Source organism: Grampus griseus (genome assembly GCF_964374135.1).
Source record: "Grampus griseus genome assembly, chromosome: 2".
Classification (NCBI taxonomy): Eukaryota; Metazoa; Chordata; class Mammalia; order Artiodactyla; family Delphinidae; genus Grampus; species Grampus griseus.
This window is the reverse complement of record NC_139018.1, coordinates 115,905,915-115,977,201: the sequence shown is the minus strand read 5'-3', so window position 1 is coordinate 115,977,201 and position 71,287 is coordinate 115,905,915. Positions and strand designations below refer to the sequence as shown.

Genomic DNA, 71,287 nt, shown 5'->3' with positions numbered 1-71,287 from the left:
CGAGGCGGGTAACCTCAGGCCCGTGCTGTCCACACCCAGGCACTGTGCCTGATCATATCTGACTCCCTGCCAGGAACGCTCAAGCTCACACACCTGCCTGCGGCTCTCAGTTCCCTGTTCAGGCTGCTCCCTCCCTGATCCCTGCAGAGGGTGGAAGCTTCCCCCTGTGGACATCAATCCGAGCTGCAGCACCAGCAGGGCGCCCTTCCCTTCCCACCGCTGCTGCTGCCATCTTAGAAGCACCGCAGACACCAGCTCACCTGCCCTTCACTCTACCTGACCCAGCCTCCACCTCCAAGAAGGTAAGACAGGGCAGGGGTCACTACAAGGCACAGCCTGTGGAGGAATTGTGGAAAGAGGCCTGGGGGCCCTGATTTTTGTGTGGTTTCCTTGTGGCCAGTGGTAGGACTTTTCCAGGAGATCTTAGTAGGGATGGAGAATTTTCCCTGAGCCAAGTAGTAGACTGTGAGAGGCTTCCCAGAGGAGGTAGTGATGGTTACGTCCACTTTGGAGAGGTGGGGAAGGAAAAGAGTTCACTGGTGACCCCGGAGTGCAGGGAGAGGGGCAGAACCCTGGCACCATCTCTCCCCTTTGCCCCCAAGACTGACCACTCCCTGGGAGGAGAGTGTTGAGGGGGTGGCACATTTACCCCAGGGACCCAGGGTAAGTGTGGAGAGTTAAATCCATAAAACCAACAAGAGAGGGTGAGTCCCAGGAGTGATGAGCCCAGTGTTGGGGTGAGGATGGCTGGGGGCAGCCTGTGCCCCCAAGGGGGTGGGCAGGAAGTCCCTGGCAGAGGAGCCAGGAGCATGAGGCAAGAGACCAGCCTGACAAGGCCCAGGGCACTCAGCCTACCACTGCTTTCATGGGCGGGGCACACTGCAGTGTCCCTGGTGCCTGAGAATGGAGTGCCACTCTCTCAGGATGGATTTCACTCCAGGCCTGATGAAGGTAAGAGGAGAGGCCATTCAGGGTGGGCCCCAGACATGGAGTCCAGTCTTGCCCACTCAGCATGTGGGTCTCCCACAGGGTCCTGCATTTCTCAAAGGAAGGTCGAATCCATGCCCTTCCCACTGGCTTCCTCATAGAAAGGTTCTTTGTGCTCAGGCCAGAGACTGGGAGCTTGTCCAGGAGCTGCAGGTGGTCCTCCTGCCCTGGGGAGGGGGGCGTTCTGAGAACTTCTCTAGCCCAGTGACATCCCTCTCAGGCCACGCTGACCCTACTCACCCTCCAGTTCCCTGGGTGTTTCTCTTTGTTGCATCCAGAGGTTGCAAATTGGTGGCCTGCACACTTGTTTGCTTCCTACACATAGTTTTGTTTCAAAGAGGAGGTTACATAAAAACAGATTTCAGGTTTCTTGGGAAAAGAATCCCCTCAATTTTGTTCTAAAAAAACTGTCTTAAAAAAAAAACTAGTAGGGAATTCCCTGTTGGTCCACTGGTTAGGACTCCACGCTTCCACCTGGGGCTCAGGTGCTACACTCGGTCAGGGAACTAAGGTCCCACAAGCCGCACAGCGTGGCCAAAAGAAAAAAAAAGAAAAGAAAAGAAAAAAAAAATCAGTAGATCTGACAATGCTGGGCTGGTATTCCACACGGAAACAGTCAGCAGTGGCCCTCATGCATCTACAGTGCCTCCTGCAGGCAGGCTGATTCCTCAGCCTGCCCCCAATTCATCTTTCTCTGAGCCATTGCCTTCCTTCTGCCCCTGCATGTCTTAAACATACACCTTCCTTCCACCCTCATTACTAAACTGAGGTTGATTTTCCCCACACAGCTTCTCCTCCGGCGGATCACAAGCCCCTTGAGGGCAGGAACAATCGCTGTGCTTCCAGGAGCTGGCACAGGGTTGGCACATAGTAGGTTCTCAGTGAATGTACGTTGAATGAACATGCCTCTCACTCAGGCCCTCAATAGCCCTCCTTTGCCCTCAGGACTTAAACCCCTCTCCAGATCCACAGTGGGGGCCATGAGTCCCAAAGTCTTCCCAGAAGGAGGGGATGTCATTCTGGGTCTTGGGGGAGCGAAGGGGCAAGAAGGGCACTTTGCCTGACCCTGCTCCTCCTTAAGGCGCTGACCTCTTCTGGAAGTGCGGAAGCATCCACTCAGTTTTGTTTTGCTTTGTTTTTTTAATCTAGAGGCATCATTGCAAGACCGAGGGATGAACTCATACTTTTTAATAAAGGAATCTTCAAATAGCCCTTGTAGCTATTCCATCAATCCACTGGAGCACCAGCCACCGAGACGACTCATTCACTAGGTAATTGCCATCGTTCAAGTGTTGGATGGGACACTGTGAGATGTCACTTCAGTGAATTTTTGCTTAATCAAGTGCCTTTTCCCCATAAGGCTTGTACATTCTGAAAGCCCAGAGGATATCAGTGAGGGATGGACTTGGCTAGCCCTGCTTACCAGGTCTCCTTATCCCTCTCCTAAGTAAAACCCCGCTGGGATGTGACTGTGGGAGGGCCTGGGGTCAGATCTCTCTCCTGGAGGCCCAGCAGAGCACACGTAGCTCCAGGTTTTCATTACGTGCTCCCCCACCTCCATCTGGTTGCTAGGAGGCTCCAGGTTTGTAATGAGAGCCCCCTTCATTATGGAAAAGGGAGCTCAATGTCCTAGGACACCTTCCTCTCCTCCCCCACCCCTACTCCACCTGGTCCTCCTTGATTCACAGGTGCAAGGCAAGCACTGTCCAGTTATCCTTCACGAGGAAGCTGACGCTTCTCTACTTTTTTAAGATGTGAGCTCTGGGCTGCAGACAAAGCGATAGAGAATGCCTGCGTTGAGTGAATCACTCTTTCACCTGATTGCCCCTGTGATCAGTGGCATTCCTGGGATGGTTGGGTGAGAGAAAGGCTCAGGTGCTGGACAGGCTGAGTCTACATTAAGAATTAGGGCTCAGGGAGAGGCCAAGGATAGGATCAGTCAGGGCAAGGGAGGGGCTCCGTGTGTGAGCAGGGTCAGAGCTCAGTCTGCTCTCCCTGACTCAGCTCCCTGATCTCTAGTGTAAACCGTACTTCACATACAAAATGCGAAACAACTTGTCACTCTCCTGCCTCAAAACCTCCTATGAAAGAAAGAAAAGAGAAAAAAATGTCAGTGGTTCCTCGTGGCCTTTAGGATCACAAAGCAGGACATTTAAGGGACTTCCCTGGTGGTTCAGTGGTTAAGACTCCGTGCTTCCACTGCAGGGGGCACTGGTTCGATCCCTGGTTAGGGAACTAAGATCCCACATGCCACATGGCCAGATGACAACAAGAACAAACAAACAAATAAACAAAGCAGGACATTTAAGACCCTCCTAGCTTGGTGTCTGCTGGTCCCTACCCTCCTTGCCACTCCCATCCACATACCTTTCGTTCAAGGCAGATGAGCTGCTGGAAGTCCCTGATGTGCCTGCTTCCCTCTTTTCTCTGTGTTCTCAAGGCCATTTGCCTTCGTGGGACTGACCCTGCTTCCCCCTCTGTAGGGCCTAGAAGCTCCAGCTGTAGAACTGAACAAAGTTGGGTTTGATCCCTGCTTTATCACCTGCTGGCTGTGGGACTTGGGGCAAATAGCTTAGCCTCATTCAAGCACAGAGGCAGCCGCGCATGAGCCAGGGTGAGGCTTTCAAGGTGTGTCCCCAGACAGGTTTTAACACACATGACTCATTTTAATCATTCGTTATTCCCCTGTTGTGTTTATGTCTGATTAACACTTGGCATCCCAGTCCTACCCCTTCCTAGTGGCCTTGCTAGACTGCTGTGACTGGAGAGGTAGAAAGGACACTTCCCAGGCCCTCTTACAGCTGAAGCTGTGTGTGAATGCTGCATTCCAGAAGTTAGAGGCACTTTGACAAGACTGGGATGGCAGATCTGGAGGCTATCTATGGCTGCTTTGGGCTGTTTGAGGCCAGCAAGCCTGGGTGTGGAAAGGCAGCAGCAGTTCAGGGTTGAGTCTTCCGACTCATGGGTGTGAGGAGGCAATAGCACGATCCCTGCTCCCTGGCCCGGCTACGGCAGCAAGGTCCCGAACCCAGTACTTCCAGTGATTCCTCCCCTACATCCCATATTCTTTTTGCTGCCATAACCAGGTGCCACGAACTTAGAGGCTTAAAACAACACAAATCTGTTCTCTTAAAGCTGGAGGTCAGAAGTCCAAAATCAATCTCACTGGACTAAAATCAAGGTCGGCAGGCCTGGGTCCCACCTGGAGGCTCTAGAGGAGAATCCATTTCCTTACCTTTTCCAGTTTCTAGAGGATGCTTGCATTCCTTGCGTCAGGGCCCCTTCCTCCATTTTCAAGTCAGCTCTTGCTTCTGTCATCCAATTTCTTTCTTTTTCTTTCTTTGTTTTCTGGCTCTGCCCTCCCGCCTCCCTCTTATGTAACCTCCCTCGTGGGTTATATGGGGCCCACCTGGATAATCCAGGATAATCTCCCCATCTCGAGATTCCTTTTTTTTTTAAAGTGAAGTATAGCTGGGAACTCCCTGGCGGTCCAGTGGTTAGGACTCCGAGCTTCCACTGCAGGGGGCAAGAGTTTGATCCCTGGTCAGGGAACTAAGATCCCACAAGCCGCGTGGCAAGGCCAAAAATAAATACATAAGAGAAGTATAGTTAATTTATAATATTGTGTTAGTTTCAGGTGTATGGCAAAGTGATTCAGGTGTGTTTTTTTTCAGATTGTATTCCATTACAGGTTATTACAAGATGTTCAATATAATTCCCTGTGCTATACAGTAAATCTTGTTGCTTATCTATTTCATGTATAGTTGTTTGCATCTGTTAATCCCATCCTCCTAATTTGTCCCTCCCTCCCTCCCTCTCCCCTTTGGTAGCCGTAAGTTTGTTTTCTATGTCTGTGAGTCTGTTTCTGTTTTGTATATAGGTTCATTTGTATTACTGATATTTTTAGATTCCACATATAAGTGATATCATATAGTATTTGTCTTTCTCTGACTTACTTCACTAAGTATAATATTCTCTAGGTCTATCCATGTTACTGCAAATGGCAATATTTCATTCTTTTTATGGTTGAGTAATACTCCACTATATACATACACGTGTGTGTGTGTGTATATATATATATATATATATATATATATATATATATATATATATATATATATACACACACACCACAACTTCTTAAGCCAGTTGTCTGTTGATGGGCACTTGGGTTGTTTCCATGTCTTGGCTATTGTAAATAGTGCTGCTATGAACATTGGGGTGCATGTATCTTTTCAAATTAGAGTTTTTGTTTTTTCCAGATGTATAGCCAGGAGTAGGATTGCTGGATCATATGTTAGCTCTATTTTTAGTTTTTTAAGAAAACTCCATACTGTTTTCCATAGTGGCTGTACCAATTTGCATTCCCACCAAGAGTTTACGAGGGTTCCCTTTTCTCCACATCCTTGCCGACATTTGTTATTTGCAGATTTTTTGATGAGAGTCATTCTGACAGGTGTGAGGTGATATCTCCTTGTGGTTTTGATTTGCATTTCTCTAAAAATTAGCGATGTTGAACATCTTTTCAAGCACCTCTTGGCCATCTATATGTCTTCATTGGAAAAATGTCTATTTGTCTTCTGTCCATTTTTTGATTGGGTTGTTTGTTTTTTCAATATTAAGTTGCATGTGCTGTTTGTATATTTTGGATATTAACCCTGTATCAGTCACATTATTTGCAGATATTTTCTCCCATTCCATAGGTTGTTTTTCCACTTTGTTGATGGTTTCCTTTGCTGTGCAAAAGCCTTTAAGTTTTGTTAGGCCCTGTTGGTTTATCTTTGATTTTATCTCTTTTGCCTTGGGAGACTGGCCTAAGAAAATATTGCTACCATTTATGTCAGAGAATGTTTGGCCTATATTCTCTTCTAGGAGTTTTAAGGTGTCATGTCTTATATTTAGGTCTTTAGACCATTTTGAGTTTATTTTGGTATACAGTGTGAGGGAGTGTTCTAATTTCATTGATTAACGTGAGGCTGTCTGGCTTTCCCAACACCACTTGTTGAAGAGACTGTCTTTTCTCCATTGTATATTCTTGCCTTGTTTGCCATAGGTTATTGACCATAGATAGGTGCATGTGTTTATTTCTGGGCTCTCTATTCTGTTCCACTGAGCTATATGTTTTTGTGCCAGTACCATGCTGTTTTGATTACTATTGCTTTGTAGCATAGTCTGAAGCAGTGCCTTCAGCTTTGTTCTTTTCCTTCAGGATTACTTTGGCAATTCTGGGCCTTTTGTGGTTTCATATAAATTTTAGGATTATTTGTTCTACTTCTGTGAAAAATGTCATGGGTATTTTGATAGGGCTTGCATTAAATTTGTAGATGGCTTTGGGTAGTATGGCCATTTTAATATTAAATCTTCCAACCCAAGAGCAAATGGATATCTTTCCATTTCTTTGAGTCATCTTCAATTTCCTTTATCAATGTTTTATAGTTTTCAGCATATAGGTCTTTCACCTCCTTGGTTAAGTTTATTCCTAGGTTTATTCCTAGGTATTTTTTTAATGCAATTTTAAATGAGATTGTTTCCTTACTTTTCTTTCTGATATTTCATTATTAGTGTAAAGAAATGCAAAAGATTTCTGTATATTAATCTTACATCCTGCTACCTTGCTGAATTCATTGATTAGTTCTAATAGTTTTCGTGTGGAAACTGTTCTCTATATAGAGTATTATATCATCTGCAAATAGTGACAGTTTTACTTCTTCCCTTCTGATCTAGATACCTTTTATTTCTTTATCCTGTCTGATTGCTCTGGCTAGGACTTCCAATACTATGTTGAATAGAAGTGGTGAGAGTGGGCATCCTTGTCTTGTTCCTGAATTTAGTAGGAAGGCTTTCAGCTTTTCACTGTTGAGTATTATGTTGGTTGTGGGTTTGTTGTAAATGGTTTTTATTATGTTGAGATATGATCCTTCTATACCCACTTTGGTGAGATCAAGATTCTTAACTTACATCTGCAAAGTCTCCTTTACCATTGTAAGATAATATTCACAGGTTCCAGAAATTAGGATGGGGATATTGGGGGGGTGCATTATTCAGCCTACCACAATGCCTTTCTAAAGTGGCCAAGGTAGCAGCCTCCTAGCTGGTCAGTTCTGTAGTATTCTGGGAGTCATTCCTGGAGACCCAGCCTCAAGCCTGCTCCTTCAGCCCTTCCAATGATTTTGTAAACACCCAGGACGCTGAGTTCAACCTCTTTCTGCTTAAAATACAGTAGCTTCTGTTTCCTACACCCAACCAAGACTAAAATACCAATTATCCTTCAAGTCTCAGTTCAAATGTCACCATCTCTGGTAAGCCTCCCCCAATTCCTCCAAGGTTCCTTCTTCCTACTCTGGACCCCACAGGTCCTCCTAGATCAAACCTCCCTAGTGGATCATGGCCTCTCTATCCAGCTACAGCACGGGATCAAACATAAAGGAAGGCTTCATAGAGAAGTGAACCAGAGGCCATCAGCTGAGAACAACTTCCTAAGCATTAAGCCTTGGATGTGGACTGAGGCAGGCATGGCCTGGGAAGGACTGGGATCAGCCAGGGTGGAGCCAGGCTACCTGGGAATCTAGCAACACAAGGAGGGAAGCCTGGGATAGGAACGCCACCTCAACCTTGCAAAACTCCCGGGGCTCAGAGGAAAAACAAAAGGAATCTTCAGATACAGAAGCAAGCCAGCAGCTGGACACACATGAAACAGTACATTTTTCAGCTCCAGGGCTGCTGTCCAGTCTGGGGCTTCATGGCCCTGAATTCAGAAATGCAGAAACAATGGCACGTGACAGAAGGGACAGGCCCTGATCCACAGGCGAATGCGGAGGGTCAAATCTAGAAAACAACCAATAAGCAGAAGCTGAATCTCCCTTGACAAGGCAGAAAAGGAAACAGGCCAAATGATGTCCTCAGTCTATGGCAGGCCCTTACCCCGACCTCACCTGGCACAGGGCAAGCAGTCTGGCCCCAGAACCCAGAAGGGCATGCCCATGCCTGGGTGTAAATGGAGCAAGCAAACTGTTCCTTAAAAGTGTCAGATGCGTGCAACGCATCAAAGAAGACTCTGCATGCCACCTTAGATGACGTGAACATGAAGATGGGACGATAGAGAAAGAGAGCCCTGCAGAAGACCACCTCCACTGGCAGGCAAGAACTAAAGAGTCCAAACTAGAAAATGCAGAGGTTCTGTCCTGCCTGTGGCTGTTGTGTGCTGCGACATCAGGCAGACCCCATGCCCTCCCTGGGCCTCAATCTCTTCCATCTGTACAGTGGGAAGGGTAGACTCCATGCCGAAGCGTTTAGGGAAATAAGGAAAACAAGAGAGCGCTGTGCAAAGTAGGGGGTTAGGAAGGGCAGAGGAGTGGGAGATGCAGATCCTGCACCGTGGCAGGAAAGAGGCTCTGCCTGAGGAGGGAGGTCTGGGAGGCCTGGGGTGTCACTAATGAGGTCCCAGCAGACAGGGCTGGGCATGAGTGAGCTTAAGGAACCAGCCTTCCTCCATTCTGACACTAGGCACACTTCAAATTAATAATTAAAATGCTTCCTGTCAGATTCCAGCCTGACACATAATTAGAGCAGCTCCAGGCTTTAGGCTATGGTGATGAAAACAGTTCTTGTTAGAAAGAGGCTTTTCTGGGGTTGAGCTGGGTGAGGATAGAACCCTCCTCCCCAGATTTTGCCATCACGGCCTCCCTCCATCTGCATTCCAGATAGATATAGACAGGGGTTTTCCTTCCAGCCTGGGGAGGGGTGGAGGTGTGAGAAGGGGCATCCATTTCCCCATCTGCCTGCACCAGAGGGGGTTGGACAAGGTGCATCTAGCTGACATGAGAGGACAGCGCAGGGGTCTGTGCAAGGAGGGCAGGTGGGGACTCCTTGGACTTTCAAAGGCCAGACAGAAGAATCTGGGGCCAGCTGCAAATCCCGAATGCCACCCCAACCTGTGTATACAAGGTATTGCTATCATATCCTGTCTTCCCAGGACTGCTGAGGAGTAGCTGAGCTCAGCCACCAACTCTTCAGTGGGCAAAGCAGCCCAGGCCCCTCCCTACCAACCCATGGCATCCATCACTTCCTTCTAGAGCAGAGCCCTTCCTATCAACAAAGTGGGGCATGGACACAGGAGTCCTAGCTCCCAGCCCCTGGGCTTCTCATCTCCCCAGGAGCAAAGCTTGGAGGGGCTGTCCATGGTTCCAGAGACACTTCCAGTTTTCAGGCTCTTCCCCTATCGGGAGTTGTCCCAGAGCCTCATCCAGTCGACTCCTTCCTCCAGAGTCCAGCCCCTGAGCCCTATCAAACCATTCTACCTCCTCATCTGCCACCGGGCCTGGCCCCCCAAGAGAGCGGAGGGACCACCACCGCTTAGCTCATTCAGGGAGAGCCGTGAGTGCCAACCCTGGGGCTTCACCCTGAGGGGTCTGCCTTTAGGAGCTTAGCAATCAGCGCTCATGCCAAAGCTACCTGTTAGAAGAAGAACATCATTTTAGAGTAATGTTGTGTTGCTTCACTGACGTTGCCTTCATAAATATTTTAAATGTGTTTATTAGGAAAACCACAAGATCAGAGAAGAGGCTGCTGAGGCTGGGAGGAGAGATGGCTTGTGAGGTCTCAGCCGCCACTGCCACCACCACCAATGAAACATCTACTCCCTCAGAGGGGCTGGCCCTGTGGTGCCTGCAAAGAGGAGAAGCCCACATTGTTGGGCTGCCCTCCCCGCCTTGTGAAGGTGGGTGCTCTGATGCCATGTTCCTGTCCTCAGATTGAACCCCAGAAGGTAATATCACAGAGTCCTATGGACCCAGCGCTGAGCTGGGGCAAGAGCCCTCCTCTGAATGCTGCTCTGAGTTGCTGGGCAACTGCTCCCCTTCTCTGACTCAGTGGTACAGGGGAAAGAGGTGGGAGGTCCCTTCCTGGGCAGGCTGAGGTACCCAGGTACCCTTCACTCTCCTCCCCCCGACTCCTGCATCTACTCCCTTCTCCCCATGCACATACCCATCCAGAGCCACATCAGACCAGGAGCAACAGAGCCAGAGCAGGTGCACAGAGCCAGACAACCATCCCCAGGAGCCCCTCAGCCCAGGCATCTCAGTCTAGCCTCGTCCCACTCCAGTGGGCAGGGAGGACCCAGCTCAGGGACCTGGGCAAGGGGTAAGCATGGTGTCTCCTGCCCCATGATCCCTCTGTGGGGGTGGGGCAGGGATGGAGGTGCCGTGGCTGCCTCTGACACAGCTCCTCTCCTTGGGTAAGAGCCTCTTTCTCTTCCGCAAGCCAAAGCCAACAAGCCAATTAAACCCTGAGAAAGCAGAATTGATCTGCAGGCCAAGGGATTACATTGATCTGCAGTGCTGGTACCCAGGGGGCCACGGCTGCCTCCCCCTCGAGCCTGGAGCTCCTTCTACTGTCATCTTCAGCTGAGCAATGAGCAATCCTCCCCATGCGCATCTCTGTCCTCCCGCACCCCTCCACCCCCGCCACACCCTGTCTGACTGCCTATCCCCTCTCTGTTGGTCTGGGCTGAGCCTGAGGCCATCTGTTCAGACCTATTCATTCACATCACAGAAGTGCAGGTGAGGTGACAGCCATGAAGCCTCTGTCCTTTGGGCGATCTCTCTTCATCTCAGTCAACCAGGGTAGGGGGCTACTGCTCTTGACCTCAGTTTGCAGTTGTGACCTGCAAGGACACAGAGTACCCAGCACCCCAAGGGTTAACCGGTACCGTTCCCCACACAGACCGTGGGAGTGGGTGAACATGAAGCTTAGGGAAGCTTCTCTGGTAAATAAAAAAAGAGAATGACTCGCAATTACCATATCAATTGTTTCTGGGTAAATAGGTGCTGTCTAAGAGATTTTTTAAATAGATTATTCCTTTAAATAGGTTAAGCACCCGTTGGCAACCTCATTTACATTATTCATTTGCTGGGAAATCCTTTTTTCGGGGATGGTGCAGAAATAAACTTCAGCCTCAGTCTGAATTCCATTCAGAGACTGGATTAATGTGGTTTGGGTACTTCCCTGCCAGCAATGTACCAGAGGACAGGGGCTGCTCTGTGCTCTGGGCTGGGTGAGGGAAATCCAGAACTGCTCTAGGGAGGATATGAACTCCCAGAGAGCAGTGAAGGAGCCAGTGCTTTATTATGGCTGTGAAACACCGAGATGCAGTCAGGGATCCAGGGGGATACACAGGAGGGAGTACATAGGATTTCCATAGGCAGAGAAGAGAGAGGGCAGACCCAGTGGAGGAAGAGCTTGAGCAAAGGCTTTTATAAACAGGACTGAATATGATGCATACAACTTCTTCCGCTTCGTCAATCACCTCTGTCCCCTTCTCCCTCATCACCCGTCCTCCAGACAGAGCACAATGGGCTCCTCTCCCAGTATTGCCAAGCCCACTCCACAAATGCCCCAGATCTGGAGTCCCTGGCCGCCAGCACATTGTCTTGTAGGGCTGACCCAGATCGTTCCAGCTGCAGTGGACGGGCAGACGCTCAGAAGGGCAGCCTGGATGGAGATACCAAGGAAATCAGCACCCTGGCCGTGACTCCCCGGTCACCAAAGCCCTCAGCGTGGTCACCCAAGGAGGCTGAGCTGGCTCTGCAACCTGGCCAGCTTCAGGTTCTCAGAATGTTTGCTGAAGCTGTCACCAGTGAGCACGTGGACTTCAAAGTAATTATGAAAGCTATAGGAACAAGAAGTAATGCGTTCATTCATTAGCAACAAATTACACTGAATTATCTTAGCAAATAAGGCAAAATGTCAGCTCAGTGGCTGGCAGAGACACATGGTGGTCCTTACTCCCAGCGCCCTGAGAATGGGGTCACATTCTGCAGGAACTGCTTAGGAGAGGATATTGAAACACAAGAGGCAGGAAGGGAATGGGGTAGGGTGCAGACTAGGACCCTGGGAGTCTGACAGTCTGTGAATCACGCGACTAGACAGGTAGACTCCAGATAGGTAAGTTTTAAGACTGAGGAAGGACTAGAGGCCAGAGACCTTGCAGGAGGGTAGTGGAAGGCAGTGGAGGAGGAAAGATGCTATACTCTTGTCACTCTGGATAGAGCAGGTCTGCAGAACCATGGAGGCCACAGAATATCCTGGGGCAGAAGCAAGTTTGAGGCAGGGAGGAAAGAAAACAGGAAGAGCGTGAAGGGCGCTTCCTTGAGCCTGGCACACGCGCACAGACTGCTGGGCTGCAGCGAGCAGGACAGATGGTCCTTCCCTTCGTGGTGCTGGAGGGAGGGAGGGAGCCAGAACCTGCCATGTGACTGTGCACATCTGGAGGCCTGGGGGGCGACAAGGGAGGGAGAAGGGGAGGCAGTGGGAGGAAGAGGAGGGAGCCTCCTGTCCTCAGGTGAAGGGGGCTGAGTCATCATCCCTGACACCCCATCTTTTCTCACTTCCCTGGAGCCTGGGTGCCTGGTCTGACCAAGGGTAGGAACTCAGGGTTCCTGCTCTCCTCTGGGCCCCACAACACAGGGAATAGGGCCCCTCTCTTCTCCACACTAAACAAGATCGCTTCCTTTAACCTTTCTTGCACCTGTATTGTCTGTGATTCCTTTAGTGAGAAAACAAATACCCTTGGGTCTGATTCAGTCATCACTGAGAACAGCTGGCTTGTCTCATGTGCCTGGTCTCCAAAGCCTCGGCTCAGGGCTGTCTCTCTGAATCCTATTTCTCATTAACTTGTAAGCTAGGCCGGAGCCCCTGGGGTACGCACATCAACTATTTAGCAATGATCTCAAACAGCTGCATCAGAACTTCTAGGGGTGGGGCCCAGGCACTACTCTTAATAAAACTTTCTTAGGTGATTCTCGGGTGCAGCCAGGGTTGAGAATCATTGGACAAATGTGATCTGGAGCTGTATCGCTAGGAGCTCAAGGATCAAGGAGGTGAGAGGCTGATCTACTGTAAGCTGAAACATTTTGATCCATGGCAGGGCCTCCATCTGAAAGGGACAACAATGAAACATGTCCAGAGGAGGGCACTAGGGGTGAAGAAATCATATGAGCTGAGGGAAGTGGAGGGGAGGGGGTTCTTTTGCTTCTCAGGTGCTGGGGACAGGCTGGGGACAAAGGTCGCAGATCCTCTGTCTCTGAGGGCTGGGATGTGCATGCCCCATGAGACCCAGTGCTTCCTGTGCTCTAATGAGCACCACCTCATTAGTGGTGAAATAGTGTCACCATAATTACCTGGAGCTGGTGGAGCCAAATGGCCAGGTCATGAACACCCTCAGACACAAGTGCAGGGAATTTAACTTGCCCTGAGGCACCTGCATCTAGTGAGATGCTGATGAACGTGGCCCCATTCCTGTGGTCAGGTGTGGTGGGTACAGGATGCAGGGCTCAGCCCAAGGCCCAGCGCACACTCAGACGGCTGCTCCCACCCCACCCAGCAAGAGGCAGACGCACTCACCTCCAAGGCTGGGGTCCCAGAACCACGAAGACCGCTAGCTCCTGGGGAACTGAGGCGGGGCCACCACAAGGTAGGTGATGAAGGGGAAGGTGGTGCAGGGCGGGTGGGGGAGAAAGAGAGGCCCACAGGCCCTGTCTGCTGCTGAGTCGGGCTCCGTGGCCGAGTCCCTGAGAGCCTGGCTGGGGCGGCAGTTCCCAGCACCATTTTTGCCCTGTCTAGAATCCATTTTGCTAGTGGCCCTAAGTGTTCTTCATTTACAAGTTCTTGCTGCCACAGGGACTGGCTACAAAGGCAACCCAGGGGCTTCCCTGGTGGCACAGTGGTTGAGAGTCCGCCTGCCAATGCAGGGGACACGGGTTCGTGCCCCGGTCCGGGAAGATCCCACATGCCGCGGAGCGGTTGGGCCCGTGAGCCATGGCCGCTGAGCCTGCGCGTCCGGAGCCTGTGCTCCGCCACGGGAGAGGCCACAGCAGTGTGAGGCCCGCGTACCGCAAAAAAAAAAAAAAGGGAAGAAAGAGAACTGACTTGAGAAAATGGTAAAGAAAACAGAAAAAAAGTTGCAGAACTGTATGTACGATTTCATTTTTAAAAATGTGTACGCCTGGAGAAAAGTCTGGACGGCTCTCGAACCCTTAGCAGTGCTTCCCTCTGAGTGGGGGGACTGGAGGTAAACACAACCACTCTATACATTTCTGTATTGTTTGCGTTTGTGGTGTTTGAAGCTTCTGCCCCCCACGCTCTCTACGTTCCGGCTGCTCACTTCACGGCAGCTCCGCTCCTGCCCCTCTGTGAGTGCCCTGCACTTGGAGGCCTGGGTTTTGGACTCCTCGGAGCAAACTTTGGCTTCATGTCTCAGTTTAAGACTTGGGCTTTGCATCAAGATCTTTGGCCATTGCCCAGCTCAGAATCTGCCAGGGTCTCTGCTCATTGGCCCACAGGTACCAGCAGCATCCCACTTGGCAACCACCTCCCGGGATGAGCAAGGTCAGGTGCCTGTCCCTGAACAGGCCTCATGGAAGGTGCCGTCCCTGCCTGTGAGTGGAAGCAGAGTGCTCTGAAGAGGAAGCAGGCAGGTAGAGAAAGGTAGGGCACCCCCCCCACACACACCCAGTCCCCTCCTCCTGAGTAGTCAGGGCCACTAATTGGTCTTCACAGCCTTGGTTACATATGGTCCTGGAGGTGAATTCTGGTCACACCTCAAGCCAGGAAAATGAACCCTTGCTCTGTCCCCTCTTTAATATGGATGTGACACCTGCAGGCTACAGCTTGTCACACTGTGAGAATTATTTCTCCATTAAAACGCAGGAGTTGGAGTTTTGCCCAGGAAGGCAGCTAAAAGTACTGCTCTCTGGGGCACCAGTCACCAGGGGACTTAGTGGCCACCTTCCTCACTCTCCAGCCCCCAGGGAAGTCCCACACCTGCCGGATCCCTCCCTTGAGTATTTGATACAGCATCATGTCTGAGCCGCCCTGTCAGAGAGAAAAAGCACCGGTTACCGTGCCTGTTTTACTGATGGGCAAACTGAGGTTCAGACAGCTTGCTCTGGGTCACTGTGCTCCATCTACAAAATCACGGAGGGAGCAAGAGTGTGCAGCCCGACTGCGGGGAGGGAAAGATAAGCCGTCACGCGTGCCCAGCACTTTACAGTTTGTAGTGTCTTCTTCCTGCTTTGTCCAACCCTCGCAACTATCCTATGAAAAAAGAACTACTATTGTCCCCACCTTACAAGTGGGGTTGATGCCTGGTGAGGTGAGAACACGCTCAAGGGCACAGGGGGAGATAAGGGGCAAAGGCAGAGCCTCAGCTCAAGGCTTTTGATTCTAAAACCCACCCAGAGGACCAGGGGTGGGACTTCTAGCAAGGTCTCACCCCCAGGGTCATCGACTTTAGAAGAAGCACCCCAGTTTGTAAAGAATGCCACATACTTTTCAGAAGAGGACGCGTCACCCCTTCTTAATAGATAAGGAAATGAAGGCTTAGAGGGATGAAGGACTTGGTCACAAGATAGTAGCAGAGCTGGAGAAAAAATGTCAAGTGTCCTGACCCCCAGCCCGGTCCCCTCCAGCTGCCCCAGGGCCTGCAGAACTCGGGGACTGACTGGCTGGCCAGTTCTGAGACCCTGGCACCCGGGTCAAATGAGCACTGTGCACTCTGCAGGCTCCCAGGTCCCTGAACCCGGTTCTCTGGAAACTGTTTGCCTGCCGCATTCAACCCCCCTTCCCAGTCTTTGGAGCCAGAAGGTGGGGAAAACCTCAGGCCCATTTTTCATATAAGAAAACTAAGGCCCAGAGAAGCTAAATGCTCAGGATCACAGGGTAGAACTAGGTCCTAGACCTGGAACTCTGACTCGGGCCTGGTGCCCATTCCACTGGGTCAGCCAAGAGCAGCACACAGAGCTCCTTTCCTGTGTCAGCTTCTTATTGGGTCTCAGCTTCCCCATCCATGAAATGGGGGCATTAGCCCTTAAACAAGCCTGAGGTCTGAGTCTTCTGAGACAAAGCTATTAGTCTTCTGAGATAAAGCTATTCGGGGTGGAGCCCCCAAAAGTGACCAAAGGGCCTGGCTTTCTGGACAGCCAACATCACTTTACCAAGGGGGAAACTGAGGCTAGAGAGGGGGTCATGGAGACCCCGTGACTTAAGGACAGTGACAGAAAGGAGATCCAGGTATCCCTACTCTGGCTTCAAACGTCCAGAAGGGAACCCTTCCTGCCAAGTCCCGCTGCCCGCCCTACTGCCACACATTTTGCAGAGAAAAAGCTTTCTACAAAGGCGTTTATTTTTCCCAAAATACACCACCAGTTAACAAAGTCCCTCAGAGTCCCATATTTAAATTAGAAATCCCCACATCTTTCATTCCTGGTGAAGGGAGGGATGTCAACAGGAGGACATCAGATCATCAGAAGTTTACTCCACTGGAGGCTGGGGACCGGCCAGAGACAAGCCAGGAAGTGGCTGCCCAGCCCCAGAATAGCACCATGGTGGGAGAGGGGGCTGTCCCTGCCCCCAAGCTCCAGCCAGCGAGGAGAGGCCCCAGGCTTCCCCTGTGCTGCGGCTCTCAGCTTCCCGGGGTCTGTCAGGCCTTGGCTGCCTGCCCCCCTGCTCATGCCTGGAAAGACACTTTGGAAACCATCAGATTCTCCAGTCGTGGTGAGAGGCTTTGCCCCTCTCTCCAGGTTTCTGCCCCCACCCTCTGTTCTGGGTAAGGATTAGGGATGGGATGGGAGTGAGGTATCCAGGGAAATGCGGTACAGAACAGGAGTACAGTAGCGAGCCAGGCAGGAGCCCCTCACAACCACTCTTTCCTCACGGGTTTCCCAGCTGAAGGGCAAGCTCCTTAGGGAGGGGCTTGTCTTCTCACGTGGGGTCCCCAGCACCTAACATAGCGCTGACACCCCACAGATGCTCAGTGAACATTACTTGAGTGGATAAACGAAAGGGAAGTCAGGAAAAGCAGAGGGACAGAAGCTGACCCCAAGGGGGCCCACACAGCCGCCCAGAGACCCAGTGTGACCAGCACGTGCTTCCTGTGGGGAGGGCGGGCAGAAGGTGGGGCTCACAGGGCACAGCCCAGGGCGCCACGGAAGAGACGGGGCCAGGGGAGGTCCTCACGTGTTCCAGCACGTGCACCTGCATGCCTGGGGGAGGGGCCCTGTCTTCACTTAGCAGGACAGGGGAAAGGCCAACTTTAGGGACAGAGCAGAAGGAGAAGCTTCTAGACTCGAGGAAATGCTAAGGCTGCAGTGGCCCTGTCAGAGGAGACAGAATTACGGGCAGGTGGGAGAAAAGGCTGAGAAGTGATAATCGGTGACTGTGTATCACATCTTTGAAGAAAAAAGGCAGCCAGCTGGTCCATGTAGCATATCCATTGGAGAAATAAGGCGGCAGGATGATTTATGTATCGTGTCACTGGAGAAATAAGGCAGCAGGATGACTTAGGAATCATGTCCGTCGGAGAAATAAGGCTGCGGGGTGGTCTATGTATCGTGTCCTTTGCAGAACGAGTAGACCCGCTAGAGTAGAAGCCATCCTTTAAGGGCAGAGAAGCCCCCTGCCCAGGGCTCACACTGAAGCCCCAGTGCAGCCGGAGGTGGGAGCCCCGGGGCAGGGCAGCAGCTCCCTGGTCCTCATGGTCAGGCTATTTCTGGTCCATCATCTGCATTTCATGATGGGAAGGAGAAAAAGCGGGGAGAGCATTAAATGCAGGAGTTCTACTGTCGGGAGCGTGCCAGAACCCCAGGGATGTGGTCACATACTCAAGGGGAAGAGTATGTGTGACAGGGCCCAGCAGTCTGACTCGCAGCCCCCTGCATCGAGCACTGCCCTCGAGGCTCAGACACACACACACACACACACACACACACACACACACAGCAGCTGGGCATCAGACAGACCACGAGGGTGCCTGGGGGAGACTGCCCAGTCCTGGCCAGCCTCTTTCTCAATCCCCAGGGGTTCACCCACCCTGCACACAACCCTGCCCTCTGTCTGGCACACTCTTCCCTTCCCAACTCTGCCCCCACACCCTCCCTGTCCTTTGATCCATCTTCTTCACCCCATAGATTCACACCCCTGGCCTCACTCCACTCCCTGACCTGCATGGAGAGTTTAGAAGACGGACCGGGGCCTGTGTGACCCTGCCCCTCCCTCTCCCATCCTTTGGGCTCCATCTGTCCCTGGAAGAGTAGCTCTCCCTTCTGGGGACTGCCTCTGTGCTTGTCCAGCCTGGCCAGAGACCAGGGGGCCAGGCTGCCACACTGGGGAGCAGGGTCAGGCGGCCCCCTGCTCCACACAGCCAGGCTGACGTTTTGATCTCCATCTGCTCGATCCTTCTATGCCTCATTTGGTTCAGGACAACGGGGAGGCGGATAATTTATCTCCATCCCTCCAGACCCCAACACAGGCCTCCACTCCCGCCATGGAACGTTCTACAGCATTCTGAAGGGCTTGCTTTACAGAGCACTTCTGCATTTGGCACCTTGGCATCTCGTAAGGGAGGTGTGACAGGAACCCCCCTGGAAGGTTATGGGCAGAGACTTAAAGTGAGGTCTCCCCTAGGGGGCTCTGTCTTCTGCATGAGGCTGCCTTTCTGAAGACCCCTCACCCAGCTTTTATCATGAATTCTGCACAGGTTTCTGAGGGCCCCACTGCCCCCCACCTCTGGGAGTTTCCTGAGCACAGGGCCTATGTCCTTCCTTCCTTTCTTCCCAAAGAAAAGCTCAATGCAGGGATGAGCCTCCAGGGACTTGGTGAAAGTTTATTTCCTAACAGGGATGACAAGGCAACCTGAAAATTATTTAAGGCTCCATAACCTCTGGCCAAAAATTAAGGTCCCAAGACCTTTGATTTTCTAACTGGAAGCCACTCATTTAATGACAAGTCTGCATAAAGGAATAGTTTGTTCAAAATACACATGCACACAGACACACACACACACACACAGATACACATATATTTATACACAAACACACATACGTAGATGTGGCTCTTGGTTACTTTTAATAAGGAAGAATCTCAAACTAACCTCCAACCAACCACTTGCTAATGTAACTGCTGATGTTACGGTAATCTAAATAATAATGATTGCTAACACTTACTAACCACTGACTATGGACCAGGAACGTGGCTGTCTAGCTGAAAACCACATTTCCTAGCCTCACTTGAGTTAGGAGTCATGTGACTAGGTTCTGACAAATGGATATAAACGGGAGTGACGGGAGCTATTTCTAGTCAAGCCCTAGAAGAAAATGTCCCCTCCCTCTCCTCTTTCCCCCTTACTTCTGGAGGGGCTGTGGGAGCTGCAGCAGCTACTCCGGACCTGGGGCTGGAAGCTTTGAGTGGAAGAAGACAGAAACCAGGTAAGTGGAAGTTGGTTCCAGGGCACCAGGGGCCTTAAGACAACCTCGACTCCTGTCCTGGTTAAGCCTCTATCATATTTGCGTCCTGTGAGAGCAGCGGGGACCTTGGTTTCTCTGCCATTTCAACAGGGGGGAATCGAGGCTGCTCTTCTGGGGAGGGAGCCTCAGGGCAGCAGTGAAGGGTGATAATCACCCCCAACAACAACAACCCTCCCCAGCCTCCTACACACAGGCTCACAAACACACAGATACACAATCTCAAACACCACGTGTCTTTACCTTCTTTGCTTTCAGAGTGTTTCAGAGGCCGCAGGGCTGCAAAAAAAAGGAAGGAGTACACAGTGAGGGGGCACCGTGAAAAGTGGTGGGGTAGGGTGTTGGGCAGAGGCATAGGAGCCAAGGAAGAAATAAAGGCTAGAAGAACTGGGAGAAGGCAGGAGGGAGAGTCGAGAGGGTGAGGGCAACATCACAGCACCAGAAAAGGGGCCCTCCGCTGCTATCCCAAGTCCCAGCTCCACTCTGGCTTGTCACTCCTCCCCCGGGCCTCAGTTTTCTGCATCTCTATAATGGGAACAACTCCCCGGCCCTCCTATGAGCTGGAGATGTGAGAGTACGCTGAGCCGGCTCTACAAATAGGGTGAAGTGAGGCACTGAAGAGGCTGCAAGTGTCCCCTGGTGGGCCTGGAATCGTGCAGAACTGGGACCCAGTGCTCTCTAAGCCTCCCTCTTCTCCCCACTCCCTCCCTTCTGCCAATTATACCTGCCTCCGAGCATGAAAAATGAGGCCTGATCCCAGGGCTGTCTCCACACTGGCCACACCCGGGGACACCAAAGGCAGAGAATTAATTGACATAATTTACAGCAGTCCCCAGGGGTCCATTTCCTGCCCTTCCTTCTGCGGGTGTTGGGGGGAAGCTGTGTCAACTGGCACCATCCCAAATGGCTCAGTGGGAACCTGCCTCCCCCAGCTAAGAAGCCCAGGGAAGAGAAGGCAGTGAGGCCTCCAGCCCCCGCTGGGCTCCAGGCTCGTGCCATGCCCTTTGCAAAGTCACTCGAGATAGCTTCAAAATGGCCCTCTGGGGCCATCAGGGCAGGACGACATTTTACAGATGAGAAACTGAAGCCCAGAGGAACAAAGCACTTTGACCAAAGTCACACAGCCTCTAAGCAGAGTGGGACTGTGTCAGGCGGATAATACCGTCCTAATAACAGGCCTGCAAAGTATGGAGCCCTTACAGGCACCAGGTATGACACTAGGCCCTTTAGATACATGATCTCATTGAATTTAACCCACAGAACCTATGAAGGGAGCAGTTAGGAGGAGACTGAGACCCAGAGAGGCAAAGTGACTTGCTCAAGGCCACTCAGCTTATATGAGCTGGAGCTGGAACTAAAACCCAGGCTGCTCTGTCTCCTGAGCCCTCACTCTACCCCTAGGAAGCCACCAGCCTCCACAGTGCAGGTCCCTCAGGGTTGAGTAGCCTGGTAGGTGGGTAAAGGCAGAGGCAGGAGACACGAAGCAGCACCGGGAGACCTGCCTGAGGTCTAACACTGAGCAAAGACAGACGCACCTAGGTTGGGAGGCCTCAGTGCCCGGGACACACTTCATTCAAACCTTCAAGTGAACGTGGTCCCTCCAGACGCTGGAGTCCTCTCCCCTGTTCAGTGCCAGCTCTTAGCTCAGACTTACCCGTCTTAGATCCTTCTCCATCCCCATCCTGGTCCTCAGCGCCTGGAAGAGTGAACCAAAACTTCCTCAGCCCCACTTTCATCATTGAACTTCTGCTCCCGGGAGCACGGGAGCAGGTAAATGGGGCTGAGCAGGCCTGGTCTGTGGTCCAAATGCTGGACACAGGGTCAGAGACCGGCACAGAGCAGAGTGCTATGGCAGGACGAAAGGGACCCCAGCCTGGAGCCCGCCGCTCACCTGGCCAAGGACCACCTACTTGCCCCTCCACCATCCACCAGCCCCATCACCCACCGTCCACTCGCCCACCAACCCAGTCAACCACCACCTCCAACGTGCATACCCACCCGTCTATGGTTCCTCATCCTTCCGCAGCCTGCCCAGCCACCTGCCACACAGGCAGCCACCCACCTGTTCCAACTGACCAGTCTCCTCTCCGTTCACATATGCTCTCCTTCCTGACACCCAGTCATCTCCCACCCCTCACCATCTACCTTCATGTTCAGCCACATACCACCCACCAGGGTCAACTCACCCACTCACCAATGTCCACTCACTCACCCAACACTCACTAGAGTCAACTTACCTATCAAGGTCAAACCACCTACCTATCAAGGTCAAACCACCTACCTATCAATGTCGACTCACCACCTACCAATCACCAAAGTCAACTCCTACTGACCCCCCAGCCCAAGCAAACAGCAGCTGCTTCAGACTCTGCCCCACCTGGAGGCAGACACACCCTCTCACGGTGACACGCAAACCCACGAAGCAGTCACGCTTGTGCTACTCGAGTTCCATGTGCTTTCACTCACAGACACTCCCATGTGACATAGGCTCTCACAGTCACGCTTGTTTGCACAGACACATCCCTCCCCTTGTCACACATCCACCACTCACTCCCAGTCACACTCATATCCACACTCATCCTGCCATGTCTGCACACTCACAGGCAGGCTCACACCTGTTTACAACACATGTTCGGCCTCCAGATCACACACACACACAGTCTAGCTGCATTTGCACACCCACACTCATTCTGTCACTGGAAAGTGACACTCATGTTGATGTCACAGACACACTAACATACCCAGAGACACACACACGCACACCCCCCTCTCTCACTCACCTGCATTCTCTTCCTCACAGCTCTGTTTGATCTTTCTCCAGCACACGAAGGCCAGGGCTACCAACAGTGCGACGAGACAGACAGAGAGCCCCACGGTCACCCACAGGGCCTCAGGGGGGAATGTCATGGGCTGCCCTGGGAGGGGAGATGGGGAGAATGGAGAGAGACTGTCATGCCTGGCCCCCAGTGGCCCTGAGGACAGCCCCTCTGCCTCCAAGGTGTGAACAGGGGCTCCTACCCTCACTGGGCCCCGACACCATGAAGAGAGCTTACTTAAGTTCCCGGGCCCCTTCCCTGCCCAACCATACACCCTCTAAACCCTGACGGCCGTGGCTGCCGTGGACATGCCTCAACCTGGGTGGGCTGAAGAGTCTGTGGTTGATGATGCTCAAGAACCTTCCATGGCTCCCTACTGACATGAGAATAGTGCTTCAGTCTTCTTCTTTGTAATTCCACTGCTCCAGCCAAACTGGTATCCTAACCATTCTCTGCAGAGGCTCCTTCCAGCCCCCTCACCATTGCTGTCAGTTTCCTCTACCTAAAAACTGCTCCCTAACTCCCCATCTAGCTTACGATTCCTCCTCGGGAGGCCCTCCCTGATTACCCCAGTCCCACCTGGTGATACCCCCCCATCTTATAGATCAGGAGTTGGCAAACTACAGCCCGTGGGCCAAATCTGGCCTGTGGCCTGTTTTTGTACAACCCTTGAGTTAATGAATAGTTTTACATTTGTAAAGGGTTACCAACAAAAGGAGAGGCAGCAGCAGCAGTAGCAACAAAGACGGTATGTGGCCCACAAAACCTAAAATATACATTATCCAGCCCTTGACAGAAGATGTTTGCAGATTCCCGTGTAAAGATGAGGGCGGACACTGAGGGTGCCAGAGTGAAGGCTCTGGGTTTACCCAAGAGGAAGAGACTTGCCAGGGGAATGTTTCTGTGAAACGCTGAGGGCAGAGGGAAGGAGTTGAGCCACCCTCGCCTGGGTCAGGGCCAGCAGCTGTTCTGAGCACACCATCCTCCAGCCCAGTCCCAGGACCCACGCGGGGTCCTGAGCAGAGGCCCTGGAGACGACAAATCTAACAAAAGCCAGGGGGAAGGCAGCTCCTGCAGAAGGTGCTGTCAGAGCAGACAGCAGCGCCATGAACCCTTGGGCAGTGGAGACCGTGGCACAGATGCAGGGATTTGCAGCCAATGTCACTTTCAACGGGCGTGGCTGGCAACGCTGCCGCTCTGGACATTGGCAGCAAAGGGACCCATCACCCTGGTGAGCAGGAGCAGGGGAGGAGGACAGGAGCTGATACGAGGGGCCTGGAGGGTCAGTCCCTGAAGCTCATGGAAGGGACCTCTGGGAATCCCAGGGTGAGGCCCCTGCAGGAAAGCAGAGTCACGGAAGTACCCAGGAGGAGGGGCTCTTGCTATGGCCACCCTCAGGCTGGTGTTGGTGCCTGGAGCGCAGGTCAGACTTGCCCTCAGCCCACCAGTCAAGGACAGAGCGGGGCTCAGACCTGCATCTCCAGGTTCCACGTCCAGTGTTTGCTCCATAAAGCCCCCTCCACATACAGCACCCCCACGAGCGGGAGAGACCAGGCTGGAAGACTGAAAGTCTCAATCCCAGAGTGTTTAACAAGGCTCAAAGCTGCCTGAAGCAAAATACAGGCCAAGGGCTCCAAAGTAGGCCAGTTTTGCTCTCACAAAAACAGGAGGCTGGGTGGTGGGGAGGAGAGAAAATTAGGCTGAGAGGCTAAAAGTTGGATTCTGGTTCCGGTTCATCTGCTCACGGCAGGCTGCCGGAGCCAAGGTCCACAGACCCCCATGTTTGAGTTTAGAGGGGCCACAAACCCTCAAAACTTAAATGCAAGTGACTGCATATATTATCATGCATCCAATTTTCAGAGAGGTGTCTAATCACCGAAAGAGTCAGAGCCACTGTGCTAGCCTGTGGCCTTGGGAAAGTTCTCTCTTCTCTCTGGATTCCAGTTTCCTCATCTGTGAAATGAAAGCACTTTAAATGTCAGCTACTGAGATTTTCAATAAAGATTTTTCTCTTAGGTGGGGTAAATGTCCCCAGTGTGCAGGAAAGGAGGATGGCAGCTGACATGAGAGGCCAGTCCACGAAGCACACTGAAGAAACCCCTGGGGATCCCAGGGTGGGGCTCCTGCAACAAAGCATGGAGCAGAGCCACAGAAGTACCCAGGAGGAGGGGCTCTTGCTATGTCCACCTCTAGGCTGTTGTTGGTGCCTGGAGCACAGGTCAGCCTTGCCCTCATCCCACCGGTCAAGGACAGAGTAGGGCTCAGACCTGCATCTTCAGGTACATGAGTACAACCACATTTATATTCACAAGCCCTTTCTACACGGTGTGGCGAATATCCAGTTCAGCTCAGTGTGCAAATTATCACAGAGTTCACCAATCCTTCAAGGTCCCCTCAACTCCCACCTGTCCCTAGAGACTTCTCCTGAAACTCCAGCCCATTCTGACCACCGCCCCCCTTCTCTGAAAGCTTCACCTTCTCTGTCAATCCTGCTCTATCTAATATTTCTGATTCTCTCCTGTGGATACATCAGACCATATACTGTTCTCTAAAAGGTCAAAGAGACCCCTCGGGACATCCAACAGCCCAGGGCAGTGACTCCTCCACGGAAAGCACAGACCTGAGGGTCTCCAGAAAGAGGGTGGGATCAATCTTGGGGAGGGGGTGGGCAGAGGGAACACAGCCTTGCCAGAAGGAAAACCCTAAAAGAAAAGGAGGAATGAGCCTGAATTTCTAGAAGGCAAGTGTGATGGGCACTGCCTCTGAGCTTGCAGAAGTAAAGGCCACGTAATGTCCATGTAAGTGGGGGCAACAGGAAGATAGAATAAGTCTGTGAGTCCAGAGGCTTATGCAGAAACTGGCCACCAGGGGGGTTAGGACTTGCATGGGCTGTGGGTCGGGTGGAAGTCATGGAAGAGAAAATAGGAGAACCAGATGGACAGAACGTGCTGTCCTGACCCCAGAGAATGCAGGGAGACCCCTGGGAAAGCTTAGTTGGCCCATGAGGAGGGACAGAGGAGCCAGAATGAGGTCCAAACAAGGATTAAGACTGCCTCTCCTGGCCTGAGTGTGGGCCTGAGCCCGCTTCACCTGAGTGCCACTCAGGTGGGCACTAAAGGAAGGGAAGTGTGTCTGGGCTAGGACCCCAAAACCAGAGATGGTGGCAATTGCCACAGGGGCGGCGTTGATCTAGTGTTTGACCACATGGGGGCAGCAGAGAGAGCCGGCTGTTTCAAAGGCTGCCTGGGTCCCGCTCAACTCCATCAGGAGAGCTGACATTGATGGGGTGAGGGGTATGGCCACCTGGAGAGGCCCAGCCGTCTCTCAGGGCCTCGCAGTCAGATGGTGCCCAGCATCAGATGGTGATGTAGCAACACCTTCCCAGCACTTGGAGAGGTTCCCGTAGGAAAGCACTCCAGAGCCATGCCTCGTGGCTGCTGCAGAACTCCCGCCCACACCTCCAGATCCAGGTAGGTGCTCAGTTCCCTGCACAAGAAGCACAAGTACCACCTAAGACACTCTTAGAAGGGCAAACACTACAAATGATTCCTATCAGCTCGATAAAGCAAGTCCCTTAAGGACTTCATGGAGTAGAGTCTGAAACACCTGAAATGTATGAAAATGTTTTAAGTCTTCTGACCACCCAAGCCTACCTAAATTCCAGCTCAGGGTCCAGATAAAAGGCAACGGCCCCCTCTATCCCTCCCCAGCTGTTCGTCTGCCCCTACCTGTGATGGTGACAGAGCCATGAGCGTCCTGCTGCAGCACGGGGTTGCGCACCAGGCAGCTGTAGGTGCCATTAGCACCCAACACCACCCTCAGGACACTGCGCACGTCGAACAAGCCCTGCTCGTTAGCCATCTGAGACGTGGTTACATTGCCGGTCAAGGGCGCACCCTGCCCATCCTGCCAGAGCACTTCGGCCTCGGGGTAGCCCCGGTAGCTGGAGCACGTGATGGTCACCGTGTCCCCGGGCCGCAGGTCCTTGTTGGGCTCCAGGGTCATGCTGGGCTTTGAGTAGGGGGCTGGAAGAGAGCAGAGGGTAGAGGGCAGAGGTCAACGTAAGGCAAGGGCAGCGGGACACAGTGGAGGGGAAAGGTGCCTGGGGCTGTGAGGACACGGGTCAGTCCTGGGTCAGTGGGTAAAGGGGCTGCGGGAAGTATGAGGAGTGTGCCAAAGGGAGGGGACCCCCTCCCCTTCGCGGCTCTCACCTGCCACCTGCAGGCTGACCGCGGCGCTGCCGAAGTCCCGGATGCTCACGAAGCAGGTGAAGCTGCCCTCATCAGCCACGCGCACGCGCTGCAGCCTCAGGGACGCGTTGCCCTGAGCCAGCAGGTCTGGGAAGAGCGCAGTGCGATTGGCATAGGCGCTGCCCTGGTCGCGGCCCTCGGCGAAGCTGTGCACCAGCTGTTTGGTGTCTGTCAGCTGCCAGATGAGGTTGAGCTGTGCCAGGCTGAAGCCGGGCTCGGGCAAGAAGGAGCAGCGCAGGGTGGCGTCAGTGCCCACGAGGGCTACCACGGGGTCTTCGGGAACCTGGACTTCCACAGCACCTGAGGGCGAGGTTGGAGCGGCAGGCAGTGAGGAGGGGCGCCGACACTCTGGGCTACCACCCCCCAGCATCCTGCTCCTCCATCAACCCCCAGGTCCCTTTCCATCTTCCCATTTTCTCCCCAGACCTAAAAACAGATTAAGTCTCAGCACTTCAAGACGTGGAGTCTCCCTAATCTTCTGACAAGAATCACAGCAGTTTGGCCTTGGCCTGAAAAGGTCCATCCCCGGGGGGAGTGGGGGAGGGGGGGACCCGGCCTAGAGCAGCCTCCAGCCCTAGCAAAACTCCCCTTTCCACCAGGATCCATTTCCCTCTCCTATCCTTCCACTCTCTTCTGAGATCTGAATGCTTCTCCATTCTCTCCAGAGGTTTCCAGAGCCCTGGAATCAGGGGACCCAGAGAGCTGAGAGGACCTGTAATCATCACCCTCACCCACTCCCACCACGGTTAGATTGCCGCCTATGCACCCTGTTTATCTTTTCCGTTATTATTATTAGGCATCTCACTGTTCCGAGAGACTGAAGGTATGGAGCTAGAGTCAGATACCGTGACCCCTGCACACAGGACCACCACCACCCCCAGGGGGATATTTAAGAAAACAAAACAAAAACCTGTGGGGTTTCTATGCGGTGTAATGGTGACAGAGCCATGAGTGTCCTGCTGCAGCACGGGGTTGCGCACCAGGCAGCTGTAGGTGCCATTAGTGCCCAACACCACCCTCAGGACACTGCGCACGTCGAACAAGCCCTGCTCCTTAGCCGTCTGCGACGTGGTTACGTTGCCGGTCAAGGGCGCACCCTGCCCATCCTGCCAGAACACTTCGGCCTTGGGGTAGCCCCGGTAGCTGGAGCACGTGATGGTCACCGTGTCCCCGGGCCTCAGGTCCTTGTTGGGATCCAGGGTCAGGCTGGGCTTTGAGTAGGGGGCTGGAGGGGAGCAGAGGGTAGAGGGCAGAGGTCAACGTAAGGCAAGGGCAGCGGGACACAGTGGAGGGGAAAGGTGCCTGGGGCTGTGAGGTCACGGGTCAGCCCTGGGTCAGTGGGTAAAGGGGTTGCGGGAAGTATGAGGGGTGTGCCAAAGGGAGGGCACACACACCCCCTTCGCGGCTCTCACCTGCCACCTGCAGGCTGACCGCAGCGCTGCCGCTGCCAAAGTCCCGGATATTCAGAAAGCAGGTGAAGCTGCCCTCATCAGCCACGCGCACGCGCTGCAGCCTCAGGGACGCGTTGCCCTGAGCCAGCAGGTCTGGGAAGAGCGCAGTGCGATTGGCATAGGCGCTGCCCTGGTCGCGGCCCTCGGCGAAGCTGTGCACCAGCTGTTTGGTGTGTGTCAGCTGCCAGATGAGGTTGAGCTGCGCCACGCTGAAGCCGGGCTCAGGCAAGAAGGAGCAGCGCAGGGTGGCGTCAGTGCCCACGAGGGCCACCACGGGGTCTTCAGGGATCCGGACTTCCACTGCGGCGCCTGGGGATGCGGTTGGTGGGGTGGGACGGTGAGGAGGGGCCGGGACACTCCGGGCCTCCCTAGTCCCCCTCCCCTTCCGGGTTAACTTCAGGCCCTGTCCACTCCCTTTTTTTTTTAAGGCCTAAGAGTTTATTACCTTTGGTTCTAATTCAATCAGCAGGAATATAGTAAGCACCCACTATGCCAGGGGTAAGAGTTAGCAATGCCACGGAGAACAACACCAAGGTCACACCCCTACAGAGCTTACGTCTTAGCGGGAGAGAGGGACAAACTAGCACACAAATTCTTATTAGTATATGATTGGAGTATGAAGGAAGAAAGCAAGCCAATGGATAGAAAGCAAGGAGGTAGCTTTTCAAAACTCTGGCAGGTATTTTACACCTGTCTGTGCTGGTTGCATTTCCCAAATATATATTATCTTTACAAATTGTAAAAAGGGAGTCTTAAAAAAGTATGCACCAAAATGTTATTAGTGGTTTTCTCTGGATGAGAAAGAATCACAAGTGCTTTTTCATTTTTCTTTTCCTAAATACACATGATTAGTTTTTATGCAAGAAAGAAAGAATACCCATGCATTTAAATACGGTGGTGAGCCACTTTCTCCATAAGGAGATATTAAGCTGAGATTGAAAGGGAATGAAAAAAGAGTATGACATAACCAGAGAAAAGCCCGGTGGGTCAGGTTCCCCTGCTCCTACCCCTGCCCTGCAGCCTCCCACCCAGTCACCTCTGCCTCCAGTCCAGCTCTTCTTTTAGAGCCCTGGAAAATTAAGTAGGGGTTCCTGATAGCTTTTCTTGTGGTGAGATGTGTCCCCTGGCCTGGCACTGCCATTCTTGGGTAATGGTTAGATTGTGTGCTTTGGGCACCAGCAAAGCAGGCACACTCAAAAAGTGTGAAGATAGGGCTTCCCTGGTGGCGCAGTGGTTGAGAGTCCGCCTGCCGATGCAGGGGACACGGGTTCGTGCCCCGGTCCGGCAAGATCCCACATGCCGCGGAGTGGCTAGGCCTGTGAGCCATGGCCACTGAGCCTGCGCATCCGGAGCCTGTGCTCCGCAATGGGAGAGGCCCGCGTACCGCAAAAAAACAAAAAAAAAAGTGTGAAGATCAAACAGTCTCGAAACAAAGCTAACTGAATACTGCACTCATTAAAGGTTTCTCACACTTAGAAAAATAGCATTTTATAGTTAGTATTTTCATCATGAATAACATACAGGTAGTGGGTATCATCATCTTTGCAGTGTGTAGTGATCTCTAAAGGTCTTAAGTGGGCATTGGATCTCTTGCCACAATGCCAGGTGCCACAGGCCAGCTCTCCAGTTGGAGACCAACAGGGTGCCCCTTGTATCGGGCATTTGGGGGATGAAACCGGAGGAATCACCCAGACAAAGCCCTTTGTCTGAAGAAATCAAAGGATCAATAGCTCTGGGTAAAGCGGTGCTTCCTCTTTCCGACCACCAGATGGCACCAGACACTCAACTTTGTCTACCCCTTGGCGGGAGAAGGCAAACTCTCCCTTAGAGCAGAAACTGATTAGGATTTGAATTATGATGATGTTGTTATTAAAGTAGCTGCCATTATTGAATGCTAACTCTGTGCCAAGAACTGTGTGGGAAGATTTACACACCTGCTATGTGGCTGGCATCCATCTTGGCCCTGGAGACACATCCTGCTCTTTGAGCAGAGCAGGCAATCAGCAAGCAAACATATAATATGTCAGGTGGAGATAAATGTTGGGAAGAAGCATGAAGTAAGGTCAGGGAAAGGGAGGGAAGATGAACTATTTTATACAAGGTAGCCAGGAAAGCCTGGGGAAGGTGGCATTTGAGCAAAGGCTTGAATGAAATAAGGGATCAAGTCATGCAGACATTCGGGGGCACAAAGTTTCAGGCAGAGGGAACAGTATGTGCAAAGGCCCTGGGGAGGAAGCACACATACAGTTGGTTCGAGAAACAGCATTATCACATTTAGTGCTCACATTACCATTTTACAGAAGAGAAAACAGAGTCTAAAAAATGTAAAGTAAGTTGCCTGTTGGATCCCAGAGGTAGGAATGAGGTGGACAGGGCAGAGAGGAGATTGGGAGGAGGTTAGCCAAAACCTCCCCAGCCCTGCTAGACAGAGAGGCTTGGTGGGAATGGTCCCCTCCTCCCCCACCTCCAGGCCCCACTCTGCTCCCCTCACCTGCGAGGCAGAACCACAGCACTCCCAGGGCAGTGGCCACACGCATACCCGTGCTGCCCGGTCCACACAGCATCTTCCCGTGAGGCAGCTGACAGCTGGGCTCTCCGTGGTGGAAGGCTGCCCCTGCCTGTGAGGAAGAGGAAGTGAGCCCTTTGTCTCAAAACGTCCTCCCCAGGCCCTCTCTCACCTCATCTCCCCTAGACCAGCTTGGTGGAAGACTGCAACTGCCCGCTCGGAGGTCCTCCCTCCTATACCCGCACAAGGCTCCCTGCTGAGGGATATTTTGAGAGATGCTGGCAGGAGGGAAGTGAGTCACTGGGGAGGCTGGATCAGGGGAGCAGGGCAGTGGACAGCTGGGACCCACCCCTTCTAAGATGTTGGTATGCAAACAAAAGGAAGGAGAGGCAAGGCAGCTAGTAAAGGCAAGTCTGTCTGCTCAGGCCAAGGATGTACATGGACTGGTTTGGCTCAAGACAACAGCTGGTAGGGGAGAATAAGACTTAGAGATTGGCTAAGAGGTTGAAAGTTTATCCTAAAGGCAGCTGGGAGCCACTGAAGGTTCTGGAATAGAGGAAAGGATATGGTCAGAGCTGCGGTTCCTAAAGATTACTCTGACAGCTGTGCAGGATAAATGAGAAAAGCTGGACAGAAGAGACAAAGCAGGTCTGGGAGAAAGCGACAGCATGGTAGGACAGGGGAGAGAGAGAGGGAGCAGTCAGGATGTCCATGGTTTTGAGCCCAGTGACCAGGTGGGACACTCACGGAGACAGAGAATGTGGAAGGGCTCGGTGTAGGGCACGTATAGTGAGCAGTGTTTGTGCAGGAACTTCCAGGTGAGACTTCTAGAAGGCAGCCTGGTATATGAGTACGGGGCTGAAGGGAAAGGACACTGGCTAGTTTAACCTGTGTGTAGTGAGTGCCCAAGACCGATCAGAAATGGACGAGGCCTGGACTGGGGCTGACCCCCCAAGCGGAGTCAGGACTGAGTGAGGTATTTCTGTGACTACACGTCAGACCTGAGCCAGGGAGGCCCAGACCTCCCCGGGTCCAGCCCCGCTCCTGGTCCTGGCTGCCCTTCTGCCCGCCCCCAGCCCCACCAAGCTGTCCGCCTGCTCCCTGTGTCCCACAGCTGCTGCCTGATTGTTCGCGCCACCTCCTGACCAAACGACGTCACCAGGGTCGATTCATGCTATCCAATACGATTTCACAAAAATATAAAAGGTTTCACATTCTCCAAAACCACCCAGGGAGCCGGGCTGCCTGACTTGGTCCCATTCTGCAAGAAGAAAACAATTAAAGCCAAGATAAGGGAGGGGGCTTCGTTAGTGTGATGTAATTTGCCAGAGAGCACAGATGAGAAGGGTTCGAGTTCCCCACCTCCTGACACACCTCTCTGCCCTTTCAGGGAGCAAATGTCATCAACAGCCATTAGCATCAATTCCAGTCACAGGCACCCAGCCTCAACCCTCCCAGTCCCAGCCTAGCACCCCACTCCCCAGCCCCCCCCACACACACACCCAGCAGCTGAGCTGAGGGAGTCCCTTAGCCAAGCCGGGTGCATCCTGCCCAGTACATCCTCCACCCCCAGCTGTCCGCGGCGGGGAAGCCCTGAGCAGCCACTTCCTTCCCAGACACTTCCGGTCCAAACCTGGCGGCCTCAAAGCCTTGCCACCTGCTGAGTCAGCAGCCTTCACGCTCCATTCATAAAGTCACCCTTGGCGGGCACCACATCCTGCCTACAAGGGCCACCACGGCCCAGAGGAAGTGCTGGCAGGCAGCGGCCTGCCATGCTTGCCTGCCCACTGAAGGAATCACAGGGACTAAGGTTAAGAAACTCCCAGATTCCGAGTCTCCCTTCCTTTCTTTCACCCCCAGACAGAACCAAGGCCTGTCCTTCCTGGGCCTCCCTCACCCTTCCCACTGATGCCCATGCCCACCGTCTCCCACCCTCACCTGTGCGGCCAGCACTCCTGTGATCCTCCTGGGACCCTCCAGTCCATCCCTGACAACCCCACATTTTACATGTCTCCTCTTAGGACCTGAGGTAGGAATCTGCTCACATCCTTCCCCCACAGGCACCTCTCATGGTTCCCTATTTACCGCGGGAGTAAACCCACACGCCTCTGCCTGGTACTCAAGACCTTTCTTATGACTTCTCCTTCATCCATCAAGCTAATTCCTGCCACTGGGTTGTACTTGCCAGGGTCGCTTGGGACTGCCTGCCACCTCCACGAATGTGGGGAGGTCAGGGAGCACCTCTCTTCCGACCAGACCTATCAGGTTCCCCAAGGGCCGAGCTGTCCTTCCCTCCAGAGGGAGGATGAGAGGTTCGCAGGGCATTGGATTTGCTCCCTTCAACTCCCTTCCTAGACTCTGGACTCAGGGAAGTTCCCACTCTCGTGCTTTCCCTGGGGAGAAGCCCTTGACACACCAGAACCGAGGACACCAAGAGACTCCCACCCCGATAGCTGGGCTCCCAGAGTTGAAGGCAGGAGGGAGAAACACATCTCAGAGACAAGATGTTGCCAGGGAATGAGAGCATGGCCTGTGACCAGTGGGACAGATGGGCTGCCTAGTACGCAGAGCCCCATGGAGACACACAGACCTCACGCTGCATTCATACCACGCTGCCCACCTTTTCTACAAAGGGGAATTGTCATCCCCAGGCAGGACCTGCCCTGGAGTCAGCAATGTACTGCCCCTCCCAGTGAGTCAGCAGACGGTTCTTCCTCCCCACCCCACCCCACCCCGCCGAATGCGGGAACTCCACGGAACCCTGCCAGGAAAGACCCCAGGGTGCCTTGGCTTTCCCAGAGGAGCAGGAGTGAGGGGGCCAGGCCACCCTTGGCCTGAGGGTACAGTAAGTGCATCCAACCTCAGCAGAGGTGGAGCCACAGGGAAGCTCCCAAGAGATGACCCAAGATGTACCCCCATAAAGCCAAAACCAAAGATCAAGGGCTGAGGCTGGGCTCTTTACCAAGATGCCCTGGACCTGGGGATATCCAAGAGGAACTCCTTGCCCCTACCATGACCACCAATAGCACCCCATATTCTCTTAACCCCCTGCCTCTTCCCAATTCCTGCAGGGGCTGCTTGGATAACATTTCCCACGGAGAGGGCAAGAAGGGTCAAGCCACATAACCGGTGTCAATCTTTGCTAGCCGGCATAGGATAGAAGCACAGCTTCTGAAAACAACAGTTAAGCCCCTGGATCCAGCTATGCCTGAAGCAAGCTGTACACCTACACTGCCCAGATACTTGAGCCAATCATTTTTCCCCCCCTCAGGCCAGTTTGAGCTAAGTTTCTATTACCTGCAATTGAAGCAGTCCTTGAATATACATTCATTTGTGTATTTAGTTATTCACTTAACTATTCACCAAGTGCCTGGGAGGCAGGCACTGGGAACAGAGGACTAAGCTGCGTCTGTCTTGCATCAATAGGGAAGTGAACAGAAATCACCTCAGTTCTGTACAGAGTGCTGTTTCAGATACAGTGAGGGCTATCTGGAGGCACCTCTGAGATGTGATAACCCTAAAGGCGAGTGCTGACAAATGATGAGCAGCTCCGCAGGTAGACAGGCTGGGAAAGGTGGTCTCTCCCCAGCCCCAAGAGACCTGTCCTCCTGGCACTGCTTATCTGCCTCTCAGCCAGATCTCTTTGAAACAGTAAAAAGCAAGCCCAAAGTTTGGGTTCCAGTCCCACTTCTGACACTTTGCTGTGCAGTCTTAATAGGTGACTTCCCCTCTCTGAGCTCCATGTTCCCATCTGTAAAAGAAAAAACGCTTTACTGGATGCTAATGGAACTTCATTAGTACGTTAAGCCTTCATGTACTCTATCCTTAAGGTCCAGCCAATTAACTGCCATGCAGGTCACACTGAAATGTACAAAATGACTGTGGTAGAAACCACTAGTGTTCCCCTTACATCTGTTCTCCTCCTCTTCTGTAGAATATTTTGTTAGGCACAGGGCCTCTTGGCTAAAGACTACAGATCCCAGCCTGCCTTGCAGCAGGGTATGGCCATGTGATCATTTTCTGGTTAATAGGATGTGGGAGGAACTGATGTGTACAACTTCTGGGGCATGCCTTTAAAGAGAAGGAGCATACCCTCTCTCTTCTCCTCCCCCTTCCCACTGGCTGGAACACAGATGTGGTGAGCTATCTAGGACCATACTGCCAAAGGCAACACCCTGGGGACTGCAGAACTGCAGGACAGAAGGCCCCTGAGCGGCTGCAGTATCAGCACTGGACATACCCGGACTGTCACTTGGGTGAGGATAAGCATCTGTTCTAGCGTCACCGTTATTTTGGGTCTTTCTTACAGCATCTGAAGTGACTAATTTAGGGACTCATCCCTCCCTTCCTCTCCCGCCTTCTCTTCCCCCTCTTCCCACCCCGTGAAAATTGCTACTGCTCAGAGCAGCAAAAGGAAACCACATCTAGAATAGGTGTTTCAAAACATGAACTGAACGCTATCTCATCAGAGTCACTTAATGATACCTGGGCACAGCTTAGGAGATATTTCAAGGGTAGACATGACTGGTCTTAGGGATTGTTTGCACGCGAGGGGCTGGAAGAGCCAAAGATGTACTGAAGGCTTCAACCGATGGGTGCGTGTGTCACACACAGAAGATGGGGAGACCTGGAAATGAGGGGGAAGAACAATTCTGACTGGGCTTGGAATGGATTATCTGTGACAAAATGTTTGATGGATTCCTGGACACACAGAGCTGGAACTCAGAACAGGACGGGGGAGCTATTCATGGAATCCAAAGTTGGGATCACTGAGGGAGCTCATGGAATAAGAAGAGCCCCCCCCCCCCGCCACCAAACAAATTCTGAAGAAGATGCAGAAGTTAATGATCAGGTCGCAAAACGGGGAACCTTTCTCTGGCCACTCCCACAACCTCTGTTTGCTCCCTCTAGGGATGGGCACCCACTACCTCCCAAAGAAATCCACTGGCTTTTGAGCAGCTCTCATTGGTGGAAAGCTCTACCTTTTACTGAGCCAAAGTCTGTCAGCCCATATCGTTCCTCATTCGACCCCTTGGACCATGCAGAACAAGTCTGCCCCCTCCCTTATGACAGCCCTGCAAGTATTGGATATTCCTCTCCCTGGTAGAGGTCATATTGGGCAGCCATGCCACATTTTTCACCAAAACAACCCAAAATAATAGACTGTCAAATCTGTGGCCAACACCCAGAAGTCATTTGCTCAAATTGCTGCAGACCCACATCTCTGCCATCCTCTTCTGAAAAATTCAGGGAAGGGGTGCAGCTTTATAGGATGTTTCATTTGTTACTATTACATTTCATTCAGTTAAGCTGAGTCCCTCACTCCAGCTGCCATGATATATATTTTTTAATTATGGCAAAATACACACAACATGAAGTTTACCATTTGAACCTTTTTTTCTTCTTTTTTGCCTCACCCCATGGCTTGTGGGATCTTAGTTCCCCAACCAGGGATCGAACCTGGGCCCTCGGCAGTGAAAGCGTGTAGTCCTAACAACTTGACCCCCAGGGAATTCCCATTTTAACCATTTTTAAGTGTACAGTTTGGTGGCATTAAGTGCAGTCACAGTGTTATGTAACCATGCCATGATGTTATGTAACGATGCCATTTTTGAAGTACTGTTTTGACAGTACCTGGTGCATGGAAGGTGCTCAATAATTTTTTGGTGGATGAAGAAGAGAACAAATGAATTTATCTAAAAAGGTTGCCCTCCTCTCCCCACTTTGTTTCTTGTGTCATCAAGGTCCTCAGGGAGAGGACAGGAACAGGAAAGCCGTACAGCCCTAGGGTCTGCCCCAGGATCAACGTCCATCCACTATTCAGGGCTTTGGGGTCACAAGTTTTCCTACTTGTGCTGCCACTCACCCAGCTGCCCATCTTTCTCATCCCCAAAGTGTCACTGCTTCTGGCAGGGGACCACTCAAGTGGAGAAGAACCAGAAAAAAGGCTCATTTGAAGAAAATGGACTCTTCCTCAAGTGCTCAATTGACAATTAGTTCCAGGGTTCTGTCAGGGATTAAGGTCACCAATCTGTTTTTCCCATAATCTACCTTATTCCCCATAAAACTGGTTATTTGCCCATCTTAGGTCTTCCAGCATTCATTTATCCATTCACACAACAAACATGATGCAGGTTTATGGCAGGTATTACGGGAACGGAGGGTCAAGCACTTCATGGAGGAGTGGGGAGGTTTAGTTGGACCTCCTAGAGGAGGAGACATTTCAGCTGTCTGGCACAGGCAAAGTCACGGAGCAGCAAGCACCCACAGCATATTCTGGGAAGACGGGGACTCCGAGGAGAGGCAGTCAGGAGATGAGGCAAGGGAGGTGCTCAGGGGTCGGTTAGGGACCCTGGATTGATTCTGTACACAGTGGGAAACTGGAATGCTGCGACCCACACCTTCCCCCTCCCCCCGCTCCCACTGTCTACCCCAGTTGTCCTGAAATATCCCTGATAGCTTCTCAGAGATCTTATCTCCAAATTCACTCAGCAATCCTAGGGGCCAGAAGACAAATCCATTTAAAGCAGATTATCACCTCCCCTTCTGGCCTGAACTTGGGTTCCTCCTTAACAGCTTCTGTCCCTTCTTTCCTTGATACAGAAGCAAAACAGATGCTGCGCAGACCTTCTCTACCTTCACTAGTCAGTCTTGATGCTCTTATTTTGTTCCTCATCGTTTCTGCGAGAGTGCCCCCCTCTCGTTCTAGGCTGGCTCCTTGTGATAACAGGGCTCCGCTTCCCTGCAGGGAACCCAGTCCATTTGGTGCTGGCGGGGCTGATCCCCAGCCTCAGGCCTCGGCGTGTGACCAGACCCAGCTTACTGGAGAATGCCCGCCCTGCCCCCACTCAGTGATTTGCTTGGGAATGAGCCTGTGAGCCAAGCCACACCCAATCAGAGACCTCCCAGGGCTTTGCTGCTGGCGCTCTCAGAAAACACTCTTTTCTTGCTGAGGTTGCTAAGAAGGATGTGGTCTGGGGCTGTTGGCAATGAATCTATCCGCTAGCAATAACCTAAAGAATCGATCCAAACAAATACAGAGGCAGAGGTGAAGGCAGGAGGGATACTGAGCCCCGAAAACAACATTTCAGCCCCTATGCCTGAAGCAAAGCTTCACCAGACTGCCCAGATACATGAGTAATCTTTTTTTTTTCCCTTAAGCCAGTTTGAGCCAGGTTCCTATTATCTACAACCGAAGGAGTCCTTGAATATACGTTCATTCGTGTATTTAGCTATTCACTTAACTCTTCACTGAGTGCCTGTTAGGCAGGCAATGGGGACAGAGAGAGGACTAAACTGTCTCTGTCCTCAAGGAGCCTGCATTACAATAGGGGAGTGCACAGAAATCACTGTGGTTCAGTATAATGTACTACTTAAGATACAGTGAGGACCACTTGGAGGTACCTCAGAGACACGATAACCCTAAAGGTGAACCCTTAAAATTGACCTGAAGCTCCCCAGGTGGTCAGGCTGGGAAAGGCCATTCCAGGCACTGGGAGAAACCCAGGCAAAGGCAGTGAGGAAGGAAGCAGCATGGGAGGCTGGAGGAATGCAGGCCCTTCCATGTGGGCAGACAGGAGATGTAAGATGGTGGTCACAGGAGGAGGAGAAGCTAAAGGGCAAGCCAGGGCTGGAACAGGAGGTCATGTTTGGATTTAGCTTGTAGATGATAAGAAAGAAAGGGTTTTAAGTAGAGGAGTAATATTGTTGCCATAGGTAGGCCCAACCTTTGATTAATTGATGCATATGTAATGTTAACCTTGCAGAGGAGGTTTGAATTTTAAAGGATGATGTTTTAAAAGGGCAATGGTTTACTCAAAATAAGAGCTGATGGCAGAATTTCGGGCATCAAAGAATTTTTTCTCTAGATCGTGTCCTCCCATTTTGAGATGCTCAAAATACCCTGCTCAGCCTGTGTATGGACCTACTGCTGGTTCTGGATGCAGAATCGAGTCAGGCAGGGGTCAGCATAATTTCTTCTGTGAAGGTCCAGATAGCAAATGTTTTAGGCTTTGCAGGCCCTCCCATATCTGTCACAAGTGCTCGACTCTGCCCTTACAGCAGGAAAGCAGCCAGAGACAGTGCATAAATGCATGAGCAGAGCTGTGTTCCAATAGAACTTTATTTATGGACACTCGGAACTGAATTGCATATAATTTTCATGAATCACATGATTTTTTTTCAACCATTAGAAATGTAAAAACCATTCTTAGCTTCTGGGCTATACAAAAACAAGCAGCAAAAGATTGGGCCCAGGGGCCATAGTTGGCAGGGACTGGTTTACAGAAACACTAGCTCCATTCTCAAAGACAGCCAGGCAGCAGCAAAAATGGAAAACAACAGGGAACTGGTACATTAATTATGGTGCATGTATATAATGGAATAGCATACCGCCTTTCAAAAGAAGGTGTACTTACATGGAAATAAGCCCATGACATAGGTCATGTGAATAAAGAATATTGTGAGTTATATGACCTAATTTCTATATTAATAAATGGTCCCATGGTCCAAGATCTAGTCACCTACCTCTCGCTCCATCTCCTATATTTCAGTGCAGGCCCTTCCTTCTCTGGCACTGAAGCCCCTGGAACTTGCTCCTAGGCCCTCTCCTTAATTCTCTCTACTATTTTTTCCTAGATGATTTCATCCACTCCCATGGCTTTAAATATCATTTATATGCTGGCAACTCCCAGATTTACTTCTCCAAGTCCACACCTCTCATCTGAGCTCCAAACTTAAACCCAACTGTCTCCTAAATATCTGTGTTCCAATGACTCACAGGCATCTCCCTCTTAACATGTCCCTCTTCAAACTCTTGATTTCTCCCCCAAACCTGTTCCTCCCCAGCCCTTCCCACTTCGTAAAGGCACCATCTTCCACCCCCTCTGATCAAGCCAGAAACCTGATTTCTCACACCCTTACAATCCATCGCCAAGAACAGCCATCCCTGACCTCAAAATATATCTCAAGGGTCTGCAAACTACAGCCCCAGCACCAAATCCAGCTCACCACGTGCTTTTGTTCAGTTCACCAGTTAAGACAAGGTTTACCTTTTTAAATGGTTAGAAAATCAAAAGAAGAAGACTATTTCATGACACATAGAAATCACATGAAATTCAAATTTCAGTATCCATAAATAAAGTTTCATTGGCACACAGCCACACTTCATTCATTCACATATTGTCTGTGGCTGCTTTTCCACTACAACAGTAGAACTGAGTAGTCACAATAGTCACAAAGCCTAAACTATTTACTTTCCGGCCCTTTACAGAAAAAGTTTGGCAACCCGATATATCTTTACTCTCTCTATTCCCCTCCACCTCTGCTTCTCTCTCTGGTCTGCCAAGTCGCCATCATCTCTTGCCCGCATGACGACAAAAGCCTCCTCACCGGTCCCCCGCTTTCTCTCTTGTCCCCCAACCCAGTACTATACTCCCATCTAGACTCTAGACAGCGACCAGAAAAAACTGCTGTAAAAACAGAAGTGCATCATGTCATCACTTTCAATATCAAATCAGCTCCTCCACGGCATGCAGGGCCCTGCCTGGTCCAGCCCTGCCCACCTCCCCAGCCTCACCTCCTCCCACTGACCTCTCATCAGGGTCTCTTACAATGAGACCCTCTTCCCTACCTCACAGGGTTTTTGCAAACACAGTTCCTTCTTCCTGGATGACATCCCGAGGGTCACCTTGGCAGAAAAGCTGGGTTGGAGGTCTGCCACTCTAAGGATGCCCCTGTTCCGCGTTGCAGTTTGTTTATCTCGTGTCATACTGGGACCTCCCTGGGCAGGAACCACGTCTGCTTTATTTACTATTGGATACTTAGTTCTACCAAAGGCTTGGCACATAATGAGTGTTCAAAGCACTGTTCAATGAATGAATGAATGAATGAATGAATGCTTGTGTGTTTAGAGAGATGGATGGATGAATGTTTGTATATAGAAAATGGGTCTGGAAGTATGATAGTGAACCCAACTCTGGGGCATGGGAATGAAGGTAAAGGTCTACTTCCACCTTCTCGTTGATGTACTTCTGTAACTTTGACAACGAGCATGTAATTCTTTTGTATTAACAAACGAAAAAGGAAAACAGCAACATAAAGATTTATGTGGGTTTCAGACCAGGCTCTATCACTGACTTGCTAGGCTCCCTAGAGCAAGCCCATTGCCTCTCAGGGTCTTCATCTCCTTAACCATCAAAGGAAGGTCCTGGCCTCCTCCCTGTGCTATGACCACGATCACATGCTGGGCTGGTGTAGTCACGAGAAGCTTCATGGAAGGAGTGAGCCCTGGTGTTTTAGAAGATGACTCTGGAGTCGGAGATATAGGTTCAAATCCAGACTCTGTCACTTCCTAGCCACGCAACTTTGGGAAAACATCCTCTCTGAGTCTCTGTTTGCTCATTTGTGCAATAGGAATTTAAACTCCACCCTCATAGGATGATTATAGGACTCAACTGAGCAAAATTATCTAAACTGTCCTAGTTAGTCCTAGTTAGTATAGGTGCTCTATAAATGGAGTCTGGGGAAAGAGTCGGGGGGATCTCCAGAGTTCCCTGGGAATCCTGTTGGCCTTCCTTTTTCCTGATAATGAGTCAGTTTGGGCCTTTGGGGTTCAAGGCTGTCCACTGGGCACTGCTCCCCACCCCCGCGATCTCACCCAAGAGAAGAAATCAATTCTTCCTCTCCAAGTGATTTCTGTGTAAGTCAAGACAGCAGTGTGTCATCAGCGCCAGCCCAGGAGAGTGGGGCTGGCATCCCCAGCTTGCTTCCCTTATGGCTTATAGGAAGACCAAGAAAAGGGAGAACAGGACAGAGCAGAGCCCCTGGTCTCCCCAAGCCAGACCATCCCCACCGAGGCACCCTCTCCACACTGAAGTCAGGGCATCAGAACCAGAGGAGGCAAAACCAGAGAGAACATAAACATCTCAGTAGATCTGAGAACATAGTGACTTTTGCTACAGCAGCTGGCCTGCCTCTCACACCCTCCTCTGGCTGAGGGGCCAGCACAAAATGAGTTTGCATCTTCCAGGGTTCAACAGCCACTTGACAAGGCAGTGTGACACCATCTCAGAACTGGAAGTGTGTGCAGAGGCTATACACGCACATGGGTGCACACGGGAGGCACACACACACACACACACACACCATCAGAAACACAGAACCCTGAAAAAAAAGTGAAAGCTACACTCAGCTCAGAAGAGGTCTGGCCAGAAAAAAAGGATTCAAAGGAGGGGAGTGGAAAGAGGAGGGGAAGGCATGAGAGAGCATAAGACCAAATCAGAGCGCGGATCCCAGGTCAAGCCCTGGCAGGCCTGTGACACATGTATCTGCATTCACTCAACTTCTGCTGAGTCCTGTTAAGTGCCTACCTAGATATGTCTGGAAACCCCATCCCTTCCAGAAGCCTTTCCAGACTCCACTCAAGGAAGGGTCCACTTACCCCAGATGTGTTCTACCTAAATACCTCCCTGCCTTCACATTCTTTAGGTTTCTACCCTGAAAGAGGTTCACCCTGGCAAAACAATGCTGCAGACCCCTCTCTACCTACGCACCAGCCCCTCTGGATCTCCATGGATTCCTCCTCATGAGTGTAGCAGGCGCCACTAGTCCTTAGAGCTTGAAGGCTCCTTGGAGTTCACCTGTCCAGTGCCCACTTCCATGCCCATCATAGAGATGGGAATCTGAGCCTAGAGAAACGAGTGTAGGCTGTCACGCTCAGTCATCAATCACCATGAGAGGTGACTAAGGGCCTGCTCACAAGTGGCCCCTGGGCCTCAATTCCTCACTTGTTAAATGGCATCATCAGACTGCCTTGCCTGCCCCAGGGTACAGTTTGAGCTCAGGTACAGCAGGCAGGCCTAGGTTCAGATTCTAACTCGGAAGCCTTGCTAGACACATGATCAAGTTTAAATGACTTAACCTCTTTGAGATTTGATTCCACATCCCTAAAAAGCTGGTAACAATCCCTACCCCACAGAACTGCTGTAAGAATAAAATAACATACAGAGAGGACTTAAAGCCCCTAGCACTCAAACAGTGGTAACAATTATTACTACTTTTGTTATTATTGCCATGGGCATGGGGAAAAGTCCTCCTGGGATCCTCTGCACTGAGCCTCCTCTGTCAGGCTATACATCTGTACATCTAGGTCCCTGGGAACAGTACTCTTTCTCTGACCCCCTTTGCTCCTAGGACCCCACCAGCACCCAGGCTCCAAAGCAGCAAATCACAATTCAGCTCCATCTCTGTGTCTGGCTCATCCCTGGTGGTCCTCTCTCCCTTCCTCCTCCCAGTGGGCTCAAGCCCCTACTGCCCCTGCTGCCACCACATCCCCCAGTACAGGGCCATCCCCATAAGTACACATTCCAGTGTCTCCCCCCTGGGAGGCCCAGTCCCTAGGAGCCTACACTGATTTAGGGTGAGCTGGGAGCCCTGCCTCCCAGAGGTAGTATCTCTCCCTGCTCCAAGGCTCCCAACAAAAGATGTTTCTCAAACCCCACTCCCAGCGGGTTCCCTCCAACATACCCTCCCTGAGCCTCAGGAAGGCCAAAGGCCCAAAGGCATTAGGGGTGTGGAGGAGGCATTCATTCTCTGGACCACAAAGAGAACGAGGAAGAATGGGGGCAGCTGGCTGGGAGCACTGGTCAGAACTGGAGGGTGTAAGAGGGACTCCTGAAAGGCATGAGTGTGCTGAGGACCAGGCCTCTCGAAGAGTAAGAACTCTCAGCAATGGTTCCAACTGGGCTGCAAGGACAACTAGTCTGGGATACCCAGGTCAGGACTGCCCTCTCCCCAGCTCCCCAGATGAATCCTCTGCCTTGCTGTGGGGACCCTTAGCACATCTTATCAGGCTCCAGAATGAGGGGTAAAGACTGTGTCTGCCTCCAGAGTGGCAGAAAGAGCCAGTTCTGGAGGGAGACAGCATCCCAGCCCCAAAATTTGCCAAATGCATGTCTTTGGGCACAGGACTTCTTTCTGGGCCTCAGTTTACCCATCTATACAATGGAGCTAATGATACCCTACCTCATAGGACTGCATCCATCACAGTTCCACCCCCCAAACCTGAAAACTCCATGTGCCTATCCGGAATCTCTTACTGCAGGGGTGGCAGAACTGGGGTTGGCAGGCAAGGGTTACATAAAGCACACGTGGCCCTCTCCCAGATGTCTGATCCATTCTGAGCCAACGAGACCAAAAGAAATTTCTCAAAGATCACATGGACCGGTTCCCACCCTCTTTGCCCTCCTCCCCCAGGCCCTGACTATGCCTTCCCTCTTTTGCCAGTGGACCTCCCTGTCATTCCTGCCCTGGGGGTGTGGGAAAAGGACCTCAATGGAAGTGGCCACCCACTCAGAGGATAAGCTCATGGGCAGTGACATCATCCTGCCTGCCCTTCTTCCTCCTCACCTGACCCCGTGACTCAGGGCCACGGGTTCAGGCTCTGTTAATCTCAGAGGCTGCTTGGATTTCGGTCATTTTTCTTCACATAGCACAAGCCCTGTATGTCCAACCAAGAAGCAGCCTGCAATAAGCCAGACACTTGTTCTACAACACTTTCTAGGAGTCTCTTTGGGTGCTGTGGAATCCCAGCTTACGGCTCTATGATCACACTCGGTCTCTGACCCCAAACAGTATTGCTCAGCTCAGCATCAAACCCAAATCCTACTCCAAAGAATGAAGACTGACGACTCCATAGAAGGTTACAGTTTAAGGATAGAGGAATTCCCACCGGAACTTTCAGAAGTCCACCTCAGCAGAATAAGGACACAGGCTCTACAGAAGGGACAACACTTCTATAACTGTCCTTTCCACAAACATTCAAGCACCTGACCCAGCTATCAGTCATCTGGGTATCTCAGACATTCAGCCAACCTGCTTCCATTGGGTGCCCAGACAGAGGTGCAGAGGGCTGAGGACAGGAAGGAAAAGCGGTCCTCAAATCCCAGAACCCCTTCTCATCCTTGGGCTTGCTTTAATGTAGGCTTCCCATCTCTAACAAGCTGGATTGCCTGATTTCTTGGAACACAGGAGTCTGGAATGAATTGGAAAGCTCACTGAAAGCAGGCAGGAGAAACCACCCGTGATGTCATTGAAGAGAGAAAAGAATTCCAAAGTCAGTCATGGGACCAATACAAGCATCACTGAAGCCACTTAGTGCAAAGCTCACTCCCTCAAGAGTCCCTTTGCTATACAAAAGTCCTTAGTGCAAAAACTGTGATATGTGTAATACAGCGGAGAAAGATTTCCATGCTTAATGGTTAACGTAAGTGTTAATGCTTAATCTATACTCGCCCAAAATATTCCCATTTCCTAAAGAGCTGGAAGTATGAGCCACCACTCATACCCACAGCCTCAGAGCCCTGCCACTCAGATCAGCCCAACCCATTGGACGTGTTTAGAGTTAAAATTCAAGTTTAGACTTCAATTTCTCTCAGCCTCCAAAAGCACCCACCTGTGTGCAGGGCCCCAAACTACAAGGAAGGCTGCACAGCATCAGATTTCCTAGGGACTTCTGGGAGGCAAGAGGGAGTCAGAGAGGAGGCTGAACTAAATAAAGAACTCTCTTAAAAACAGAACAGCTTCATTACTTTCTAACATAGAAGCTAACTGCTAGAGACAAGCATGTAAGAAAAGGACCTAGGGCCTTCATTTAATGATGAAATCAGCCTCATTTACAATTATCCACATCCAATTTGAAGGTAAATAGTTTTTCTCAATTAAGTCAAACAAACCCTCCCAACTCCCCAATGGTTTTTGCCTTCCTATTTGCTTAACGTTTTCCTCGATGATAGATCCCATATCTGAGTCATCCATCACGCATTTCTCATTAGGGCAGGTTTGGCTGAGAAAGAAATCCCCTTTTCTGGCATTTCACTGCCTTAGGCCCCCAAACCTGCCAATTCACTAGCTAAGCAGCAATAGAGGACCTGGGACACTGGGATTCAATCCAATCCCCTCCCCTCTAGTGTGTCCCCACCCTGGGTCCCTACCTTTCCTCCACCCCCTCTCCATCCTACCCCACCCACCCTGAGACTTCCCAAGCCCAAATGGCTCCACCCCTGCTCCCTCGTGCTCTGCCTCCCACCCTCCAACAACTATGCATCCCTTCACCCAGGCCAGCTGTCCCTGCCTGTCCTTCTCAGAATCCGTCCCCTCGTGCCCACTGCTGCCCGTGGAAGCCCTCCAGTCACCCACTCCTTCATCCTTCTGGGCCAGGCAGAATGGACCCCCCTCCCCGATCCAGCCGCTCGCCCTCCTCTCCCTGGCACCTCTCCCTCCTCAGAACTAGTGGTCAGGTCAGGGTGTTTTCCTCTGCAGGGACTCCGCGAGACTCTACTTCCCTCCTAGCTCCAGCTAGCGGCTTCGTGAAGCTTTCCAGAATCATCAACACAATGACAGATCTGCCTCTATTCCCCCTGCACACCCAGGGCCTCCGCGATCACAGCTACCCGCCCAGCCTCCTCCAGCGGCTTCCCGGGAGAGGGCAGGTCCCACACTGCCCCGGGCCCCGCCGGCCAGGGAGGGGAGGCAAGGTTGGGGACGGGGCTGGACTCTGGTAGCCCCCTGCCGCCTCCAGGACCCAGAGTCGGGGTCCACCGTGCTCCCCGCGCGGAGGCCAGCCCGGGCCCAGGGAGAGGGCTGGGGTGGGGGCGCCCTGCGAGAGAGAGGGCTCACCGCCCGCTCTAGCAGCCCTGCAGCAGGCACGCTGCCCGGCAGCCCGGGGCAGGGCTCGGCTGCAAACAAAGGCCGCCCGGACGCGCGCCGAGCCCGCCACGCAAGCACTCACCGCGCCGCGCCTGACTCCCGGGACTCGGGGACGCGGCGGAGCGCTGCCGAGTCGCTGCCGCCGCCGCCGCCGCCGCGAGGCCGGGCGCGAAAGGGGTCCGGGGGCGGCCCCGGGAGTCCGAGGGGCGGGGCGGTCTGGAGGAAGCTGCAGGCCCGGAAAGGCGGCCCGGGTGCGCCCCAGAGGCGGGATTGGCCCCGCGGCGAAGGTTTGGGGCAGAGGCCTGAGCCCGCCCGCTGGGCAGGGCACCCGGCCGAGACCCGCCCCTGACCCGGGTCCAGACCCACGCGGGGGCCCTAGTAAAGGGGCGCTGGTCTGATCTCTGCCCATCTCCCACCCTGTCCCACCCTCCCAAGATCCGAAGTTTATTTTCTGCTAAGGGGACAGGTGAATGGTCAGTGACCACCCCAGCTCCCCCTCCAGGCCGCTGGCAGCAGAGCCGGAGCTCGGATCTGGCTGTCTGACCCCCAGTCCAGTGTTCTCCGCCACCAGGCTGGTACCGTGGCCTGGAAAGGGTTAATTCGACTGTGAGGCATTGAGAGCTGCTGGGAGCTCTCTATAAATACAGTGTGTCGTGGGCGCCTGAGCCAACCGCGGGGTAATTTCCACCTAGCTGGTTTTCCCCTTTTCCTTCCGCCCCCGGCCACCCGGCCAGCCCTGCCCCCAGCCCCATGCCAGGCTAGTGGCTACCCCAGGCCCCCAAAGGGGGAGCAGCTCTGACACCGCCCCAACCCCCTCCCCATGACCTGGGGCTCTGTCTTTATAGGAACCAGTTCCAGCCTGGGAGGAGATGGGGGGGTCAGGCTTGAACCTCCAGCCTGGGGAGAGATGGGGATCAGGCCTCTGCCTTGGCACATCCGGCGCCTGCACCTATTCTCTGACCTGTTCTCCATTAGTTACAGACAGCAACAGCTAAAGTGTAGCAGTCCTCTGTGGGCCAGGGTAGAGACTAAGAGCTTTCCATGTGGGGCCTCTTTGAATCCTCACAACAGCTGAACCATGTAGATAATATTATCCCCATTTTACAGGTGAGAAAACTGAGGCTCAGAGAGATAAAGGGACTCCAATTTGTCTTATGGCCAGACCCACGACCAAGTGTCAGCAGCAATATGAGAGAGGGCTTAGGAAATATGCATGAATACATGCTCACCTCTGTGTGTCAGCCACTGTTTTAAGCTCTTTACCATTTTATCTCATTTCATCTTTCCAGCAATGCAATGAGGTAATGCTATTATTATCCTCATTTTCACAAATAAGGAAATTAAGACACAAGGAGCTAGGTAACTTACTTAAGGATATCCAACCATCAAGTGGAGGAACCAAGATTTGCCCTCTTGCATGTAAGTGCTGAATTCAAACTTAATTATAGTGTGTTTGTGTGTGGCAGTGAGGCATGGGTGTCTGTATTTGTGAACACCTGTGAGTAACTCTCTGCATCTAAGTGCACATGTGTTTCTGAATGTAAGTTTGATAATGGCTGTGTCTGTGTGACTGCTCCTAGGGATGGGGCAGAGAGTGGAGGGATCAAGGCCAGGCCATCTGGTCCAGAGTTCTTGGAGGTCATCAGCCTCCCCTCCAATCCACACTGCTTCTCTCTGCTCTGTCCAGCCCTGTCCAGCCTGGGCCTGGCCTCACAGTTCTCAGTATGAGTAGCCCCGAATAGGCCTCAAGACCTGGAGGAGAAGCATCCCAGGGAGAGGTGCCCCTGAGCTGAGAGATCCAGGAGCCCCACAGCAGGACTTAGAACTAATCTAGAGGAATTTGCTTTCCTTTCCTCCACCAGGAGTCAGTCCTGTGCTTTGTGCCCCAAGGTGGTGACACAGGTCCTGTCCCAGAGGACTTACAGTCTGGCAGGGAAGGCACAATTCAGCCGTGATGGACAGTGAAGGAACAGCACAGGGTAGTTTATAGCATAAACTGTATAGTATATAGTTTATGGCAGAGGCTGGGGGAAGACTTTTATCATAATTGCTAGAGAGATCAAGTCAGGAGGGAAGGAAATAAGTACTGGCTGTCATTCCTGGAAGCAGTGGCTTAATAGGGTGCTGATACCCCCCAGAAAGGGCAAACACTGTGGGCAGGGGATAGGCAGAGTGTCTGTACGACAGGCTCAGCTGCGACTCAGACATTTGGCCCTGGACACAAACAGCTAGACCATCCCAGCACACAGGAATCTCCTCAGGTCAGGGAATGTTTGTTCTATGCCTAGTTGAAAATACAGTCTTCCTCAGACTCCCTTTGTAGCTAGAGGCAGTCACATGATCTAATGTGGCCAATGAGATGGAAGTGAAATTCACTGGGTGGGGCTTCAGGGAAAGTCCTTTGTTAAAGGAGATTGTTGACACTATCTAAAACATCATGGTGGTTCCTCAAAAAACTAAAGATAGAACTACCATAGGATCCAACAATTCTACTTCTGGGTGTATCCAAAAGAATTGAAATTAGTGTCTCAGAGATATTTGTACATCCATATTCATAGCAGCATTATTCACAATAGCCAAAAGGTGGAAGCAATGCAAGTGTCCATCAATAAAATGGAATGTTATTCAGCCTTAAAAAGGAAGGAAATTCTGACACATGATAGAACATGGATGAACCTTGAGGACATTATGCTAAGTGAAAAAAGCCAACCACAGAAAGACAAATATTGTATGATTCCACTTATATGAGGTACTAATGTAGTCAAATTCATGGAGACAGAAAGTAGAATGGTGGTTGCCAGGGACTGGGAGAGGGAGAATGGGGAGTTATTGTTTAATGGGTACAGAGTTTCAGTTTTGCTGAAAAGAGACTGGAGACTGATTGCACAACAATATGAATGCACTTACTACTGAACTATACACTTAAAAGTGGCGAAGATAAATTTTATGTTGTGTTTATTTTTCCGCAATTAAAAAAATAGAAAAGAGCAGGCTTAGCTGGCATGAGCCTTGCCTTTTGCCTTTCACTCCCTTGTCTCTTTGTGCCTGAAGTGCAGACACAAAACCAGACAGTAAAGCAGCCATCTTGCAACCATTAGGACAAAAGCTAAGTAAGGGTGGCAGGGGAGAAAGTCAGATGGAGCCTGGTTCCTGAAGGCATTGCGGAGCTGCCACCCTGGCCCCGGATTGCTTCCAGCCCTTGGCCTGTCCCTCGAATTGCCATTGCTCACTCAGGATTGATGAGGGAGGAATGGTGACCCTTCATAGTCTTGTCCTCCCCAGGCTACCTATAAGGAACCTCAGAACACCATTCTGGCAAAGGGAAGGGGTGTTCTGACCCTCTTATTACTCTCCCCAGGACAGAAATTCTGAGTTCATGGTGAAATTCAAAGACAATTTCCTTTGGCCTCCTTTGACATACAAAAGGATAAGTGTCTCCCTCATCTGTTTGAATACTCCTAAATCCAGCAACTGGATTCCTTAACCTAGCTTTAAAGTGGGGGCTATACAGTTGTTTTTGACTCTATAGAGCAGCTAAGCAGTCCATCTTTCAGAAAGCAGCTTAGAGACATTGACATGCCTCACCTAAGGCCAATACTCAAAATATTTCATGTCTGTAAGAAAGAAAAATCAATTCTTGGTAGCACTGGGGGTTTAAGGCCCAATCTGAGCGTTTTTTTCCGAGGATCCCTGTGACACCAATATCTTGGCATTGGCCTACCTCCACTCAGGCTGGTTGCTGCAGATCACCTCCTGAGTTGTCTGCATCTTCAGGCCTCAAGTCCTTAATGTCTTGGCAAAGGCCACATCCCCCAACCTGCCCCGCTCACTCATTTAGGGCTCCCAGGGCTGCCGATCTGGATCTAGCCAGCCCGCCCAGACTGTCTATGTCAACACCATTTTCCTGAATGAAGGGATCCAGTGTAGAGTTGAATATGGTGTAGAGTGACTACTGCAGGTTCCTGCTAGAAAGTTTCTTATTTCTGGCACTTGAGTGTTGGAGTAGACTTCAGGTGTCTAGATCCAAATACTTCCAGCTGGAAGCTTCTGGCTGGCAAAATAAAATAATAACATTTATTATTAAATGATTATTAAAATAAGAATCCTCCTGGGAGGATCATCTGGGAACACTTCACCCCCCAACACACACACACACACACACACACTCTCTCTCTCTCTCTCCAAAATAACAAAACACCCCCTAACCCCTAATCAGGCTTGTATAACTAGCTACCTCTATCCGACCCACCATCCCTTCTTCGTTATCTGTCCCAATTGGAGCCATTCCGCCCCCTCCCCCTTGCTTCCCCCTTCTCCATAACCCAGGTTTACAATGCTCCCAGTCCTAGGAATCCATCTCAGAGCCTGTATCCTGCTGCTGGAGGGTCAGGGTCGTCCTCCCAATAGGAGGGTTAGGCCAGAATTAAAGAACAAAACAGGAACATAAAAACTGTACCATAATGCCAAGGGAAATCTGTCATCACAATGGGAGTTGGGTTTTTTCTAATGACTTCTAATCACATGAAAGTAGTTGAGTTATTAGCACTTGCAGGGCCCTGAGAGCAAGCACCTCCTTCAAGTTTGCATCATAGATGTCTCATTTACGGCACCCTCACCCTAGTCCTGCTCTTAGGTTTGGCCTATGACAGATTCAGAGAAGAGAGCACATAACAGGATGACAAAGAGTTCCAGCTAGAAGAATAAGGCACGGAGAACAAGGGGTCCAGCATCTGAAGTCGGCAGTGGAGATCCTTGTGAGGAAGACAGTGGATAAACCTCTTGAAATCCAGATATCCCAATCTCAATCCAGGTGCTAAAGCTTAAGTACTAATATTGCTGTTTTCAGTCACATGTTCTCAGTATGGTCATTTGGTTTTAGTTGGGCTTGAGAAAGTGTGCCTGGGTGTCTTCAGGACATCTTACCATAGCCTCAATCCTGGTAGGGACACAAGGGAAGGCTTCACTGCCCCAGTGCTGAGAACAATTTATTCAGTCCTCCCTTATGGGTCATTCTTAACCTGCCAGTTCTTTATGTCAATCTCTAATTTCTGGGGCAGGACCACCGATTGCCAGTCCTGGCCCCTTTCCCTCCCTGTCTTCTCTCAGGCCACTGTCCCTCCCTTTGGAAGAAATACAATGTGTGATGGAAGTGAGCTCTCTCGGACCATGTCTTGGCCACTGCCAGGTCTCCACTTGGATCCCTGCTGCTGGGGAAGATGATCCGAGACAAATTGTGTGAGCTGCAGCATCTCCAGTCAGTGATCAAAGGCTCAGTCCTTTTACAGGGCACCTCCCTCCCTGCTTCTTCCTACTAGCTGGAAACCAGGCTTTCTTCCTACTGGCCCACTTCACCCAAGGTTCCCGCATCAGATGTGGGGTATTATGCCTCATTGGCTTAACTGCTTTTCCCACGTTTGTGGCTGGCATTTGCTAATGAATACAATCTTGCATTTGTTTTCTTAAAACAGGACTTTCAGCACAATAACATATTCGGCACCTCTCCTCCTTTCCTCATTTCCCATGATGAGATCATCACAAACACAACTTCTGAAGAAATCTCTACAGCCAGACTTTCCGAGGAAACCCAGCACCTCCACAGACAAATGGCGATGGGCCTCGGGTTTCTGAGAGGGAACCTTAGCAGTAGCAATGACTGTCCACTCAGAGAGATGTGTGGCCACCTCTGAGGAATGACCCCAGCCGCCAAGTTTCTCCCCTCACCCTAGAAATTTCCCCACCAGCCCTTCACCATTCTGATGGGGTCAGCATTGCTGTCAAAATGTGGTTCCTCTCCATCACTCCACACCCTCCACCCTCGGTAGATATTCACACAGCTGCATCCCCTCCCCTCAGGGAAAGGGAGTCTATCAGAAGTGGTTCTCTCAAACTGGACAAATCGGTTACTTCCTTCCCTAAGTCCCCCTCAGGGTGCAGGTGCCTACTTCAACCCTGATCTGATCTGACATGTGCTGTCAACCGTGTTCTCTGCTTGTCTCATGCCTTATCTCCATAGGCATTTTGAGAGCTCCCTTGGGGCAGGAACCCAGGCTCATTCTCCTCCAGGTTCCTCACCCATGCTTCCCACATGTTGTAACTGAAAGAAAACTTGACCTCTGGAAGGAACGCCTTAACCTTGGCTGGCAGGACTGCGGTATAGACAGTACAGTAGGCTGGAAGCCAGGACACCCGGGCTCACCTCCCAGCCCTGCCAAGGACTGGCCATGTGGTGGGGGGGAAGTGGGTCAGCTGTTCAGGGTCTCTGCCTCCTTTTCCTCCAAAAGAATCCACCCCACGCTCTCCTGCAGCCGGCCATTTCTCACTGAGAGCACCAGGATTTCCCCCTCGGCCCTGTAGCGGGCAGGACTAATGAAGCAAACTACCACCATGGACAAGTGGTCTGCAAAGCCAGGAAGGGAGTAAATTTGCCTCCAAATTCCATGCTTGTTTTCCCCCAAGTTCCTTCCTTCCATGGTTGACATATAAGCACTTGCTGCCCTGAGCCCCCCTCCTGGTGATAAGTGGAAAGGCAGCTGAATAGGGCTTCCATCCCCACTTCACCCTGGGGCCACAAGGATGCTCCTCAATGCTTGGAGCTGGAGGAGGAAGTGGGAGGAGAGAAGAGGAGAAAGCAGAGTGGACTGGGGCTGTGGAGGTCAGGGAAGGGTTCCCAGGGGAGGTGGGCTTCTAGCTGACCTTGAGGGAAGGGACTAATTTTGACAAGTGAACAGCATTAGGGTCCTGCCCAGGTCTAGCACTTCTCTAAGACAATGCACAGGTTAGGAAGACCTTGATCTGATTACCCCAGTTGTGTGCCTCATGGGTCTGAGAGGAGGAAAGGGGTCAGGTGATGGAGGCAGAAGGGGGAAAACCCTTGAGAAGAGCAGAGCTGGGAGGGGAGACAGAGCACCTGGGCCCACATACTCTGCCTGCCACACACCCTGCCCCCCCCCCCGCCAGTGCTCTGGGTGCAAGGTGGGTGTTGAGGCTGGCCCTCCTCTTGTGCTCTCTCTCCTACTCAAGGGCATCATCACTCCAGTCATTCTGCCTGTCTCCTGATCATCAGTCTGTTCACTCTCTCCCCTGATTCCTTCCCTCTCTTTCCTGTAACACTTCCAGCTTCTAGAACACTCCCCTCTCTTGCTTTTCTTCTCACCTGACTTGTTCCTCCTTCTAGTCTCCTATGCTGGGTCCTTCTCTTCTCCACAACCCCTGAATATTGGGGAACCCCAGGACTTGGTACTCAGAACTCTTTTCTTCTGGGTCTACAACCACTCCCTTGGTCATCTCATCACTTTAAATACTATCTATGTGCCAATAACTCTCCAAAGAAAATCTCCAGCTTGGATTGTGTTTTGAATTCTATATTTCCAACTGCCTACTTGACATCTCCATTTGTCTCCAATAAGAATCATGATCTCCATTCCCCCCGCTCCCCACTGCCAATGAAACAAAAGAAAACAAAACAAAAACAAACCATTTCTCCTGCAGCGGTCTGCACCTCAGGTGACGGCAATTCTTCCAGTAGCTCGGGCTAAAAATCTTGCAGTCATCCTTAATTTTTCTCTTTCTTGCACACCCCATATCACCAATCCTACTGGATCTACCTTCAGACCAGATGAACTCTCTCCATCTCCACTGCTACCACCCATCTCCATCACTTGCCTGTATTGCAATAGCCTCCTAATTGGTCTCTTTGCTTCTATCTTTCTCTCTGTAGTTTATTTTCAGTACAGAAGCTAGAGTAATCCTTTAAGCACAGGCAAATTAAGTCATTCCTCTGTTTAGAGTTCTCCAGGGTAAAAGCTGAGTCTTTATGTTGACCTACAAAGTCCTACATGACCTGGCTCCCTGCTATCCTTCTGATCTCATCTCCTACCATGTTCCCTGTTGCTTCCTTTACTCCATCAACCTTTCCTTGCTGTTCCTTGAACACACAAGGTATGTTTGCCTCAGAACCTTTGCATTTACCATTCCCCCTGACCGGGACAGTCTTCCCCCAGATGTCCATATAACTCGTTCCCTTACTTCCTCCAGGTCTCTGTTCAAATGTTACCTTACCAGGGAGGCCTTCCTTGACCACCCTATATAAAGTGATATCCACCAATCCCCCCTCCCCAGTCATTCTTTAATTCCTTTACTCTGCTTGATTTTTTCCACTTAGCATTTATTTACCTTCTGACAATATTATAATATTACTCAGTTACACATTTATTTTCTATACTCATTTACACATTTATTTTCTATCTCCCCCCATAGAATATAATTTCCATGAGAATCAGGATTTTCTTTTGTTCGCTGCTGTATTCCTGCACCCAGAATAGTGCCTGACACATAGTAGGTGTTCAATTAAAGTTTGTTGAGTGAATGGTTGGGTGAATGGAAGGACCAGTAGTTGAAGAACACATGGATGAGAAAAGATTGCAGTTTTTTCAAGACATGAGAGACCTGAGCATGTTTATATGCCTGTGGGAAGGTACCAAGAGAGAAGAAGTCCCATGAGGGAGAAGAGGTATGATACTTGGCACATAGCGATCTCTGAGAAGGCGGAAAGGCACAGGATTCGGAGCCTAGGAGACCCACTCCTTCCTTGGGCTGGAGGGAAGGAGCTGACGATGGGGTAATAAGGATGAGAGATGGGAAATCAATGGAGGCCCCACCACAGGCTTCATTTCTTTTTCCTGTGAAGTAGAAGGCAGGATCATCTGCTAAGAGCAAGGAAAGTAAGTGGACGGAGCCTGAGAAAAGGGTAAAGATTTGGGTTAGCGGCAATGAGAATGAGAGAGATTGATCCTCTGGGACACACAGCATGGTTTTTAAATAGTCATGAAAGATCACAGTTTGGAACAGCAATAATCGCATGTCCTCTTCCCCCCATCTGTTTGGGGGGTTGCAGGCAAGATCACAGTAGGGCAGATAGCTGCTCTGTGGAGGCAGGAATCTAGGTCTCCAGGTTCAGAGTCTGTGCCCTACCTCCTGAGCCATCTCTTTTCAGGGCTTCCGCTCCATGACTGAAGCCACCTGACCCCAGCTCCTTCCTAAGGTCTAGCTTCCTCATGACTGTAATTCAACCCAAGTGTGGCAGGACAGGTTACTGGGAAGCAGACTCGAAGATGGAGATTAGGATGCAGGACGTTTATTAGGGATGCTCTTGGGCTCAATGCCTTAGGAAGAAAAGAAATGGGCAGAGAGAGACTTCGGGCCACAATACAGTTGCAGGAGTGGCCTGAGCCAACCCCATGGGGCACTCTGAAGCTGGGATGACCTCTTTAGCATTGTCCTGTGTTGGAGTCAGGGCTGGCCTTTTGTACCCAAGCACTGTTCCACCATTGGATGTGGGTCTCCTGGGAAGGGGGAATGGCCTGATCCAGGTTACTTTCTTTGGCAGAAGTAGTTTCCAAAGAAGACTTACAGCTGAGAGCCATCTTCCTGCAGTACTGCTAGAAGCTGGGGGAACAAGTTCTTCAGTCACGAAGGGGGATCCCAGGAGCACACCACAGCATCCACCATACCATTAGTAGTAATACATGTTTAATTAGCCCTTGCTCTATGCCTGACCCAGGGTATCCCTCAAACTCAGTGAGGTCTGAGAAGTTTCAGGAACTTACCTGAGGAACCTGGGTACAGGTACTAGACTCCTGCATGGGAATAAGAGGCCTTGGGTTCTAAGTCAGCTGTCAACTCACTATGTGACATCAAGCAAGTCTCTGACCTCTCTTAGCCTGAGTTTCCCATATGTATGTGAAGCTTGAGCTGAGGTCCTTGATCAATAGTCTATGGCCTTATGATGCCTAAAATCATGGATGGCAAGGAGTGCCTTGGATGGCACAGTGCCTATGCCTCATTCTTGGACCTCAAAGGCCATACCACCACCCTATCCCTCTCACTTCTAGAGCTGTCAGACTCAGGTCTTTATGGGCAGGGACCATGGGCTGAATAATCAAATACAAGTCCAAGTTTAGATTTAAGAGACAGTGAGCATCCTGGTGCTCTTCCCAACTCCCCCAAGGCTTCTCAGAGTGAAAGTGGATTTTAGCTCTTCCCAGAAGTATTCATGGTCTCTGCCCCTATAAAGAGACAACACAGAGTATTTGATAAGTGAGATACTTGGAGGTCATTCAGGTTACCACCCTGTTTTCTGGCATCATAGGCCACATAGAGACACCCCTATCTCCTAGGAGGTTATGATCTCACATTAGTCATTAGCAGCTCCTGGGGGCGACAGGGCCTTTGAAAGACCAGAGAACAAGATAAAAGTAATTTGGAAGTCTGCTTTTGCTTTGGGAATGATAAGAAATCCTTAAGTTATCCTCCACTCCATATGCCCCAGCCCCTGCCACCAGGTTTACATTTCTCAGGATAGTCCTCTGTTCACCTAGCTCAGCTGCTCATTTTTGGAATTGTTTTTGTAGATGGTTTATGCTTTTCTTCTAACAGGAAACTGTATTCATTTCTCGGCTCTCCATTTTGTTCTCTGACTACTCATGACCAGAATGAGGTCAGGGAGAATGTGGCACCTCCACCCACATTTTTGAACTAATGTGGAATGTAAAGAAGAAAATGAGCCAAACAACAGCTGGGCCCGATCCTTGGAGTCACAGCACATGAGAGGAGGAAGGCCCTCAAACACCATCTAGTCCGTTTGCTCCCGTGTTACAGACGGAAAAGCTAGGGAGAAGGAAGATGAGACCCCAGCTTCTTACCAAGTAGGAGATCCTTCAAAAGAAGAGGAGGAAGGCTTTCAGAACACGGTCTTGCATTTGAAATGACAGAACAGATATATAATCAATTTTTAAAATAACCAATACATAACAGAAATAGGAAATAAAATGAAGAGCCATTGGCAGGCCAGAAATCCTGGGAAATTTCTAGATAATGAAAAGCAGATGGAGGTTTCAGAGTCCCATCTTGATGCTGAATTAAGTAGACTGAAGATTCCCTCCCCCAAACTCAACCCCGAAGACACTGTATTAGTGAGAGACGGGTGATGTATCCCAGAACCTAACTCTGGAGAAACAGAAGCCAGACGGATCCCAGTCTGGGAGAATACTGCAGATCAGAGGTGGAGAAAGTCAGATATCATGGGTGGATGAGAATCTGGGGGAAGGCTTTCTAGTTGTGGATTTTCTCTCCTCCACAATTCTCCAGATATATGGTAGCCTGCCCTTTCACGTCTGTGGGCAGAAAACATCAACATAGCACCAGCTGCAAATGGCAAGGTAACCTCAAGGCAGTTTTGGAGCCAGCTAGGATGAGAAATAGATTCAACAAACAAAGGCAGGCAGCCAGCCAGCCACTGAGCAGTCTCTCCTTCCACACCTTGATTGGGATAAATGACTACACAGAGCGAGGCAGCTCTTAGAAAAGAGGAGCGACTAGGCCAAAGCTCAGAGATGTTCCCTGGAAGGCAGGGTTCTCTGGCTTCTCTGTGGTCATTGACAAACAGGGAACAGATGCTCAGAGGCTCTACACCCTGAGGCACTCCCCTCATAACTTCACCAGGAAGAGCCAAGGGTGGAACCCAGTCTTTAATCTCACTCCTCCTCCCAGAGTACACATTATTGGCCAAGAGAGCTGACACTTCCAAGGGAACATGAGCTCAGAGCCAAAAATAACCAACAAAAGAATGACTATAGCAAAAGTGAAGTGAACAGACTGGGCAGAAGAAGAATTTACATTAAGGACAATACATGTCTCCCTTCAAGACATAAGGGAGGACATTGCAAATATAAAGCAACAAAAGCAATTATAAAAAAAAACTAGAAATGTTGGGAATGACAAATATAATCATTGAAACAAGTAACTCGGTAGATGGGGGTAAATAGCAGAATGTATTCAGTCCAAGAACAGATGAGAGAGTTGGAAGATTAGGCAGAGGACAAAAACCAACATAAAAAATATCAAGAAGGATATAGAGATGGAAAAGATAAAGAAAAGTTAAGAGGTATGGATGACAAAAGTGGAGTGGATGACATGAATTTAACTGGAGTCTCAGAAAAAGAAAAAGAAACAGAAGATAAAGTATTTTAAAATACAATGTCCAATTATTTTCCATAGTTAAAGATACGGGGCCTTTGATTGAAGAGAACCCTCAAGCATAGGCAGTCTTCTTTCACAGAACATTTGCTATGTGCTTGAGTGGCACAGGAGGCTGGGGGGAGGTGTGTGTAATAAGGCAGAATGACAAAGTGAAATTTCCCACAGACTCATAGTACTTAGGAGACAAAGTCCTGCTAGAGGGAGGAAGGTTTGTGTTAAACACATAGCTGGTCCCCTCCCTCTCATGATATTTGCCAAATTTTGAAGCTGTATTGGTTGGGAGGCTAAAGAGCTAAGTTCAAACATCTGAAAGGCATAAATGAATTTCCCATGGTGCTTTATGGTTAAGGAAGTAGACACTTGACTAGCTCTCAACCAAACCAGAGGGAGACTGAGTCAAAAAGAACTACAACCCAACCTCAGTCTAGATCATTTTCTAATCACATTGCATTTCTAATCATCTCCCATTCCATAGGTTGTCTTTTTGTTTTTGTTTTTTTTTATGGTTTCCTTTGCTGTGCAAAAGCTTGTAAGTTTGATTAGGCCTCATTTGTTTATTTTTGCTTTTATTTCTATTGCCTCAGACAAGGCATTTTGTTTGTTTGTTTGTTTTGTTTTATTTTTTGCGGGTACGCGGACCTCTCACTGTTGTGGCCCCTCCCGTTGCAGAGCACAGGCTCTGGAAGCGGAGGCTCAGCGTCCATGGCTCATGGGCTCAGCCGCTCTGCGGCATGTGGGATCTTCCCGGACCGCGGCACGAACCCGTGTCCCCTGCATCAGCAGGCGGACTCTCAACCACTGCGCCACCAGGGAAGCCCCAGACAAGGCATTTTAAATACCTATTACAAGTATGTTAAAGAGGAAAATGGAAAATATGACAAAATTGTTAAAAAGAATACTTGAGCAGATAATTGTAATCTATAAAAATATCAAATGGATTTTCTGGAACTGCGAAGTACAATATCTGAAATTACAAATTCACTGGATGGGTTTAAAAGCAACAGACAGAATTGGTAAACCCAAAGGTCAATATAAATTATCCAAACTGGGACTTCCCTGGTGGTCCCATGGTTAAGACTCCGTGCTCCCAATGCAGGGGGCCCAGGTTTGATCCCTGGTCAGGGAACTAGAGCCCACATGCCACAACTAAAGATCCTGCATGCCACAGTGAAGATCCCATATGCTGCAACTAAGACCTGGCCCAACAAAATAAATAATTTTTTTTTTTTCCTTTTGCAGTACGCGGGCCTCTCACTGTTGTGGCCTCTCCCGTTGTGGAGTACAGGCCAGGTCCGGATGCACAGGCTCAGCGGCCATGGCTCATGGGCCCAGCCGCTCCGCGGCATGTGAGATCTTCCCGGACCAGGGCACAAACATGTGTCCCCTGCATCAGCAGGCGGACTCTCAACCACTGCGCCACTAGGGAAGCCCTAAATAATTTTTTTTTTAAATAAAAGAATAAATTATCCAAGCTGAAGCCCACAGAGAAAAAAGAGTGGAAAGAAGAGAGCACAAAAGACATGTGAGACACGATCAAAGGTTTATGTGCAATTGGAGTCCAAGCAGAGAGGAGAGAGAGAATGAGATAGAAGCAAAGTTGGAAGAGAGAAAGATTAAGAACTTTCCAAAACTGATCAAAGATATCAATGTACAGATTCAAGATGCTTGGTGAAAGCATAGATACCAATTGGATAGATACAAAGAAAATAACGCCTAAACACTTAATAATCAAATAGCTGAACACCAAAGCTAAGAAGCAAAAAGCAGCCTGAGAATAAGGACACATATGTACTTTCAAAGGAGCAACAATAAGATTTGATAATTTTGCATCAAAATTTTGGAAGCCGTGGAAATTGAATGACATTTTAAGGTGCTGAAAGAAAAAAAAGACTGCAAACATAATTCTATCTCAAGCAAAAATAATTCTATCATAATTCTATCTCTTCAAGATATGAAAGCAAAATAATGACATTTTTCAGATCAAAAAAATCCAAACCAAAACTGTAGCCATGATAATGTACTATTGGAGGAAGGATAGTCAAATAAACCAACAAATCAAATAGGGAGTCCAGATATAGACCCACATATATACAGTCAAATGATTTTTTGATTAAAATGTCAAAGAAATTCAATGGAGAAAGGAAAATATCCTCAATTAATGGTGCTGGAAAAATTGAATATCCATATGAGAAATAAAGGACCTCAACCCCTACCTCACACTATACACAAAAACCAATTTGAGAAGGATCACAGGCTGAAACATAAGAGCTAAAATAATAAAGCTATTAGAAGTACTAGGAGAATATTTTTGTGACCTCTGAGTAGGCAAAGATTTCTCAGGGAGGATTCAGAAAGTATAAACCATAAAAAAAAGACTAATTAGTTGGATTTCATCAAAATTAAAAATTTCTATTCATCAGAAAGCACCATCAAGAAAATAGGCAGGGCTTCCCTGGCGGCGCAGTGGCTGAGAGTCCGCCTGCCAATGCAGGGGACACGGGTTTGTGCCCCGGTCCGGGAAGATCCCACATGCCGCGGAGCGGCTGGGCCTGTGAGCCATGGCCGCTGAGCCTGCGCATCTGGAGCCTGTGCTCCGCAACGGGAGAGGCCACAACAGTGGGCCCGCGTACCGCAAAAAAAAAAAAAAAAAAAAAAAAATAGGCAAGCCAGATTGAGAGTAATATTCACAACACATCTATCTGATGAAGGGCTTGTATCCACAGTATATAAAAAACTCTTGCAACACAATGATAAAAATAAAAACAACAAGAATAAATTTTAAATTGGCAAAAAACTCAAACATTTCACAAAAGAACATATACAAATGGTCAATACATAGATGAAAAAAAGGGCTCAAAAGGTTAGTCATCATGGAAATGCTAATTAAAACAATTAGGCACCATTACAATAAGGACAATACATACCTGACATAGCGGGTAAAATGGAATAGATTTACAACAATTTACAATACTAAATGTTGTATAAGATGTGGAGCAACTGGATCTCTCACATGTTGCTGGTGGAAGTATAAAATGAAACAATCACATCGGAAAACTGGTGGTTTCTTAAAAAGTTATATATGCAACTACACTATGACTCAACAATTCCACTCCTAGAGAAATAAAAACATATGTCCACAAAAAGCCTTGTGTAAGAAGGTTCATAGCAGTTTTATTCATAATAGTCCCAAACTGGAAATAACCCAGATGCCCATCAAAAGGAGAATAAACAAAATGTGGTATAGTCATACAATGAAATACTACTAAGCAGTAAAAAGGAACACGCTACCGATACAAGTGACAACATAGATGAATCTCTAAAATACTATCCTGATTGAAAGAAACCAGGCATATAAAAATACATTCTGCTATAATTCCATTCACATGAAATTCTAGAATAGGCAAAATTAACATAATTATAAAAAGTAGAATAGTGGTTGCTTCTGGAGAGGGGAGAGGTTGTAAAGGAGCACAAGGGGGGATTCTGAGGTGAAGCAAATGTCTGTGTCCACCAAAACTGATTAAATAGTTCATTGAAGATCTATGATTTTCGCTGAATATAACTTACACCTCGAAAACCATCGTGCTTAATGAAGGTATTAAAATTATGAACAAGCCAAGGATAAATAATATCCCCAGCACTATTCAACCTTAGCATTATAATAATACAAATTAAAAAGTGAGGAAAGAGATTTAAGGTTTGGAGAAGAAGAGAAGAAAATGTAATTATTTTCAAATGATAAATGTGATCATATGAAGAGAAAACTCAAGAGAATATCAGATAATTTTTTAGATTAGTAAGCCCAGTTGCAATATTAACAAAATTAAAAAATCAAGAGCCTTCCTCTACATCATTTATTAACAACCAGAAAATGTAATGTAAACTCAGATACCATTCACAGTAGCAATAGAAACTATATAATATATAGAAATTAACCTATCAAAGAATATACTAGAAAAGCTTTAAATATCTAATAAAAGACATAAATGAAGACCAGGATATATGGAAAGATATACCATGTTAAAAATGGGAAATTTTAACATCACAAAGATGTAAATTATCCTTCAAATTAATTGATACTCTTAGTAGAATTTCTATCAAAAGTAATCTAGAAACTTTACAAATTGATTCTGAAATGTACAGGGAAGAATAGAAGATCACTGATCACTAAAAAAACTTCGAAGAAAAGCAAAGATTCTCCCTAATATATATTAACACATTCTACAAAACCATAGTGCTAAAAGTAGTGTAGAACTGGAGTTGAAACAAATAAATAGGTCAATGGAACAGAAACAGATGTTAATGAACTTGAAATATGATAAACATGGAATCAGAAATCAGAGGAAAAATAATGAATTTTATAGTTGATGATATTGAGAATATTGGCTCATTGTAAGGATTACAATAAAAGATCTCTACACCTTTTAAAAAGTGAACGCTTAGACTTCCCTGGTGGTGCAGTGGTTGAGAATCCACCTGCCAATGAAGGGGACATGGGTTCAAGCCCTGATCCGGGAAGATCCCACCTGCCGCAGAGCAACTAAGCCCGTGCACCACAACTACTGAGCCTGCGCTCTAGAGCCCATGAGCCACAACTACTGAGACCGCGTGCCACAGCTACTGAAGCCCATGCGCCTAGAGCCCGTGCTTAGCAACAAGAGAAGCCACCACAATGAGAAGCCCATGCACTGCAACGAAGAGTAGCCCCCGCTTGCCGCAACTAGAGAAAGCCCGCACACCGCAATGAAGACCCAATGCAGCCATAAATAAATAAATAAATAAATGTGAACTCTAGATATATATAAAATCTAAATGTGAAAAGTATAATATGGAGTTAACAGAAGAAAGTATATCATCACATCTTGTGACCTTGGGATGGGAAAGGATTTCTTAAACAAGACCCCCAACGCAGAAAATTTCATCTGGAAAAAATTGATGACTTGATCTACATCAACATAAAGAATTTCTGCTCAGTGAAGGACACCATAGACAAAGTTAACAGATCAGTGGCAGAGAGAAGATAATTTCAACACTGAAAACTGATGAGGGAGCAATACCTTCCAGACCCTACAAGGAACTCTAACAAGTAACAAGAAAATGACAGGAGCCACAATAAAAATGGACAAAGTATGTGAGACTGGTAGTCATTAGATTCATTCCCCCAATATCTCTGATCCTCCTCCTAGATATGTGGTAGGATTACACCTTCCTGTCTCCATGAAGTTAGAAGTGCCATATAACTTGCTTAGTCGGTGAAATTTCAGTGGAAGTGACACTTCTAAGCGAAGCTTAAAGTTCTTAAATGGTTCTGCAGAAGCAGAGCCACTGTGCAGCTTACCACGTTTTTTTCCCTTTGGTGTAGTGACAAGCAATGTTAGCGATGGTGGTGACTCCATTAGCCTGGGTTTCTGAGTGGCTCTGATAAGTGGAGACTCCTGCTGACTCACAGTGACCCAGAAATACTCCTTTGTAGGTTTGAGCTGTTAAGATTTCATGGTCATCTGTCACCCTAGCATAATTTAGTCTATCCTGACTGATAGAGAAGTGGGGTCCTACCGAACAGTATCTAAAATTTGTGGCAGTGATTAGGAGCTGGTCATCAGGTGGTGAGAAAACTGTGAGCAGTTGTTGGAAGGACAACAATTCATGTTATGTTGTGGCAAAATATTGGATAAACTTGCCACCTGCAATAACCCTAGGGGAGAAGAAGATAGTAGCGAGCATTAGTTTCTGTTGACTGCATTTGAAATAAGTTCAGAAAATAACTGGCACATTTCCAAGCGGGAATGGAAGGAAATTGAGAGGGACCAGAAAACTGGGGTCTTGCACAGTTGCAAGTGATAACTGCTTCTCGACCCTAACAAGTGAAAGGAAAAGTGAGAAGGGCTTGAAAGATCAAAGGCCGATTAAAATCTCAGGCTTTTTTCAAGGATCAAGTCAAGTTTGTGGCTATTTCATCCAGTGATAAAAACTTTTGAATGGATTACGCTGTCTCAAAGTGAGGGTCCAGCTGAAGGTGAGGTATTCAGTAATTCCTTTTAATTTGACAAAAGAGATCTTGGGATAGAGTCTAAATGTGCAGGTCTTCCACAAAAACTGAATACCTACCTGCAACTAAGTGAAAGGGAAGGGGTGGGGGAATGGGATGGGAAAGAAATGTAGCAAATCTAGGAAGTTCATTTAGAAAATAACTATGGATGAGCTCTGTCATACGGAACTGACTGGAATCAAATAAATAAGACTAGTAAGTTTTTGAAGAGCATTATGTTACCAAAGCAATTTTAAGTATAAACTTTAAAAGTCTGTGACCCTTTGAGCCTTTAAAGGACTCCGGGGTCCCCAACCATCAATGGGCAGGAAATAAGGTAATGCCTACATTAGATAAGGCCAAAGGGGATGATGAAGAGTAAACAGTCTTCCAGAAAGTAGAGCCAGGGGTTGCAAAGGATAAAGCACAAGGTAGCTGCTCCCAGGGAAGGAAATCAGGGTCAAAGCAAGGAATATATGCATCCTCGGGATAGAAGGTGGGGATGACTGCATGGAATATACAGAAAACCAAAATATGTTACCCCAAAATATGACACTTTGGCATAAGGACTATATTGAGCTGAAGTCAACTGAGAAGAAGCAAATAAAAGAAAAGCTGCCTGCTCTCTTCCTATTTGCCTTAAAGCAGGACATAAATTTTTAAAGGTGTCCCCCTTCCCTTCTCTACTAGAAAGGACAAAAGTTAATCACCAGAGGTAGCTTTAGACCCTATCAGCCTGGAAACACCAGACGAATCTACATAACAAATTTACTAACTAGCCTCTATCTACCATTATCTACCTATATATTTACCTTCCCACAGTTTGTCCATGGAAGCCTAAGAAAATGGAAGCCTAAAATAATATTTCCTTTGTCCTGTCATTTTTCTATGAATTTATTGTCCTTTGTTGAAGATGCTATATAAACCAGAGTTCTAAGCACCCTCCTTGAGTTACTCTTCCCTGAGTTTCTTCCATGTATATATGAAATATTCATGTGAATAACTTTCTGTTTTTTTTCTCTTGTTAATCTGTCTTTTGTTATAGGGGCCCCAGCAGAGAACCTAGAAGAGTAAAAGGAAAAAATTTCCTTCCCCTACAATGTTTAGACAACTCCCTTAGGTAGGAAGTTGTCTTAATAAATAAATAAAATAAATAATAAAATAAATAATAAATTTAAAAAATAAATAAAAATAATATTTATTTATTTTCCTTTTTTTTTGGCTGCATTGGGACTTAGTTGCGGCACACAGGACCTTTGTTGAGGCATGTGGGATATTTTTGTTAAGGCATGCAGTCTGCTTGGGTTTCTTTCTAGCTGTGGCCTGAGGGCTTTATCTCTCTAGTTGTGACACGCAGGCTTCAGGGTGCGTGGGCTCTGTAGTTGTGGCGCACAAGCTCAACAGTTGTGGCGCATGGGTTTAGTTGCCCTGCAGCATGTGGGATCTTAGTTCCCCTACCCGGGATGGAACCCGCATCCCCTGCGTTGGAAGGCGGATTCTTTACCACTGGACCACCAGGGAAATCTCGGGGTGTATTTTTTTTATGAAGGGAAAAAATCAACTGAATATTTATTGACTAGAAGGACAGATGTTGGTTGTTCACCAAATATTTTCAGTTCTCCTCCTTCTGGACAGTAGGCTTGTACTTTCCCATATTCTTGAAGTTAAATGTGGCCATGTAACTAGTTATGGCAATGAAATGTGAGTGGAAATGATTTGTGTCGTTTCTGGGTGGAAGCTCCAGAGCCAATGCATGATTCATCATGTTCTTTTTTCCTCTGGGATAATGACTGGCAGTGTCCAAGATTATGGCTGCTTCATCATCCTGGGTCCCCGAGTGGCTAAAAACTAGAGCCCCTCTGACAAGCCACTATGGACATGTAGCAAGAACAAAAGATAAACATTTCTTTTTTTAAGGCAACAAAATTTTTTGGTTGTTAAAGTAGCATAATCTAGTATATCCCAACAGGCAATTTGCAGGTGGGGAAATCCAAGTGGTTAACATGTAGCTAGGAAGAGATGCTCAGGAAATAGAAATTAAAACAATGAAATACTACTTCATGTCCCTCAGATGGGCAAAAATTAGAAAGTAGAAAAACAGCAAGTGTTGAAATATATGGGGAAATAAGAATCCCTATGAAGTGTTTGTGGGAGTATAGAGTTGGAGGTAAGCTAGGTATCCAACACCAGAGAGTAAATAAATAAATAAATGTAGTGGAGGATTATAATGGACTACCAGATTCCATTCTAAGGTATTAATTGTATATTTATAGAATATTGTGGATATATATTTAAAACACAATGTTGACTAAAAAAAAAAACAAATCTTTTAGTACCATTTATATAAGTTAAAAATACAAACATACATGAAGTAAAAATACATTCTTTCTATAAAGAAGAATAAGAGTTGAAATGGTGCATGAAGACCAAAATAAATAATAGTAATAGTAGTACCAATAATGATGATGATGATGACAATGGAGCATTGTAGACTGATGATAATTGATTACTGTGAACTGAGGATTAATTCAATCCAATGCACCAGAGGTCCACAAAAGCAAAGATCGATTAATGAAAATGACATGAAATTGATGGAGAAAGCACAGCAGACCAAACTGCATCCTAAACGAATATAGCAGAGATTTGAAACATATATTAGAGTTGCTTTTTCCCAAAGAGCTTCAAGGAGTTAACAAGGGCAGGGAGCACGAGTGGACCATGGATAACTAATTAAAGGTCTGCCCTGGAGGACTGAGCCAGTCATCATCTCCTCTATATATAGAGCAGCTGGCTGCAATGTTTGGCCTCAGGATAAAGCCATGATTACCACTCTAATCAAATTGGAAAATCTGCCTGAGGGGGACTCTCAGTCAGATCTTGGGATCAGAGAATCAGGTTAGGTCAAAGACAATTCTTTAAATTCACAACATAAATGCAGGAAAAGAAGAAAGAAAATTTAAAATGCAGCCCACTCATGAGTAAAATAAAGGACTCACCTTTAAAGTCTTCCTTTTTATAGCCACTGTATGAGCTTTTCTGACTGTTCCTGACCTAGAGCCTTTCATCAATCCTGCAATAAAGAAGAGAAGTCAGTCTCTTAAGTATTAAGAGAATGAATATAAGCTATATATCCACATAGTCTTGCATTACTGTTAGACCTGCGCGGTCTCCTAGGAGTTTCGACTCGCCCAGGAAACAACAAGAGTCGGAAGCCGATGCAAAACGCAAGAGGTTTATTGAAGGCCGGTGCACCGGGGTTCCTTGGTCCTCACGTAGGAGGTCGAAGAAGGAACCCTTTTGGGCGCGAATATGTCAGTTTTATAGGTTCCCACTTCCCCGTATGTAAATTATAGATTTGGTTGTGTTCTCCTGCTGATTGGTCCCGGCTTAGGCTCGGACCAGAGAGGGAACTTGTCCCCAGCTGCCTGATTGGTCTTTGACAGACACCTTTTTTACATTTTGTTATCTCCCTCCTTCTCCCCAGCTGCCTGATTGGTCTTTGACAGACACCTTTTTTACGTTTTGTTATCTCCCTCCTTCTCGGAAGGGGGCCGGACATCCTGGAAATTCACCCATTGTCTAAGAAGCCCCTATTGTCTGGAGAGTTCTTAATCATTAGCTGGAACAATGTCCCTCGAGTCCCACATTCCCCCCTTTTTCTTGTGACTATTGATTCCAATCATGGAATCTCAACCTTCTGTTCGTAAACTTTGGTACTGTTGTCTTAGCATTAGAACTTGTACAGTACTGATACGTTCTCTAATAAATGTTATCAAGCGATTTAGAATACATGGTCCAAAAGTTAAAATCAACAATAAAACAATAAGAGGTCCCAACAGAGTAGAGATTAAGGTGGTAAACCAGGGGGACTTATCAAACCATGATTGAAACCATCCTTTTTCGTTTTCTCTCTCCCTTTGCCTTTTATCTAAGCGTTCCCTTAGTTTATCCATGGTTTTGGTAATGGTTCCTGAATGATCAATATAAAAGCAACATTCTTCTTTTAGAGCGGCGCATAATCCCCCTTCTTTAAGAAACAGCAAATCTAGGCCTCTTCTATTCTGCAACACCATTTCTGAAAGTGAGGTGAGTGATTCCTTTAGTTGAGTTATGGAACTTTCTAATGCTCGAAGGTCGATGTCTACAGCCTGTCTTAAACTTGCATAATACTGGGGTTGTTGTATGAGGGCTGTGGTTCCTGTTCCTATCCCGGCAGATATTCCTAGTCCTAGAAGGACAGCCAATGTGAGGGTTACAGGTTCTCTTTTGTTTTTTCTACATATTCATCTAAAAAGGATGAGTCTGAATGGTAGATAAGTCTAGGGACTAATTGCACTAACACACAAAAGTCAGCTGAAGTATTAAGAACCTCTAAAGAGACACAAGGGGTGAGCCCCTTGTTACATGCCCACCATCCATCTTGAGGAGGTACAAGATATCCTGAGCCTGAAGGGAGGCTGAAATCATGACAAAGGTGTCTATGGGACTGGGGAGGTGTTCCTATACAAGTACCATTTCCAGAAACCGAGGACAGGGTTAATTTACTGGTCCCTTCTTGCTTCCATCGACATTGGTCGGAGGAGGTAGAATTAGTATAGTTGGAGCTATATCCTATAGCATCATAATAAGGGGGAGGGGCAGCATAGCAAAGCCAACATGATTTTGTAGCCTCTGGGTTTGTAGCATTGAGAACCGTAAAGGCTGCCTGCACCAAAGAAAGCATCCTATCCTGAGGAGTCCCAGGCTTAACTGTGGGTTCTTTGGATCCAGAGGTTTCATTAGTCTCATTCTTTGTTGACGTAGCTGAAGGGGCCGGGGGAAGCAAAGGGGGGCCAAGTACAGGATTTGGGCCTATTGATATAGGAGCAGAAGTCTCAATCTTTAGCTTAAGGGTCATTAATATTCTTAAATCATATCCCCTCATGTAAAATCTAATGCCCCAAGAATGACCATTTATCCATTTTTTATCTCTTTTTCCGGGATTACTAAAGGAAATTTTAAGGGGATGACAACATCCTGAACATTTACTCCGGTGTCCGGTATCCTCATTATGAGAATAATTAGCCGTTACAGTAATAAAATCCCAAGTTGAGGTGGGTTTCCAATTAGTATCCCCGGTAGTTTCACATCCCCAGCTTTTGCAATAAAAGTTTTCAGTTCCACCACATTTATAATTCAGAGATCGAGGGCGGTGGAACCCGGGGCATACGTAGAAAGTGAGGATACCAAGCATCATTCTTTTGCCCGCATTTTTGCAACCCGGCCCAAACCAATCAGTTTCCGAAACTTTGGAAGGGGCAGTGTTCATATCATGAGAATCTTCTGTACCCCAATAAGGTGCTCCTATTGCCCATTTACAAACATCAGGAAAAAGATCTGGCCACCAGGTCCAGGGGGGTGCAGTATGACTAATGGACCAGGTTACATCTCCAGTCTGAGAAATTACCTGCCAAGTTAAACGTTGGGGGAGGTGAGGGCTAAAATCACTTACAGTCAGTAAAGGTAGTAAAACCAAAATTATAAGTCTTAGGTTCGTAGAAGCTTGAGTTTGAGCGGGTTGTCAGTCCTTTGGGCCCGCCATCCTGATGATGTCGTCGTTGGTGCAGCCTTCACATGTGAAGCATGGATCCAGGCAGCGATGCCGTCCACTTTTATGGCCGTTGGGGTGGTGAGGAGGACGGTGTATGGTCCTTTCCATCGAGGTTCCAACGCCTGGGTTCGATGCCGACGGACGTATACGGAGTCTCCGACTTGGAAAGGATGAGTTTCTCCCGGTGTTCCCAGTTGGTAGGCCTCGGCGAGTTGGGACCATATTTCTTTCTGGACCAATTGGAGTCCCAGTAGCCTAGCATATAAGTCAGTGTTATTTTGACAATCAGGTTTTATTTCTTTTCCTAAAGTGAGGAGGGGAGGCGGGGCACCATATAATATTTCAAAAGGAGTAAGATGGTATCGGGAAGGTGTATTTCTAACCCGGAATAGGGCCAAAGGAAGGAGCACCGTCCAATCGGTACCGCCAGTCTCCAAGGACAATTTAGTTAGGGTCTCTTTTAGAGTCCTATTCATTCTTTCTACCTGACCTGAACTTTGGGGTCTATAGGCACAATGTAATTTCCAATCAGTCCCCAAATATCTGGCCACATCCTGACTTACCTGGGCGACGAAGGCTGGACCATTATCAGACCCTATTACCTTTGGTGCTCCAAATCGAGGAAAAATTTCTTCTAAAATCTTCTTGGCTACTACAGCAGCTGTTTCTTTCTTTGTTGGGAAAGCCTCTATTCATCCTGAAAAAGTGTCTACAAAAACTAAAAGGTATTTATTACCGTACCTTCCAGGACGCACTTCGGTAAAGTCCACCTCCCAGTAAGTTCCTGGGCGGTCCCCCCTGAGTCTCTTTCCAGTTTCAAGTTTCCCTTTGTGAGTATTTACCTGTTGACATGGGACGCATTCCTGCACAATTTGTCCAGCTAATTTTGTCATTCCAGGGGTTTCGTACCCGGCTTTTTGTAACAAGGCTACCATCTTTTTAGTCCCCAAATGTGTCCATCTCTGCATCTGTTGTAACATGGATTCTGCTTGCTGAGGGGACAAATTTCTTTTTGTTGTGGCCGGGATGATTTCTTCATCGCGGCCTGGTTTTTCAGGAACTTTATCTGACAGTCCTAGAATGACTTCTCCCGATGCTATTTCTCAGGCCACTTGGTCAGCCATATTATTTCCCCTAATTTTTGGGGTATTTCCTTTTTGATGTCCAGGGCAGTGGATGATACTGACTTTAGTAGGAAGCATGAGTGCAGTCAACAAAGCCATGATTTCGTCTTTGTTTTTAATTTCTTTGCCACCTGAAGTTAGTAGCCCTCTCTGTTGGTAAATGGCACCGTGGATATGAGCGGTAGCAAACACATATCTACTGTCTGTGTAGATGTTTACTTTATTCTCTGCCATCTCTAATGCCCTCGTCAGGGCAATTAATTCAGCTCGTTGGGCTGAGGTCCCTTGTGGTAGCGCCGCTGCCCATATGACTTGTTTTCCGTCTACCATGGCTGCCCCAGTTCGACGCTTACCTTCCTCCAGGAAATTGCTCCTATCCGTGAACCAGGTGAAATCAGCATCAGGGAGGGGCAGGTCCATCAGATCTGGCCTACTGCCGTGTGCTGCGGCTAGTACTTCCTGACAATCATGTATGATGGTGGAGCCTTCCAAGTCAGGATC

At 49.2% G+C, this 71,287-nt stretch overlaps 1 protein-coding gene across 2 annotated transcripts; it reads right to left on the bottom strand.

The window, feature by feature from the left end:
- Nucleotides 1-16,146: 16,146 nt before the first annotated feature.
- Nucleotides 16,147-46,148, bottom strand: CD276 (CD276 molecule). 2 transcript variants are annotated; one of them, XM_082648604.1, is made up of 10 exons: nucleotides 46,091-46,148; nucleotides 30,289-30,415; nucleotides 27,759-28,106; nucleotides 27,257-27,571; nucleotides 26,308-26,646; nucleotides 25,825-26,121; nucleotides 22,061-22,195; nucleotides 20,935-20,976; nucleotides 19,524-19,559; nucleotides 16,147-17,542 (listed from the first exon to the last, which is right to left on the bottom strand). In XM_082648604.1, the coding sequence occupies exons 2-10, from the start codon at nucleotides 30,359-30,361 to the stop codon at nucleotides 17,520-17,522; spliced, it is 1,608 nt and encodes a 535-aa protein (XP_082504730.1). In that variant the 5' UTR covers nucleotides 30,362-30,415; nucleotides 46,091-46,148; the 3' UTR covers nucleotides 16,147-17,519. The 2 variants fall into 2 exon arrangements, with proteins under 2 accessions (XP_082504730.1, XP_082504731.1); XM_082648605.1 differs by having other exon boundaries at nucleotides 27,443-27,571.
- Nucleotides 46,149-71,287: the final 25,139 nt, after the last annotated feature.

Bases quoted from the DNA above. Each gene is read 5' to 3' on its own strand.
- CD276 (XM_082648604.1), bottom strand. From the start codon at position 30,361: ATGCTGTGTGGACCGGGCAGCACGGGTATGCGTGTGGCCACTGCCCTG. The intron at 27,572-27,758 runs GTGAGAGCCGCG...GCTCCCCTCCAG, and splicing joins GGTCAGCCTGCAGGTGGCAG to CCCCCTACTCAAAGCCCAGC. The intron at 17,543-19,523 runs GTAAAGACACGT...CATGAAATGCAG, and splicing joins ACACTCTGAAAGCAAAGAAG to ATGATGGACCAGAAATAGCC.